General features: G+C 37.4%; 2 protein-coding genes across 3 annotated transcripts; both read right to left on the reverse strand.

Annotated features, from left to right (window-relative positions):
* Positions 1–2,112: 2,112 nt before the first annotated feature.
* Positions 2,113–5,205, reverse strand: LOC115427535 (transmembrane emp24 domain-containing protein 11). The gene is made up of 5 exons (XM_030146118.1): positions 5,076–5,205; positions 4,784–4,875; positions 2,723–2,848; positions 2,443–2,589; positions 2,113–2,262 (listed from the first exon to the last, which is right to left on the reverse strand). The coding sequence occupies exons 1-5, from the start codon at positions 5,203–5,205 to the stop codon at positions 2,113–2,115; spliced, it is 645 nt and encodes a 214-aa protein (XP_030001978.1).
* A 3,817-nt stretch (positions 5,206–9,022) lies between these two features.
* On the reverse strand, positions 9,023–22,752 carry spon2b (spondin 2b, extracellular matrix protein). Of its 2 annotated transcripts, none has more exons than XM_030145731.1 (6): positions 22,648–22,752; positions 21,132–21,393; positions 19,051–19,274; positions 16,103–16,294; positions 15,001–15,187; positions 9,023–10,267 (listed from the first exon to the last, which is right to left on the reverse strand). In XM_030145731.1, exons 2-6 carry the CDS (start codon positions 21,364–21,366, stop codon positions 10,089–10,091), a joined length of 1,017 nt encoding a protein of 338 aa, XP_030001591.1. In that variant the 5' UTR covers positions 21,367–21,393; positions 22,648–22,752; the 3' UTR covers positions 9,023–10,088. The 2 variants fall into 2 exon arrangements, with proteins under 2 accessions (XP_030001591.1, XP_030001592.1); XM_030145732.1 differs by having other exon boundaries at positions 22,644–22,748.
* Positions 22,753–72,089: the final 49,337 nt, after the last annotated feature.

The raw sequence follows: 72,089 nt of genomic DNA on the forward strand, positions 1-72,089 counted from the left end.
TTATGTAATTGTATAAGTGCATAAGCTGTTTACCCCCCCCCCCCCCCTTTTAATTATTAGTGCCAATTAGCCAACCCACCAAAAAAAAAATGAAGTCATCACCTGGATACCTGGATTTAACAAGCTCAGCCAATTGGTAAGAGCCTTCCATTGGATAATAACTGCAGTGTTTAATATTTCAGTTCTTTAACTCTTTAATTGTTTCTCATTTCTTAAACAGCCATCAGTTTGACAGCATAAAGACTGGACTGTGTTTCCATAGGAAAAAGGTCATGTGGTCTGATGAATCCAGATTGACCCTGTTTTGTGCCTGTGGGTGCAGTGTTAGGATCTAGGGTTGATTCATATGGTCAGGTCTAAGTTCACAACGTTACGTGTCCATAAAATGAGTTCAGCTTAACCTGAATACACTGAATGACCAGAATGAACATCAGTGGATCTTTTCTTTGCCGATGACACAGAGGTATTCTGAGATAACAACACCAGGAGTAATCAGGACCAGATAGTTAATGAGTGGTTCAGGAGCATGCGACATTATACACGTCGACTGGACACCACAGAGTCTAGACCTGAACCCCACTGAAAATCCATGGGATGGGATGGAGAAGAATTTAAGTAGTTCATCTCTCCATCACTGATACAAGATCTCAGTTAAAGCTGGAGGTGGCCGTGGCTCAGGGGGTAGAGTGGGTTGTCCAATAACTGAAGAGTTGGTGGTTCGAATGCTGCTCTATCATGTGCTGTTGTGTCCTTGGGCAAGACACTTCACCCTCCTTACCTCCAGTGCTGATACTCACACTGGTGTATGAATTTTTGATGGTTGTTGGAGGGGCTGTAGACACAAATTGGCATCCACACTTCTGTAATAATGGATCCACTTTGAGTATGCGTTCATAAGTATCTTGGTGTCCTGATTGATGACTCCCTCACTTTCAGACCCCACATTGAAAACCTGGTAAAGAAGTTAAAGCTTAAACTGGGCTTTTACTTTTGAAACAAGTTGTGTTTTTCTTTTGATGTAAAAAAGCGCCTTGTCACTGCTACTCTTTTATCAGTGTTAGATTATGGAGATGTACTCTATGTGAACGCATCGTCTAAGTATCTTCAAATGATTGACACTGTCTATCATGCTTCTCTGAGGTTTATTACAAATTCTAAAACCATGACATCATTGTGACTTGTATTCCAGAGTGGGCTGGCCTGTCCTGTCCACTGGGAGGCTGGGACACTGGTATACCTTCATTTATAAGGCCATACTTGGACTACTGCTTTCCTATATCTGCGGTTTGATTATGAGAAGAAGTGTTGGTTCTTACTGTCTGCGATCAAACAAGCATTTGTTCCTCTTTGTGCCATTTGCCCGTACAGAGCTGGGAAAAAGGGCATTTATGTACTCTGCTCTGTCCACATGGAATATGCTGCTAAAAGACTGGAAACTCTCTGAATTGATCTCCCTGAATGCTTTTAAATCCAAACTCAAAGTGCTGGAGAAGAACTCGATGACTTGCACGTGTTTTTCATAGGTTGAATTGTCCTGTAAATTATTGTTTGTTGTAACTGTATGAGGTAATTGTATGTTGTAACTATGTGTTGTGTTTCATGCTGTCTCTTGGCCAGGACTCCCTTGAAAAAGAGGTTCTTAATCTCAATGGGATCCTTTTCCTGGTTAAATAAAGGTTAAATAAATAAATAAAATAAAATAAATAGAAAAGCGCTATATAAATTTAATCCATTATTATTATAAAACTGAATGCGACTACAGACGGAAATAAATGTTGACATTTATTGTGACATTGTATAAGCATAAATGATGCATCCCATTTTCAAACAGGGAACCCAACAAAACATCATGTGTTTGACTTTTTTGTAGATTTTAGGTGTTGAATGATTATCTCAGACATTGCACAACAGAAGATTACAGAAGAAAAATAGAAGTAGAAAAAAAATGAAAACGAATCTTTTTTATTTTTTTTATATACACACATTTGCCAGTATTCTATTTTTATGTCACAAAATGTCATGTGTATGTTTAAGTATTTGAGTATAAAAGATCCATAACACAAGGGCAGTTGTGTGAAGGTCAACACACAGGTAACATGCTGCAGGTTTCCATCAGACCAGTTTCTTGGCAATGAAGAAATCTTTGAGTCGTTTCATTTGCCAGAACCCGACTGACAGTAAGATGGAGGTCTGCACCACAGCCCACCACAGGACTTTACTGTTGGTGTCCTCGCTAATCTCTCGAAATGTCTCTTCTTTTTCCTAAATGAAAGGAGGAAACAGAAATGAAGCTGAGAAATTAAATCATCCTATAGTTGTTTCACAGATGAGTGGGGATTTGCATATTTGGTTGTAGAATCGGTAGCATTAGAAAAGATGGATGTTGATCATGAAATATAATTGTTATTAGCAGGGTAAAATCTAATACTAATGCTGATGTACCCTCTGGTATTCCTGCTGCCTGATGATGTACATCATCTGATCTATGAGGTGACTGAGGCTGTTCTCCAGAATCTCCATGTTGTCTTGGGTTTTGTCAGTGTTTCGGTCAATTGCATGCTCTCCCATCTGAACGTCCAAATGTAGCTTCTGTACAACAAAATAGAAAAAACAAGGACAAAGATGTCAACATTCGATGATTAATTTGAGCAAAAAATTGTCATCAACGAGTAAAGTATTCCCGGTGTTCATTATAATCCACATTTTTGTCCACAGGTCTCACCAGCCGCTCTTTGGCAAAGACAGAGAACCTTGTGGAATTGGTTTGGAAGCAAAGGTAGTGTTGACCAGAGGCGTGAGCTGTGAAGGTGACTTTACCAAATTTACCGTAACGTTTGGTCGTCACAACCTAAAACAAAAAGAAGAATGTAAATGTTAGACAGGGACAGATGTTGGCACTTTCACTGTTTGTTCTGGTATCAAGTAATTAAGTTGAAGAATTCACACTTTTTATATATTTTTTTATTTTATTTTTGGGTTGAGCTCTTCAATTAATCTCTGTAATTATATAATCACTAAAGGTTGCTGGGTGTGTTTGGTGACACAGCAGTGGAAAAAAGTTTTGGACACTCCATGCATTTGTGATATATTGCATTAAAAGTCACTGTTAAAGGGGTCATATTTAGCTGAACCCACCTTTATTAGTCTTTGGTTCATTTACTTGTGTATTTGGATCCTAATACTTCAAAAAGTTTGAATTTGAACCCTCCAGGTGCTGCAAAGCTATCTTTATATTTATTTGGCAAAAAAAAAAAAAAAAATTAATGCTTTCTTAATTTGTTACGCTTTAGAACTAGTTACATCACGACATTTGCACATATAAGGTCCAGACTTCCGATAAACATTTCTCTGAGTACGACATAATTGCACTGGTCAACATCAAATTTATTGTTTAAGTTTTTTGAGCTGATTTAGGATAATTTTGGTGTGCTGAATCTAAAAATTACATTAATTTTACTCAATCAGGTTAACTTTCTGAACTATGCTACATATTGGCTTTTTAACATTTTTGCTTACATTTATGGGCATTTTCACATCATATGATACAAAATTCTTTCATATTTCTTGCAATAAACAAGTTCTGAAGATTTTACTTTTGCCAATTTATGATTAATGTTTTTTTTTAATATTACAGGGGAATGAAACGGCTTCGACTAGAAGATCTTGCAAAAATAAGTCTGATGTATTCTGCTACATCTGCGGTGAATACACCATTGTACCTAACAGGAATCAAGTCACAAGTTTCATAAAGTGTGCTTACCAATCTTATTTTGGTATTAATTATTATATTTTGTGAGAAGATCAATTTTTTCAAAATCAAATTAGCAAAAAAACCTGACCTGATTGAGAAAAACAGATGTCATTTTTGGATTTAGTGGTGCAAAATGGTCCTAATTCAGCTGAAAAAACCTAGACAACTTGCAAAAAACATTTTTTTGTAACCCAGTGTTGTTTATCAGCAGTAGCGGTTGTAGTCCATACTGAAACTAGAAGCACTCGGAGAGCGCACACCTCCGCCAAGGCTGATCAGTGCCCCCCCCCCCCATGGGCCCCCCCATGCCAAGGAGGTTATGCTTTTGCCAGGGTTTGTTTGTTTGTCTGTCTGTCTGTTTGTCTGTCCGTTAGTGTGCAACATAACTCAAAAAGTTATGGACAGATTTTGATGAAATTTTCAGGGTTTGTTGGAAATGGGCCCCCCATGTGGGCCCCCCCACCCCCGATCACCACCAAAATTTAATCATTTCTTCCTTATCCCATTTCCAACAAACCCTGAAAATTTCATCAAAATCTGTCCATAACTTTTTGAGTTATGTTGCACACTAACGGACAGACAAACAAACAAACAAACCCTGGCAAAAACATAACCTCCTTGGCGGAGGTAAATATGTCCAAACTTTGAGCTGATTACCTAAAATGTTCAGTCGTTGGTTGTATTAACAAACTCAAGTGGCTAAACGAGACAGAGCAGCACGCTCAACAACCTGGAGGGGGTGGGACCTGAAGTGGCTCATTTGCATTTAAAGGGCCAGCGCTCAAAACCACCTTTCTGGTGTCATTACTCAGAAATAGGGTTGAAGATGGACCTGTGGAGTTGAATTAATGAAGAATTCAGACCCAAGCATAACATTTACAGTTTATGTCGACCACAGGGAAATGTTTTAAAATGCATAATTCCATTTAAAAAAGCAAAATATCACTCTTTTAATACATGTTACATTGCCAACTGTTTCATTACACATTAGTGTGTTTGATGCAGGTTTGGTGACGAAGCTGAATCCATTACCTCGTGGTTCGGGTCTCTGATTGTCACAGTGACACCGAGGTGAGGGGAGTGGGAGAAAGCCTTTACATCCCAGGGCTCCAGTAAGAAATAACCTTAAGATAAGCAACACAGGAGTAGAAACAGACACTGTGTACTCTGAGTGTAATGGACTATGATGGATGAGCTCACAAAAAGAAAAAACCATGTAGCATTAATGTGTGACAACAGTATTTATATTTGTACCTCAGGCTCTGTGTGTATTAGTAATATTATGAACGAGGCTCAGGTGTAATGTTTCTTCTACAGGACTCACCAGTCACGAGCATGTCCTCAGGAATCTCCTCAATGATGCATTTTTCCTCCTGCTCTCCAAGATCAAAATACATGGCTGCTGCCAGGATCAGGTAAGTCTGAAGGAGGAAGGCAGTGGCTCGCAAACCCATTCTCAGTTACCAGTGACCTATTAACTCACAGTACACAGCACAAAAAGCAAATGTTTTTCCCTGTTTTTCAAATAGCCTTATTTGTAAATCTTCAAATATTAAATGAAGTTGTAAAATCCAAGCGCTTATGTCCTTTAAGCAAACATTTAAAGTGAGCAGCTGACAAAGTTTGGACGTGTGAAAGTGACAGATGCTGCTTTGTGTGACGAGTCATTCGTCTGGTTTTGTGACTGGTTAACCTGGGAGCCAATAGAAAAGCTGCTAATACTAGTGATAAACGGGCTGGCTGCTCTTACAAACTTATGTCAAAAAGCAGCACCTTTAGCTGTAGTTTTTGCTTATATCTTACTTAGAATAATCTTCCAGTTAGTATAAAAATTTTTATCTTTGAGCTTTGATTTTGTTGTTTTGTTGCACTTGAATCAGGCACCTGTACTGAAGTTTCATATGTAGTTCTGGAAGGAATAAATCACTGCTTTTACCAAGATACAGTGCACAATATGAAATAAACCTATGCCTAAACATACCTGAACATACCTAACCTACCATTTTAATTGCACAATAATTCTGCATCTCAGCGTACTTCATTCTCAGTTTTCTATGTTGCTACACACAGTTATGTTTTCATCAGTTAGTATGGGCAGCCAGATAAATCTAACTCCCTTCTATTTTGAAAATGCTTTCAAAAATTTGATTACAACTATCTATAATATCAACAGTTGCATATTTTCAAAACTAGTGTTTGTCTGATCCATCACAGAATGGAAACGTTACAATAACAAAACATAGCACATTGCGTTACAAGTAGAGACATGAAGATTAATTCACTTTACAGTTTCTATTTAACATTTTCTTTTTATTCTTTCTTTTTTAAGAACATGTAGCAAATTTGGACATACAGAAGGAAGACAAAAAAAAAGTAAATGTTTTAGTTGACAGTAAACAAAATTAACGTAAAACTGGATTTTGATAGTTATTCATTGTTTTATTGACCACCTCTACCTTCCCTTGTTTTTAGAGCGTGATATCTCAGGAACACCCTTCTTAAAATTTGCCATAAGTTGGATTCAGAGGTGAACTGACTTAGATTTTGTTGTTTAAGATCACTGTGAAAGACTGTGACATCATAATGGAAATTATCACTACAACTTCTTTACCTCCATGTACACTACAAACAAAAAGTTAAGGATATTTAAAATTTTTGGGCCATTCTTTTTTTCAGTTGGGATTCTTGCACAGCACTTTTTACTTTTTTGTGTGTGAATTGAATTGAGACACTTTTTTTTAAATGACCAGACATAGTTTTATTTACAACTGGCAAAAATGACAAACAAAAAAAGAAATATCCTTAACTTTTTGTTTGTAGTGTACATGTCAGTAAAGTTATGACCTCCATTTCACCATAAAATACATTTAATTCAGATTATAAAAGTCCTGATGACATATATCACTGGAAAAATTCAAAATCTTACCAAGTGTATTTTTCTCATTTCTAGTCAAAATATCTCATCACAATTAAAAAAAAGACATAATCACATAAAAAGTAACTTTTCAGTGAGATATAAGAACTTATTTTTAGACTATAGATCTTGAAAATCTTATTTCAAGAAATCTTACCAGGAAAGTTTTCACTTATTCCATTGGCAGATTGTTTTTTTTTTTTTTTTTTTTTGCTTAATTCAAGCAAAAAAAAAAAAATCTGCCAATGGAGTGTGATGACATATTTTGACTAGAAATGAGAAAAATACACTTGGTAATATTTGGATTTTTTCCAGTGTATGACTTTATACAGACTTGAATGCAAACTGGAACTTGACTTCCTCACTGAAGCTTACAATCACAGAGCAGTAATTCTAGTTTTTATTATTTTTATGTTAAAAATATGATGTTGACCTCCTAAAATCTACATCCTCTACTTTGTGACTACAATATAACGCCCTCTCCAACTTCCTGTGGAAAATGTAATCTAAATTGTGACATAGGATTGATGCCATATACTTACTTTAGATGAGGTCACCTTATAAAGTAAACCCCCTCTCCCTCCACACACAGAATAATCAGCCCCCTCATATTTAGCATCTGCAGAAGTTGTCATCCCTCAACGGAAGCAAAGTATCACATCTCCTGGCCCTGCACAAGTTTCAATACGAAGTCAGTATGTCTCGCTGTTCTGTCCTTGAAATAGTAGGCTGTGTTTTAAGCCACTTCTGTAATAAACACACTAATACATTGTTCATCATATACCAACCTGAGTTTATACTTCACCATAACATCTCGCAGACTTAGCTGATGAAACAGCTGTTAAAGCCAAGAACTGCATCTGCTCCTCTGCTGTTTCTCCTGATTCTGTATCTCAGTAATTTTCCTCTCCCTTGTTATTCAAGAAGGAAAGTAGCCAATCACACTCCAGATGTTTGGTGCTTATTGCTATTCAGCGTGTTATCTTCACGATGGTTTCTATGTTACTTGGGAAAGAAATACAGATGACAGCGCATGTGACTTTGTCTATTTTACATATAATAACATTCACTTACGTAGTCATTGATTGTTTTAAAGCGTGCTTTCTTTTGGGCTCATTCAGAAAAGAGGTCATTGTCAGTTTATAGTATCCGTTCTATCTATTAAAGCTGACTTTCACCTCACACTGGGACGTGCTACACTGTACAGCAGTGACGTACCAACATGAAATGAGCCCTGCGCGATTTCAAGGCTTCGTGATCTAAATCAACATTTGGTGAACTATTTTAAATAGTTGGTGAGCGCCTTTATCCCTTTTATGAGCAACACTTCATCAGAGCAGATCCAAGCCAATACGGGGGTTTGAACACAGGTCAGTCAGGTGAAAGCAGTTCTCTCTGCACTCAATTTGATCCTTCAGCCTCACTGTTAGTAATATCACCATGGGAGCTCCATTGTAAGTAAGCCCAAATGTGTGTTTCAGATTAAATGGTCATACATTGTACTGAGCGAAGGCACTGAAGGAGTCTGTTATGGTGACTTCCATATAACAGAATATACTTTATTATGAGAAAGTGCATCTTGTGCTTATGAGATTCATGCATTCGTGTTTCCTCTATATCTATTTAACAGCTTCCACCTCTGAAAACACATGTGGACGCACTTTAATGTAGTTTTAATGTCATCTATAACTGAACAAGGTGTCGTCCAGATGCTATAACAGTGGTTCCCAAACTTTTTTGGCATTTTAACATCACAAATTTCTGGTGACCCCACTTATTTTTTTTTGCTAAAATTAATTTGGTTTTGGTCATGTAATAGTTTGCTATACTATGTTGCAAATAAATGTTAATTTTAGACGACATTTAGGCTATATGATGTATATTATTGTGTACAGAGGCAGAAAAGCAAGGTGTAGATTACTGCACAAAGTGAGACTTGGATTTTCCTTGGTCAGGATATGTACAGTCAGTCCAGCTGTGATTTACAAGGCTGACAATTAATACTGAACAAACAAGAACTCAAACTATAAATTTTGAAAGAGCTGCAGCATCTGAAACTGACCACAATGAACATTTGACAGATAAACAGAACCACAGTGCTGCAGTTTCAGCTTCACAGTTTGTCATGCCTTTTATATATTGTGATTGTCTCTCTCAGCTCACCATATATTTTTTATTACTAAGTTTTTATTTTTATCAATTACTAGAAATTTCAGGCCACCCCATTTGAATTTCCAGGCGACCCCACGTGGGGTCCCGACCCCAAGGTTGAAAAACACTGTGCTAAAATAACGCATAACTAAGACCCAAACAATAACAGACGGCCTTTACTGTTTTATTTACACTTTATTGTCCATACAGAAAACATACAATTTTCTTTTTCCATTTTTTTTTTTTTTTTTTTTTTACAAACATGTATTTCATAACAAACACATCACATCTAAATATCACAGGAGAATATAAAATACTCCTCTCAGGTCTGATATACTGTACACAACAGGTTAAAATCCTGTCAATAAATATATTTTGTACCTTTAGGAAACAACCACAATGCCTCTGGAAAAGTGTAGAAGGTGGTGTAGTTTAGAGCAGTGGTTGTACACCTCAAAACTCTCAAGATAAAGTCTCAAGACAAATGTGAGGGGTCACCGTACAATCAGAGGGGTTAGAAAGAAAAATCAAAAATGTTTCATTAGGAGAATTGTTCATTTTATGTTGACCAGAAGGCTGTACCGTTTCAATCAGGAGGCAAACGTAGCTGGGCATTAAAGAGTCAGAGCTACTGTGAATATTTCTGCCTGACTCACTTTTCTAGTCGTACAGACTTCGTTAATGGAGCCACCGAGGCATTGCAATTTCCCCTGTGTCTCCTCTAGTATTATTAACATTTTTCTGTTAAGTATTTCATGGATATGTGGATTTTAGATCTTAAGAATCATTTATAGGGATTTATTTTTCAGATCCACTGAATGGAAGCTCCCTGGAGTTATAATCCCTTGTGAACAAACCAACGTGAAATGGGAAATGTGTTTGCAGTAAATGCAAATTTTTTAATCAGTCACATTCTCTCCTAAGACAAAATAACCTGTCAAATCTGAATCAGTGTCTAATAGCAATTTCGCCACACTACACCTTTCAGAACTGTCAGATTTAATAGTGAACAGTCTGCTTTTACAACTTCCTTCCGAGTGTCTTTCTTTCATTTTAATTCATCTGTTAATAAAATCAGTCATTTCATTTTGACAAAGGTGCAATCATTAAAGGAGGGAGTGAAAGAGAAGATCATTTTTACGCCTGGTGTAAATACACAGCAGACCTTTTACTGTTTTTGCTCCGTTTGCGTCCTCTTCTCCCTTTTCTGGATTTCCTGTCCTTCTTCCTCTTCTCCTTCCTCTCTTTCTTCTCCCTTCTTTCCTGGCCTAGTCATAAACAGTTGTCCGGGAAGCACTTCCTCTCCTCCTCCAGCAGGGGACAGGCTGCTCCGTTGTTGGCCGGGTGCATTAGGATGTAGCGTGTGCGGTGCTGCACGCCTGAATCTCCACACTTGCCTTTGCACAAGCCCCAGGGAGACCACACGGACACCTCACAGTCCAGAGGCGTATCTGCACACAGAGAATGTCACATAAACATCAGCCATAATATAATCTTCTGATCAGCTGCAAGAGTTTTGCATGTGCATATTTAGTTTTAACCCTTTCATGCATAGTGGTCACTACAGGGGACAGCTATTGTACAGCTGTTCTCTTATCGTATTTTCAAGGATTTTATTGTTTTAGTTCCATATCAGCCAACACAGTGGACGCCAATGCATAATCTCATACACTGCAATTCATACCATTACTGTAACTGTGCTGTTCTTGATAAACCTGATCTGCACTAACATGTTTGAGTATAAATCAGGCGGTTGTTATTGTTGTTAGACTGTCATTAGCATTAATTTTTTGTTGTTTTTTTTGCATATAATCTCCATAAAGTATGTTAAAATGTGACAAAACATCAGATTAACAACATTTAAGAAATTATTTCATAGTTTTCACACAGTGTATCAGTAAATACATGTTTCTTTGCTTCTAAAATTAAACACATGGTGTCCAGCTGAGTAGACATTTTTGCAACTCCATGAAAAATAGGTTCACAAAAAACCATTTCAATCGCATTTTTTTTTCATGCCTGAAGAGGAATAAAAACACTCAGGAAAGAAAATCTCAATTGAAAGGGTTAATAATATACAGCAAGTGTGATTAGAAAGAAAATCACTAGATCATGGCACTATGTAGTAGTTTGCCTTTTACATTTACATTTATGCATTTGGCAGACGCTTTTTTCCAAAGCGACTTACAGGAGAAAACCAATCAAATCACTTGATCAATCAAATTTTTATTTATATGGCGCCAGATCATAACAAAAAGTTATCTCATGACACTTGATATATAGAATTGGTCAAAACCAGACTCTAAGCCAATTTACAGAAACCCAACAGAATCCTCCAGGAGCAAACACTTGTGACTGGTGACAGTGGAAGGAAAAACTTCCCTTTAACAGCAGAAACCTCGAGCAGACCCAGACTCCTGGAGGATGGACGTCTGCCTTGACCAGTTGGGGTTAAAGAGAGAGGGTAACGAAAGAGAAAAAGAGAAAGCGATAGACATAGAGACGGAGGGAGTAGGGGGAGACACATGGATGCAGTTGAGGATAAGTGAGTGATGATGATAAAGGCAGGAGAGAGGCAGGACCACCGCAGCAGGTCCAGAGATTTTCTTGGGAAAATCTGTGATAATCCTGGGAAAAACCTTATTAATATGTTTAAAATAGAATGTCTGACAGTGCTAGGACAGGAGATTTTCTTGGTTGGAAGGAAAATGGAGAAATCCGATAAATGCTACATGTGCATTTACAGCTTTTAATGAACACTTAATTTCTTGTTTTGAAGTTCTTTCCTAGTTGCTATTTATTTTTTTCTTCTGCTTCAAAGTGATCAGTGCTAGAACTCAGTGATTTCAAGGTGATGTATGAACATTTTGTTTGTTGCTAAAATTAATGTCAGTAGAAATACAGGTAAATTGACTTTAGTTACTTCAGCATTATTGGTTTGATTAGATACCCAGGGGGGAGAGAGGGGTCAGATTTGGACCCAGGTAGCTTCAGCACCCTGATTTGAACTTTTCACAAGGGAGGTTCTAATACTGTGGCTCCAAAGTGAAGTGCAATACTGCTGATGACCACTAGAGGCTGACCATAGACCCACAGACTTACATGGAATCTCTGTCTAAAAGTACAAAGTCGATTGTTTTTTTCCAGGAGTCTTTCTGATCTCATTTATTTAATTTGGATCCTCTGGTGGTTCTGATTGTACATATAAAGCACAGGTGTCAAACATGCGTCCTGGGGGCCAAATCCGGCCCGCCAAAGGGTCCAATCTGGCCCCTGGGATGAATTTGTGAAATGCAAAAATGACACTGAAGATATTAACAATCAGTGGTGTCAAAATCATTTTAATTCAGGTTCCACATACAGACACATACAGTCCAATTAGATTTCAAGTGGGTCAGAATCAGTAAAATATTATCATAATAACCTATAAATAATGACAACCCCAAATTCTGTCTTTGCGTTTTTTGGTGTAAAAAAGTAAAATTACATCAAAGTGTTTACATTACCAAACTATACTTTTACAAAAAACGTGAACAACCTGAACAAATATGAGCAAACAGAAATGTCTTAAGAAAAGTAAAAGCAATTTGACCAATATTCTGCCTGTTACTCAATGTTTTGTGTGATTGTAACGCACTTGTGTAAATGATAAACTGATAAACCGAGGCAGAATATTATTAAAATGTTAAAATTGCACTTGTTTTTCTTAAGACAATTCAAGTTGTTCATGTTATTCAGAGTTTTAAGGAAACTTTGTAGATGTAAACCTGATCATAATGTAATTTTACTTTTTTCACTGTTATTATTTCACTGGTCTGGCCCACTCAAGATCAAACTGGGCTGAATTTGGCCCGTGAACTGAAATGAGTTTGACACCCCTGATATAAACGGCTGTGATTGACAGGTTCAGAAGCTCATTCAGCTGCAGCATTGGACTTTCAGAGCTTTTGTTTGTGGAATAAAGCTTATTTTTACTTAACACATTTTCAAAATTAGTTGCGGTGAAGTTTGATATTTTACTGAGTCGGTACATTTGTATTTAACATCACCCCTTGTCCTTCCTTTTTTCAAATAAAGTCATTTCTGGGTCCAAAAAGCCAACATGGCAAACTCTACAAAATGGCAGTCCAAAAACTAGGTGCGTTTGTCAAATACAGTCTATACCTTTTCATAATTTTCCTCCTACTATTGATGAACCGCTGACCTCAGAAGCCTACTTATGCAATGTTCGCCTTTTTTTTTTCTCTCTGTACAAAACGTGATGTACTTGCCGGGCTACCTCAGCCAACCTTGTTGTAAACAGCTGATCTGTATCACAGGCTCTGATGAGTAGAAAAGCAGAAGGATGGGAGGCGGTACGGAAGCTGCATGGATGGATGGACAGATGTAGAGGTGGAACATGCAAGTCAAGTGTAGGCTGATTTTGACATCTCCCTTCATCTTGTGCATCCATTAAAGTCAAAAGGACAGCACAATATGGAAAAAGGATGAATGATGCAAAGCTCCTTTATGTTATTTTACTCTCATTAGTGTCATATATCGAGGGGCAGGTGATTTCTAGAGTTAAATAAAGAAAAAACACTTTTCAGTGTCGGTTGCGTGGCATATAAGCATATAAGAGATGGGAAGATAAATTAAAAGAGGGCGAGATAACCAGATGGAGACGGGCGGGGTGGGGGGTGGGGGTGGGGGTTTGAGATGGCGCTTCAGGACCAAGGCAGGAAACCCCAGCAGATTCTTGGCCCCTTGCTGTTGTTTGTTGATGCGTAGTCAGGGGAACGGGTTTGTTGTCTGTGATGCTGAGTCAAACCCTTACAGTCACCCTGAACACTGAATCCGACTGCAGCCCTGTCAGGTTCGCTGCCAGGTTGACACGCTATCGGTTCCCTTTTCCGCTCAAAAAACTTTCCCCTCATCAAGTTGTCTGTTCAGAGTTTCTGTGTTGATTTACATATTTGTTAAAGGGTATTTTCTTCAGTACAGGTTATCTGACTGATGCATTGTTTGACTCTAATTACCTTCATTTTTCCAAGCTGCCTTCCCTCTCTTGTTTGCAGCCTGTTTTTTACTGTCACCACACTTCTGTTTAACAAGAAGTCTTAAACCCTAACAAGCTGGGAACCACTATTAAGTAAACCACTTCATGTAATCGACTGAAATTTTCTTAAAATGTACGTGTCTGCATCCCATTTGGGGTCACAACCCAAACACTGCTGTACATAATTTCCATTTAAAATGCAGTTCTTTTTCCTCTGTCTCTCGTCCTCATACTTTTTCACTGCTCCAGATGTGACCCTGGCCTTTTCTGATGGATGTCCTGCTCTTGCATGGTTTCCCTGGGTTTCGGTTGGAAGTAATTGAGTCTGTAGGTGGCCTGTAATAGTTCCCAAATGCTTTCATACGAGTCAGCAATAGACCCAGTACCACTGTGTTGCAGGCTTAGTAGCTGCAACAGACAGTAGTACATTTATTTATATATATATATATATATATATATATATATATATATATATATATATAGATATAGATATAGATATAGATATAGATGTAGATATATATAGATATTGTATAGTCATTTTATCATTAAATTGGTTTATTTATTGTTGCAGATATAAAAAGACGTAGTGTCAGTTCCAGTGTAGTTAAATAATTATAATAACTGTAGTTACCTGTTTACATTTTCAGTTGCACAGACAGAATTGTACCATTTGCATTTATTACATTTATCTATCTTTTTCTATATTTTAAAATTTTTATCTATTTATAGTTGTTTTTATTATATGTTTGGCATTCTGTGGACAGCAAAGCAAAAATTTCATCGTACAAGGAACATGTTTCCTCTCTGTGCATAGGACAATAAACACTTTGAATCTTGCACAACACCCATATTAAATTGGTGCAGCCAGTCATTGATTGATGAAAGAATTGTAATTAAAGGTCCATTCACCTTTTTTTTTTTTTTTCTATCCTACTGTCTTTCTTAGTGGACTAAGCGGTAAATTGGGCTCATTTAGTTACGTATACTCATCTAAAAGTCACATGTTAATTTTTCATACCTAACTAGACGTACTGTACTTATGTTACTATCTGATGCTTAATTATATGTAACACAGTTCTGTACTAATTCATCTTTTGCTCAGTGTGAAAGCAGAAATATGAAAATACCCTGCAGCTTCGGACTTACTTATGAGCTTGTCTTCGATCTCATTTCCAGTTGGAAGTTGGTTGGATTGTGTGGGCTCCACTGGCAGACTGATGATCTGATTAGTCTTCTTTATCTTAGTTAGCTTTAGCTTGGCGATTGGTGGGAGGTGCTTCAGACGAGGATAGTAGAAGGAGTTAGCAGGATGGCTGGGGAAGGAAGAGGTGATCTACAGAAGGGGCAAAACATGGAAGAATTATGAGTAAAAGGTTTTAGAGGAGATGCATTTAGACAACTTGTGTGTTTATATACTCAGTGCCAATGAAAACGCAACACTTGAATGTGTTTTATTGTTCCTGAGCTGCATCAATATGTTTCAGTTTCACCTGTATAAGATAATCCCAGACAATTTCTTAACAACCTGAGATGGGTTGAGCTATTGTCACGCTTGAATGAACTTGTCTGCGTTCATAAGACTTGTTTTTCTCATTGCTCAGCAATGAACTGCTCAACTTAAGGAATTGTGGTCAGTTAAGGAGTGCTCATGTTCTGTATATAAAGGCAAGCTGAAAAGCACCAAAATCATTTGCAATAACTCAGCGATGCCCAGACTGACACGTGACCAAAGATGCCATGCTATGGGACTCCTGGAGGCCGGAATCTCTGCTCGGCAGGTGGCGCGCCGTTTTGGATGCAATGTGTCCACCATAGTCAGGATGCAACAGAGGCATGAAGAAACTGGCTCAACTGCAGACAGACCTCGCCCTGGACGAGCACGTGTGACCACGCCACAGCAGGATCGCTACATTGAGCTGCAGCACCTCCAGGACCGCTGTGTGACTTTTGGTTTTGGGGGTCCTTGAGTTTCTTTCTTTATCCTTATTTTTTGTCAACAAATTTGGATGTGATTTTTTTAGTTTTACTGTATAGAAATGGCCTATGATTAATTCCAAAGAGTTTATGGAATAAAAATCCTCATCGATTTAAAAAAATATAAGAATCTTAAAGTGTTGCATATATATTCAGATTTTTGGATTATTCCAGTGACTTAAATTTACCCATGAATGCAAGTTTTACAGACAAATCACAACTTACAGACACTGTTATTTAGGAGGTTTTTGTATTTGGCAGAAGTCAGACCCACCTGTGTGATTTTGTCCTGGGGGATGGTCTCAAAGTTGGGTGAAGAGAAGGTGAAGCCGCTGTCAGTTCCTGCATCATACGGGTAAAGATCCAGCGACACATTCTCTTTCCAGTGGTCGCCATCGCACAGGTCAACAGTGTCGACGCCCACAAACCAGTCTGGACTGGGAACGATGCGCACGATAAAGGACAACTGAAGATGGAGAGGAGGAAGGGAAGCGGGTGGAAATAAATGGAGCGTAGATAGAAGAAAGAAAGAAAGAAAGAAAAATGAGGAGGAAGTGCAGAGTGAGAGATGAGGACCGGGGACAGTGGAACAGAGTGGAAAAAAGAAAAGGAACATTTCAAGCCGCAGTTCAAGATATTTTAAGGCTTGTCTTTGTTAGTGAAGAATGTTTTAGCTTTTGTAGAACTTTACTTCTTAAAGGTAGTGGTGATAGAAGTCTTAGAGATCGTTGTTTCCCATTGGAGTTGCATCATGGGTAAAGACTTGATTAGCCAAATTCTTTTGACATAGACAGATTGTGTTCAAATGACTAATCAGTGCTGTGCAGTATGAGCAATGTTTGGCTCTCATAGTGTCCCTTAGCTAAAACCAGTGGAATAACTGACTTTGAGTATAAATAAAACCTCAGAAAATAAAAATCCCATCAAGAATTAGCTATGATTTGTCAGTAAGTTTATTATAATATTTCTATATCATAAAAAACAAGTGACCTCTGTGTGCGTGTGTGTGTGTCCAGGGATTCACACAAAATCCGGAAAGAGCTGACTGCTGCAGTTTGGCATATTTATGTATTTTTGGTCAAGGAAGAGACTAGCGAAAACAGCAAGTTGATAGGACCAATTTTTTGGGAGATATTAGTAATTTTTGAATACAATAGCCTTGCAATTACGTTGCTATGCCCAGAACGCTTTGGCGGTGACTGCTGGACAAATGTGGTACAGCATGCACGAATACACAACAGCATAAAAACTCACAAATCTAGAACCTGTGGTCAACGCGCTAGTCATAGTTATAGTTATATTTATCGATTAATTACTTTCAGTTTGATGTTCAATGAGAGAGATTTATTTATTGATCAGTATATTCATTTAGGTAGGGATGTCTGATATTGGCTTTTTTGCCAAAAACCGATATGCTGATATTGTCCAACGCTTAATTTCCGATTCCGATATCTACCGATACCGCTGCAGATATATGTTGGATATTAAACTGATTTTAGGTAACATCACATATCTCCTGTCATGGAATCAACACATCATGCCTAATTTTGTTGTGATGCCCCATTGGATGCATTCTCAAATGCAACAAGGCTTTCAAAATGTAAACACTGTCTGTGCAAAGAATACATACTTCAACTTAAGTTGTGGAAAAAATGCCATGTTTATTTATTTTCTCTCCCTCCCTCCATGAGTCTATTACAGTGTGGCAACTCTACTGTACAATTTTGAAAACTGCACATTTCTTTCAGCTACAAACAATGCTTCATTTACGCGTCGGTAAATGCTGGCGAAATCAAGACATTATTTTATCTGTTTTAATGATAGGCAAAAAAAAACGATAACGAAATTCATCGATATTATATTTTTATGCCAATATCGGGCCATAATATCGGCGGGCCAACATCATCGGACATCCCTACATTTAGGTATTTATTATTTTGACTTTGATATTCAGTTCAACAGCTACAGGGGTTGGACAAAATAATGGAAACACCTTAAAAAATCAACAAAATATAATTTAATATGGTGTAGGTCCGCCTTTTGCGGCAATTACAGTCTCAATTCTCCGAGGTATTGATTCATACAACTTGTGAATTGTTTCCAAAGGAATTTTAAGCCATTCTTCAGTTAGAATACCCTCCAACTCTTTTACAGACGATGGCGGTGGAAATCGACGTCTTACTTGAATCTCTAAAACTGACCATAAATGCTCAATAATGTTGAGGTCTGGGGACTGTGCCGGCCATACGAGATGCTCAACTTCATTAGAATGTTCCTCATGCCATTCTTTAACAATTCTAGCTGTATGGATTGGGGCATTATCATCTTGAGGTGAAGGTGTTTCCATTATTTTGTCCAACCCCTGTATGTAGTTTGTCATGAAGTTATTGTTTCATTTTCAACAGTGTTTTTCAGCTGTTTAATTTGTTATTGGTTAAAACACTATTGGTTGACCTCTACTATGTACATCCTCACCTCCTTTTAGTGGGATTCTATCAAACTCTGTCTGTACAGTCTGTTCTGTGTAGGGGAACATCTTCTCCACCTGGCTGTTCCCCTTCTCTCACCTCCAGACCAGACCCTCTGGAGTCAAATCCTCCTTACTCCGTCCAAATCTAGTGTTTGGTCAGATGTGTCCCTAAGTTTATGACCTGCCCAGACGCTCATGAGTGGGAACTTTAGCAGCCTATTCCTGCTGAGCTTTACATAATTTCAAGAGGCATAAATTAAGGTTGCTGTACCTTTTATAGGAATCTCTCATCAGGGTTCTGCATATGGAAAACTCGAAGCAGCTATTCTCGCTTGTTTATTGGAAAATTAACCATTTTACCGCCTCAGCCTAATTAAAAAACATGTTACGCTGTCAGTTATTGTGAAGTAGCATTTATAGGATAACTATACAGACTTCCATGGGGCAGAGCTGTAAAAGTTTATGGAACTGATTTGTTGTTTTATAGCTGGATGTCATTACATAAACAGGAAACAGCCTTGACAGTGAACTGCATAACCCGGCTCCTCAAGTCTATCAAACTAGCAATTCAGATCTATTAACACTCTTAAATATGCATAGCAAAGCAAGAACTGAGCCAAACACACCCAAACCTTGTTCTCCATGCCCCCCTCTAAGTAGTAAATTTATGGTGTTTACAATGTCTAACCATGTCAAACTATAAATCTGCATTTACCTGACCTAGACTCCTGGAAAACAGGTGTTAGACTTACATAGGAGTGCCTGGCGAAGACCTCGAACTCGGTGTTCATCTGGCCTGTGCCTCCCACAACAGCGGGAGCCGAGAGGATCCCATAAACACTCTGGATGCGTTCACCCGCCGCCTCAACTTCCTTCATGAGCGTCCAGGCCTCGCCTTTCTCAGCGAAGTCTCTTATTCCGTTACTGGCAAAGTCATTACGCTGCCACATGTGGTAGTCGGAGCTGTGGGTCACCCCTAAGAGGAGACGGAGAGGGATGGAGGCCAGACAGAGGAGCAGAGATAAGGACTGGAGTAGTACAACCACAGTACTGCACTACCTCTGCTTCCAGTGCTCCTATCTATCTATCTATCTATCTATCTATCTATCTATCTATCTATCTATCTATCTATCTATCTATCTATCTATCTGTCTATCTGTCTGTCTGTCTGTCTGTCTGTCTGTCTGTCTGTCTGTCTGTCTGTCTGTCTGTCTGTCTGTCTGTCTGTCTCTATCTGTCTGTCTGTCTCTATCTGTCTGCCTGTCTCTATCTGTCTGTCTCTGTCTGTCTGTCTGTCTGTCTGTTCCTGTCTCTGTCTCTATCTGTCTGTCTGTCTCTATCTGCCTGTCTCTGTCTGTCTGTCTCTATCTGTCTGTCTGTCTCTGTCTCTATCTGTCTGTCTCTGTCTGTCTGTCTCTATCTGTCTGTCTGTCTGTCTCTGTCTGTCTGTCCCTGTCTCTATCTGTCTGTCTGTCTGTCTCTATCTGCCTGTCTCTTTCTGTCTGTCTCTATCTGTCTGTCTGTCTCTATCTGCCTGTCTCTGTCTGTCTGTCTCTGTCTGTCTGTCTGTCCGTCTGTCTCTATCTGTCTGTCTGTCTCTATCTGTCTGTCTCTGTCTGTCTGTCTCTATCTGCCTGTCTCTGTCTGTCTGTCTCTATCTGTCTGTCTGTCTCTGTCTGTCTGTCTGTCTGTCTCTGTCTCTATCTGTCTGTCTCTGTCTGTCTGTCCCTGTCTCTGTCTCTATCTGTCTGTCTGTCTCTATCTGCCTGTCTCTATCTGTCTGTCTCTGTCTGTCTGTCTGTCTCTGTCTGTCTGTTCCTGTCTCTGTCTCTATCTGTCTGTCTGTCTCTATCTGCCTGTCTCTGTCTGTCTGTCTCTATCTGTCTGTCTGTCTCTATCTGTCTGTCTCTGTCTGTCTGTCTCTATCTGTCTGTCTGTCTGTCTCTGTCTCTGTCTGTCTGTCCCTGTCTCTGTCTCTATCTGTCTGTCTGTCTGTCTCTATCTGCCTGTCTCTTTCTGTCTGTCTCTATCTGTCTGTCTGTCTGTCTCTATCTGCCTGTCTCTGTCTGTCTGTCTCTGTCTGTCTGTCTGTCTGTCCGTCTGTCTCTATCTGTCTGTCTGTCTCTATCTGCCTGTCTCTATCTGTCTGTCTCTGTCTGTCTGTCTCTATCTGTCTGTCTGTCTCTATCTGCCTGTCTCTGTCTGTCTGTCTCTGTCTGTCTGTCTCTATCTGTCTGTCTGTCTCTATCTGCCTGTCTCTGTCTGTCTGTCTCTATCTGTCTGTCTGTCTCTATCTGCCTGTCTCTGTCTGTCTGTCTCTGTCTGTCTGTCTGTCTCTATCTGCCTGTCTCTATCTGTCTGTCTCTGTCTGTCTGTCTCTATCTGTCTGTCTGTCTCTATCTGCCTGTCTCTGTCTGTCTGTCTCTGTCTGTCTGTCTGTCTCTATCTGCCTGTCTCTGTCTGTCTGTCTCTGTCTGTCTCTATCTGTCTGTCTGTCTGTCTCTGTCTGTCTTTTTCTGTCTGTCTCTCTGTGTGTCTATCTATCTGTCTGTCTGTCTGTCTGTCTCTCTCTCTTTCTCTCTCTCATCCATCCATCCTAAAATCTCTGTTACGTTTTTCTTCTCATATTATTCTGCTCTGTACTGTCCAATGCAAATTTCCCAACTGTGGGACATTATAGGTATTTTCTTTCTTTCTTTCTTTCTTTCTTTCTTTCTTTCTTTCTTTCTTTCTTTCTTTCTTTCTTTCTTTCTTTCTTTCTTTCTTTCTTTCTTTCTTTCTTTCTTTCTTTTCTTTCTTCTTTCTGTCTGTCTGTCTTTCTTTTTACACTTACCAATAAGGTTGGACCACTGTGCAGGGGGGCGGTACACAGGATACTGCTTGGGGAAAGCTGCCTGAGTCCACTTGCCAGTAAAGGTGAGGCGGTACTGGGCTGTTTCTGGGGCAGTGCACATGGGGACGTCAGTGGGAACAGGCATCGAAAGGACGCCATGGCCCAGTGTCAGCATCAGGAGGACCAGGCGATAAAAGGCCTGGCAGCAGAAGAGGATGCTCCTTGGGTTATCCATGGTAGAGAACAGTGATTGAGAAAGGATCTAAAGGAGGCAGAGGTAGAAAAAACACAGATGGATAATCGTCTGTATTATTCTGTTGCTTCTGTGCCTCCATCTCTGGAGGTCTGGTATTTTTATCCTCAAGAATGTACCTAATTTCTGTCTGTTATCATGCCTCTACTGCCTCTGTCTTTGTGCATTTTAAAGTCTAGTGCTAGTCTGATATGCAGTTACATCTGTCAGCTCTAACAAGGAGAATTAGTGAAAGGGCAAAGTGTTTGGCAGCAGAATGACAGCTGGGATTCGAAACTGTATGAGTCAGAGGGAAAATTTTCTTTCAAACCTTTTGCACATTTATTTCCAGTGTTTAGACCTACAAACTGAGTTAATGTGGAATTTGCTGACTTCTGACATTAATTTAGATGCCTAGTTAGCTGTTGCTCTTGCTGTAGCCTTAATAGGATAATACTGAACATCGCCAATGCAATCCAACTTTATTTGCAAAGCACTTTAAAACAACTGCAGTGGACCAAAGTGATGTACAGAAGAATAATTAAAACCAAAATAAAAGAATAAAATACAGGAAAGATTAAAAGACATAGAACTGTACAAAAAAGAAAACAGCGTTGTACAGAAGAATAAATAAAACCCAAATAAAAGAATAAAATACACAAATAGATTGAATAACATAAAAAGATGTACAATTAAAACAACAACAACAACAAAAAATACATCTGATTTATTTATCTTTTCTGCAGGATCACACACACATTTATATTTTATTGCTCCAGAAAGGGAGGAAAAACATGATACCCCTTCTGCATCCTCCATCATCTCATGAATGTTTGTGAATTCTCTAACAACTGTTCCTCATTTTAATGTGCTGTCATATTATCGTAGGTGATATAAACTGATGAAGAGGCAATAAAGAGGAAATAAATACTCCACTATAGGACTCAAATTCAATACAGTATATACATACATAGTTTTAGTGCATTTTGTTTACTGTTCAAGATCATACACAGAGTAACATGGCATTGTAATATGTTGCATTAAGTGCAGTACATAATTATTTACATGCACCAGAGCAGTAGGTATTATAAATATAATAAACATAGACACTGCATTCTCAAATGTCTTCTTATTGTTTTTGTTTTTACTTTGTCGCTGGTTATTTTGCATGCAGTCTTATCCTCATCTGTCATGTCACTGACAGTATTTTGTGCACACTTGACAGAAGCAGTCTTCCGTCGTACAGGAGTATTGTGTAATAGACGTGATGTAGAAACTACTCACTGATTTCGCTGAGATTTCCAGATGAATGAAGGGCTGCAGCAGATGAGTGAAGAGGAGGGCTGGAGGTGAGGAGAGGGGAGAGGAGAGCGTTGGATGTGGCTGTCGGAAGAGTGACTGCGAGGCTCCAAGTGCTTTTTCGCCTATTTATGTCTTTGAGGAGGTTCCCCCTTTCTTCCCCCTTTCTTCCCCCTTCTCCCCCCTCTCCCTCTTTACCCCCCTTTTCCCCCCTCTTACTCCACTCCCCTCGTCAGCTTTCCCAGCTCTTAAACTCAGATTCACTATCTTCTCATTTGCTCCACCCTTCATGCCCTTTGACTTTGGCTCCCCTTCCCGCTTCCCACTCCTCTCCTCCTGCTTGTCTTATATTTTTGTAAGTAGCCCATTAACTGACTAATGTGTTCAGCAGTCTTATACGCACAGCCAGAGGTCCTGAGCAGCTCTGGGGGTTCAGTGTCATTTCACAGTGTGATATTGTAGTTCTCTATACTTACAAATATGACTAATGAAGCCAAAAATATTTCTCTTTTACTGACTGTATCTCTATTGGTAGGCTTTTGATTTGCAGCTCATCCGCTACATCCAAACCCTGTTCTGCTTTTTCAACTCATGTAGGGAGTTATATCGCCGGTGTAAGATTGCCCAACTACTTTGATGTGTTTTTCAGGAACTTAGAAGTCAGACATCCAGAGAAATGTTGGAAGAACAATGAGATAGACTGTTCGTTCATTGAGTAGAAGGAGAAAGGAGGAGGAGAAGGATTCTGTTGGGTCTCTGTAAACTTAATTTGATTCTGATTTGAATTGATAAAGCACTTTGTGACTCTGTCTGTGAAAAGTGCTCTATAAATAAAATTTACTTACTTACTTACTTAAAGGTTTATGTTAAAAATGGCAGTGTTTCAGATTCAGATTACTTTATTAATCCCAAAAGGGGAGTTCAGTCATAGTTAATCCACTCCATGCATGCATCCTAATCTTCAAAACGCTAAGACGAGGTTGTTGTACAGTTTGTCAAAGAGCAGAGATCCACATGCATGCACTGTAATACCGGATAAGTTGAGTTTACTTAAAAAATTTGAGTAAACCTGTTACCTTAAAAAATTTAGGTAATGAGTAATGAAAACTTGAGTGTATTAAACTTAAACGCTTGATTTGAATGGAATTGCTATTTTAAGTACAACACACTAAATGCCAAGTAAATTTAACTCAAAATTTGTTGCAATGTCAGTTGCTTCGGATATTCACTAACTTAATATCATCAGTGCATTGGACTCATTCCGAGTTGATTTGATTTAAAAGCTTTTGCAATATAAATTGCTTTGTGAAATTATTCAACTTAATATATTGCAGCGTGGATGGAAGTTAAGCAGGAAGATAGCGCAGTGTAATTTACCAGTATAGGAAATGCTGTTATACTGGCATGGCATAAAGTTTTTCAATAAACAAGATCTATAGTAGATGAACAGTAAATCCATTGTTCTTCCTCTGGCTCTGACTCATGGTGCAGCTCTACAAAAATACAAAAACAAACACAAAAAGGACAATAAACACTGACATACACACATTAAGTCCAAATTAACACTAACACCACAATCCCACTGAACCCCTGCACAGAAAAATAACACATTTTCAACAACATGCCCAATACCCACAATGCAATGCGGAGATAAAACGGTGTTGTCATGACTAAAACTTAGTGATTTAAATCCATTCAACTTAAACTTTTTCGTACTTTCGACTATGTCTACAAATTAGTAGAATATACTTAACATTTTATAGTAATGGAATAAAACTTATATCATTTAAGTACATTGTAATTAAAGCATTTTAGTAAATACAAAGTCCGGGCTTACAGTGTGGGTCAATACAAGTACAAGGAACATGTTTCACTAAAGCAGTGTTTTTCAACCTTGGGGTCGGGACCCCAAATTGGGTCACCTGAAATTTCTAGTAATTGATAAAAATAAAAATAAAAACTTACTAGTAAAAAATGTTTGGTGAGTTGAGAGAGACAATCACAATACATAAAAGACATGACAAACTCTGAAGCTTAAACTATAGCACTGTGGTTCTGTTTATCTTTCAAATGTTCACTGTGGTCGGTTTCAGATGCTGCAGCTCTTTCATAATTCATAGTTTCAGTTCTTGTTTGTTCAGTATTAATTGTCAGCCTTGTAAATCCAAGCTGGACTGACTGCACATATCCTGACCAAGGAAAATAAAATTCTCACTTTGTGCAGTAATCTACACCTGGATTTTCTGCCTCTGTCCATAATAATATACATTATATAGACTAAATGTTGACTAAAATTAATGTTGATTTGCAACATAGTATAGCAAACTATTACATGATCAAAAACAAATTAATTTTAGCAAAAAAAAAAAAAAAAAAGCCTTTAAGCCTGAATGTCTGGGGTTGCTTGAAATTTGGGATGTTAAAATGGGGTCACAAGCCAAAAAAGGTTGGGAACCACTGCACTAAAGCATTTTATATTTGAATGTTTTTGTCCAAAAGTTGCCTATTGTACAAATAGAGACATGTGAGAAATGAAAGTATTAGTATGGTCTTAGTTACAGCTCCTTGGCATTGATTCTGTAATTCTGTAGACTCTACTGGAGGGTTGAACAGTATTCTTCCATTTGATGTTTTAGTGGTGATGTTCATCTGTTTTGTAATCAGCTGACTGTGAAAACTGTAGAGTTAAATGTCATTAACATCATGTTCATACTGATTAGTCTATTTAGTGACCACTCATGTACAGATAAGAGCATTATCATCCTGAATGAGATCAACCCTCTTAGGTTTTTCCTGTAATGTGTCAGACAATGCAGAAAAAATTATTAGACCACCCTTGTTTTCTTCAGTTTCTTGTTCATTTTAATGCCTGGTACAACTTAAGGTACATTTGTTTGGACAAATACAGGGTGACACATAAAAACGGGAACTTTTTAACAATCCAATAAAACCAAGAGTGATGGAAGAAAAATATTTTATTTATAGTAATTGAAACCTTAAACCATGCCATTTAAGAAACAATGATGGAACTTTCATTTTTTAAAAATTACTTCCTGTAGATGGCGTCCTCCTGTACAAATGCATTCTTGAAATCTGCTGTTGAGATTCCTCATTGACCGCTGCAACATCTCAGCTGGGATACTGTGAATTTCATCCTGAATTCTCTGTTTTAACTCATCCAGAGTTCTTGGTCGAGTCATGTACACTTTACTCTTGAGATAGCCCCACAAGAAAAAATCCCAAACGGACAAATCTGGCGATCTAGGGGGCCAGGGAACGTTACCAAATCTTGAGATCACACGGTTACCGAACAATTCTCGCACAGCCGCCGATGGTTACTAAAATGGGGGTGTGTTTACTTGCTCAAGGTCACTGTCTCGCAGTGCTGCCACTTGCTCATGTCTGCCAATAATCACTTCAAAAATTCCTGTTTTTTTGGGCCTGCACCCTGAACTTGTACAGGGTGACCATAGTAACCATTGGTGGCTGTGCGAGAATTGTTCGGTAACCGTGTGATCTCAAGATTTGGTAACGTTCCCTGGCCCCCTAGATCGCCAGATTTGTCCGTTTGCAAAAATGCATTCGTACAGGAGGACGCCATCTACAGGAAGTAATTTTTAAAAAATGAAAATTCCATCATTGTTTCTTAAATGGCATGGTTTAAGGTTTCAGTTACTATGAATACAATATTTTTCTTCCATCACTCGTGGTTTTATTGGATTGTTAAAAAGTTCCTGTTTTTTTGTGTCACCCTGTATAATAATAACAACAAAAATAGCTCATAGTAGTTTAATTTCAGAGCTGATATCTATGCATTTACCATGTTTTCTTGACAATAACCAAAATCACTTCAGCTCTCACATCAATTTGTATGGCATTGTACTGACAAAAACAGTGCTTTTAGGCATTCCTTGTTGTCTTTTCTGTCTGTTTTAGTTACATGAGACACGCAGGGGTTAGTACTTGATTGCATAACCATTGTTTTCGATGACTTTTGATGGTCTAATTATTTTTTTCATGACTGTATGTTCATGTATCTAAACTGAGCTGTAGTAGTGGGTCAGAGTTAGGTTCCTAATCCCCGGCTCTTGCCCTCATGTCAAAGTGCCCCTTGGGTAAGACACTGGATCTGGGTTCCAAGGTTCTAATCGTTTTGGATTTTTCATTATAGTTTAGTTTTATTTAGTTTTGACTTTTTTTTTCCTCTAATTCAATTAGTTTTAATTCGTTTTTAGAGCAGGTTTGCTAGTTTTTATTAGTTTTTTATTATTTTCTAAATGCTTAGTTTTAGTTTAGTTTTAGTTTTTTTTTTACATCTTTTCTCTTCTTCGCCGTCATATTCAAATAAATCCCAGACAGGACTCTGCTGCTTTGTCCCAACTTTAGTCTCCATGTTTCCAGGTAGAGTTTGGACCAGAAGACACCTAAATGACAAGTGAACACAAGTGATGAACCCTTAAATATCATATGGTGTCAGCAGATAAAATTGCTTGAGAGAAATAAACACTGGTCTTACAATTTTTTAGAAATGATTTGCTTCAGACATTAAATGTGCTAAATGTTACGTATTTTAATAAGATTAATAGGAAAATAAATGACAAAAGTGCCGGTTTGCTGATGTTTTCAAGGTACATGATCAAGTGTTATTACACATATATATTGGTTTATGTACATTTATATAATAGTTTTATAAATCTTCCACTAAATAGAACCTGTAAAGTGAATGTATTCTAATGTGCAGACAGTGTTTTGAAGTAGATCTTGTAGCTCTGAGACAAATATTCCTTTTGAGTCAAACCCATTCTCTCGTTAATTCTTGAATTTCACATTTTGACCCATGGCTGTATCTTGGAAAGTTCAGCCAACCAGCATTTTTGACTTGACTTTTCTTTATCAGTGACTCTCATGTGGTAAAATTTCATTACTTTTATTCTGGAAGCATTTTCCTTGTAGACCAGTGGAATCGATTTCATATCAATCTGACATTGACAAAGACGAAAACGAAAGGAATTTTATCCATAATTTTTATACGTTTTGGTTAGTTTTGTAAACACACAATACAGTTTCAGTTAGTTATCTTTTTTTTTTCTTTCAGTTATAGTTTTTATTTATTTCAGTGAACGAAAATGTTTTTACAATTCTAGTTTTCGTCTTTTCATTAGTTTTCCTTAACGATAATAACCTTGATGGGTTCAAAATTAATGTTTTGTCTTATCTGCCAATGCCAGGTCCACCTAAACAAACCTAACACACCAAAATAAACCATTAAATGCATTCATTTGATGATAAAGTACCTCAGCTTGTTAGTATGCAAATCATCCTCGGCACAAAGTCAATTTCATGTAGCCAGTGAGTCATTTAAATACTAATACTGGACGTAAATGTTGTCTGCTGGACCAAATGGCGACACTTAGGATGTATTTCAATTCAGCTGGTGGCGCATGACCCCAATTTATTTTTCCGCCAAACCCAGAATTTACTTTCATTTGATGCTTGGTGGGTGTTAAGTTTGAACTGAACCCAATGTTGCTCCCAGCGTCTGTTCCACTGCTGTGTGAGTATGAATGGACAAGTGAAACGCATTATACAGAGCATTTGGTACCAGTAACATAGAAAAGGGCCATATCGAATGCAGTCCATTTATTTAGTTCCTGCAGGCAGAGAACTCAATTATAATCATGTGACTCTTCTGTCCCCTCATCCATGTCCAACCTCTTATGCGGACCTCATAACTAGCCAGGATTCATTGGCTCTGCTTGTGCTAATGCACTTCACACTTTACTCTACCCTATAGTGCATTACACTACACTGGCTGCAACGCCTCACCCTCTGCCTCTCCACATTCATCCTGTTTGACATTGACTTTTGGTGAATCTGATGCACATCTGTTGTTGATCTTTATTGATTTGCTTCAAATGCACTTAATGTCTCTGGAATGAGTTTGTGTTAGGAGAGACAGTATAAAAGACTGCATCACACAGGTCTCACTGCCAAATAAAACTGTACGTAATTCATCAATGATGATTCACATCCTAATAATCTCATATATGTAAGATGATTTCCTCTTGTGTGAAGTGACAGACATTAGTCACTTTTCCATTGGTCATATGCGCAAAACTTTACGATAATTACTAAATGTTAAAAAAACAGAGGTGCGTAATGTCAGTTTTTCCATTAAATCACAAATGCGATGATTTAGTTATTTATTATTGCGAGATGATGAGAAGTCATTCCATAAACATGTTGATGAACATAAATATCGTGTTGATTTACAGATATATTCTTTACTATTATTATTATTATTATTATTATTATTTTATTATATATTACCCCTCTATCCCATACTAAATTAAAAAATGATTGGGTTTCCTGATGTGTCCACATATACCACACCACGTTTCTTTTAAAACTCTTCTTCTTCGCTTGTTGTAACATCCGTCAACATGTTTTGTTTTTTTTTTAATCACATGACTGTATTTGTGGAAAAAGGTCTTTGCATTGCAGTTTTGTGTGATATACTATTTGTGCTACACCCGAAAAACCACCTCTTACCAGCTCAAAAACTTTTAATTGCAAAACGCGAGTTCTGGCAAAATTGTTGTTTTTCCATTTTTATGCACAACTTATATTTGGACAATCTGAGGGTCAATGGAAAAGCGATTATTGTTAGAAGGATAATGATGGCTTAGTTTCTCATAAAAAGTCATGGTTTTGCGGGTTCTTTTTTTTTTTCTTTTCTTTTTTTTCTTTTTTTTTTCTTCTTTTTTTGTCTTTATGGTTTTGCAGATTCTGATACTGAAACTTGAGTCTGGAGCTTTGATATTGATTTATTCTGCTGTTTAGAAGACGCTCTCATGTTCCTCTCTTCTTTGCGATCATACCTGATTAGACTGACCTGAATTTAACTCATCAATGAAATAAATTATTTTCATGCCTTAACCCTTTATAGGGCACTCATAGAAATATTCAGAAATTCAAATTTTCAACCTTGGAGTGTTATTGGAGGACCTAACAAGACTTCATTACTTTTGTGAAATTTTTCTAAATGTTTTATTTTTATGTAGAAAATCAAGGTCAGTGAAGTTACTATATTTGGTTCCTTACCCGTGAGTGACACACAAAAAAAACATCAAAGAAGTAAATATAAAAAAATACAAGAAAAACACATGTAAGGTAAAAGACGCATTTATTTTAGAACATTAGAACATCACTTTAGACCAGGGGTGTCAAACTCATGTTAGTTCAGGGGCCACATTCAGCTAAATTTGATCAGAAGTGGGTCGGACCAGTAAAATAATACCATAATATATAAATAATGTCCACTCCAAACTTTCCTTTATGGTTTAGAGTGAAACAAGTAAAATTACATTACGAAAATGTTTACATCTACAAGCTATCCTTTAAAACAAGGGTGTCAAACTCATGTTAGTTCAGTTCCACATTCAGCTAAATTTGATCAGACGTGGGCTGGACCACTGACATAATAACATAAAAATATACAAATAATGTCAACTCCAAACTTTTCTCTGTAGTTTAGAGTGAAAAAAGTAAAATGACATTATGAAAAGGTTTACATCTACAAACTATCCTTTCAAAAGATATGAATAGCATGAACAAACTGGAAAAAATAAGTGTGATTTTAATAATATTATACCTCAGTTTATCATTTACACATGTACATTATAACTTACAGATCACAGTGGATCTACAAACACAAAATATTTAATATCAGGCAGAATATTGGTGAAATTGTACTTACTTCTCTAAAGACATTTCAGGTTGTTCATATTTGTTCAGCTTATTCACATTTTTTTGTGAAATTCTACTTTGTTTTAGTGTAAATACATGAAAATATTTACATTTACAAAGAGAAAAATTTGGAGTTGTTATTATTTATATGTTATTATGATAGTATTTTATTGGTCCCGCCCACTTGAGATTGAATCGGTCTGAATGTGGAACCTGAATGAAAAGGATTGTTCATATCTTAGTGTAATTTTTGCATTTCACAAATTGCTCCCAAGGGCCGGACTGAACCCTTTGGTGGGCCGGATTTGGCCCCCGGGCCGCATGTTTAACACCTGTGCTTTAGACCAACATCAGTGCTAATCCAGACCCCTGTCCACATCCACATGATCCCTTTGAACATCATTCCTTACATTAGTACCATTACTTCAAAGCAGGTCCACTCACTGTTCAGGCAGAGGTGGACCTTACAGACCCTGCAGACCACATTTAACCCGAGATTATTGCCTCACTGTAACTGGTGCTGTCTGGTAATGTATTCAGAAATGACCAAAAATAGTCTGTTGCCCAATAAGGGGTTAAGCTCCACAAGTATACAATGGAATGTGTTTAGGTCTTGATTGCTAAAAACACATATTTCGACATACTGACAGAGCGTCAGTGTGTCCTGCTGAGTGTTTTACGGTGTGAAGTGTGACGACCTCACCTATGGGAAGCTGCTGTTTTCCTCTGCATCCTGTGTTGTGTGTCCTTGGTCAGCCTGGTTATAGAGGGTGTATGTGTTGAGGACGGGGGTGTGGCGCTTGGCTTACTGAACCTGGAGGTGGCCGTCAACACTCCACATGCTCACGTGGAAACACACAAATATGGCACCGTGCTGAATCAGCCCACATCTAATGATTTCCACATGGTCACATTTCTTACAAACACAAACTAGAACACCTACACACACATGCAGACCATTTGCCCTCACTCAACTTCTCTTCGTTTTCAGGATTTATTGTTTGGCCTGAAGAGTCCGGTCTGTTTTCGGTGACATTTGAAAAGGGAAAGTTTAACTCATCAGCACCCTCAAAGCTCTCACGGACTGAACAGAGCTTCACTATGTTCACTTTTATCGAGAGCAGTTGAGGAAAAGATGAGTTTTCAGGCCTGATCCCTGGAATATCCTCCTGAGACCCAGGAAAGTAAAAGTTTTGGCTTTTTTATATGAAATGATTGCGTTGATTGGAAATAGCATGATGCAACAGTTTTTTTCAGATGCATTATTTATTTGTTTATTTTTATAGAGTGTCCTTTGCAACGTTATTATCGTTAATGAAAACTAGCAAAATCACGAAAACTAGAATTGAAAAAACATTTTCGTTAACTGAAATAAATAAAAACTGTAATTACAAGAAAAAACGATAACCTACTGAAACTGTATTGTGTGCTTATAAACGTAACTAAAACATATAAAAATGATGGATAAAATTCCCTTCGTTTTCGTCTTTGTCAATGTCAGATTGATATGAAATCAATTTGTTTAGCTCGAGCAATTTTAGCTGGCAGCACTTCACAGTCCGTCACTTCTCGTCACTTGTCGTTTAGTCCCTACTTTACTTGGAAACATGGGGACTAAAGTTGGGCGAAAGCAGCAGAGTCTTGTATGGGATTTCTTTGAGTACAATGGCGAGGGAGATAAAAGATACAAAAAAACTAAAACTAGGGATGTACCGATACCACTTTTTTCCAGACCGAGTACGAGTACGAGTACTTACATTTGAGTACTTGCCGATACCGAGTACCGATACCAGTACTTAATAATCTCATTCCAGTTCTTAGTTCCTTTTATAAATGTGCTTTATTGTCGTTGTCATTAGTCTGACTGGAACAAAGTGCTGCTACTGACATTTAATGTTGGAATGAGCATTTCTCAATTAATCCACCAGGGGGCGCTACTCTGAATTAACCATACTGGACAAATACCACGAAGAAGAGTAAAGTTTTTTGAGAAGAAGAAGAAGAAAGTCAGGAATAACAAACATGGAGACGACAGGTGCAACACTACTGTGATACTAATATTTTAGCGTTTTCTCTGGTAAGGTTTAAAAGTTTAGCTTCAGCAGGAAGAGAAAAGAGAAATGAGCCATAGGTTTCGTTTTCACTTCTGTTGGCGGCAGTCCGCACCGCTCCGTACTCCCGGTGGTATTCTCTGTCTGTTTACGCATCCACCAGCACCTGGAAAACGGATGGAATGTACGCAGAGGACGGACAGAACGCTGCGTCTGTATCTGTCTGTGTCTTTAACGTTACTGTCGGTCAGCGTTACTTTTATCACCGTCATTTATTTTGAAAAATCTCCACACTCTTCACACTCCACACACATTATTCCACTGCCGCGTACCTGCTGCACTGAACTGGGAATGTCACACGGCTGTGAGTGGTATCGGTGCAGTTGCATCGGATTACTTTTACAAGTACGAGTACACACACTGAATATCGGAGCCAATGTCGACACTCATATCGGTATCGGTGCATCCCTAACTAAAATTAAACTAAAACTAAGCATTTAGAAAAAAAATGAAAACAAACAGAAACTAGCAAACCTGCACTAAAAAGTAATTAAAACAAACTGAATTACAGAAAAAAAAAAGTCAAAACTAAATAAAACTCAACTATTATGAAAAATCCAAAACTATTATAACCTCGGTCCTTTGTGGTGAATAGTTTTTTGGGCCTTTTTTTTAAGATGTTAAACTCTTGTCCTCTACAGAAGACAAAAATACATTGCTGGGTCTCAGGAGGATATTGAGACCCTCTGTGGTTAAACTAAGAGTCAGTGGTTTGAGCAGTTTTGGAATGTAATAAATCAGACCTTTTGTAGGACATTAGTGTTGAATATGTTCCTTAATATCAATGATGTGATAGATGTGTGATTTCTGCCTTAACACATAAGCTCTCATTTTTGTTTTTAAACCACTGTAGTTCTGGTTCAGTGATGCACAAAACAAGAGTCCTGGGTCTGGATCTCTATCAGCTCCTCATCTGTTGTTGTGGTGCAGACTGATGACCTTTGACCTCTCTAGAAAACTATACTATCCCATGGAGACCAATAAAATGCCTTCAGTAATTTAGAACAAGTCTGTAATTATTTGGGCTTTAGCTGGTTCTGACCGTTTTATGCCAAGATCAATAGTAGTTGAAGCATTTTAACCCTTTCATGTATACAGGTCACTACAGTGGACAGCTATTCTACAGCTGTTCTCTTGTATATTCATGGTTGTTTTTTTTTTGTTTTTTTTGTTTTTTTTTACACATATCTGTATTAAAGTTTTAAGACACTACATATCTTTTCTGATATGAATTGGTAACATTATGTAGATCTCCCCTGAGCATAAATTCCCAGAATCAAAAGCCCTCCCCATAGTTTTCACCCAATTTATCAGTAAATTCATGTTTCTGTGCGTCAGAAATTAAACATGTGGTGTCCAGCTGAGTGGACATTTTTGCAACTTCATGATAAGATTTTTTTTTTTTTTCTTTTTTTTTTTTTTTAATGTATTTTTATTTTATTTTTATTTCATTTATTTATTTTTACTTATTTTTCAGAAGAAAATTTTCAGTCACATTGTGTTTTTTCATGCCTAAAGAGGAATAAAAACACTCGGGAAAAACTTTTGATTAAGGTTCTCATAATTCGTGCATGAAAGGGTTAAAACCCAAATGCTGTAGAGTTGTTGTATACAGCTGAGATGATTTTATAATAATCACTGAATTATGAACTGAACTGTTTCTTGAGCACATTTTTGTCCTTTTCTTCTATCAAACTGATAACTGACTTTTAATTTTTGCAGTTGGTAAAACATACAGATTAAACATGAACCTCTACTCAACTAGTTTGATAGGATTTGGTCAAATTTTCTTGCACATTTCTACTTTGATGTGATTGTGTGTGAGTGTTCAGTTCATGGTACAGTTTTTGTTTTTGTTTTTGTTTTTTTTTCTTTTCTCATTGTATTTTGTGTGTGTTCTTATTGAGCCAAAGGCAGGTCTGATGGGGCACACACTGTCCTTTGCGTCATTCCAGTTTAATGCCTTATTAACGCTCATGTTGCCATGGTCAATCATCTTTACAGGTGCACATTGGCCTATTTCTGCATTATGTTTTCAACATATGACTTGAAAACGGACATTGGACCTGTGTTTGTTTAGGAAGAAGACCGGCCATGTGTTGTTTAAAAGGAAGCTATAAATACTTTAGGAAGGGAAAGTTCTAGAAAAAATAGGTCAGGGAATACCACAGGGGCCTGTGGCCAAAGAGGCAGGTCTGGCAAGAGACTGCCACTGCTGGCAAAGAGGAAGTAGTATTGTAGTGGTGAGAAGAGTGAACAATTATCCCACATATTTCATTTTGATAGCTATGATACTGAAATAGAACAAAGAAGACATCAGAATGCTTTTGTTTTCTTTTGCATCTCGGGGTGTAAATTTCAGAAGATGTGTTTATCTGTTATCTAATGAACTGTGCTAGTAAACGGTGTGTAGCTTGTTTCTTAATATTCATAGCTATTTAGACCAGGGGTGTCAAACTCATGTTAGTTCAGGGGCCACATAAAGCCCAATACGACCTGCAGTGGGCCGGATCATTAACCCTTTCATGCGATTATGAGAACCTTAGTCAAGATATTTTTCCTGAGTGTTTGTATTCCTCTTTAGGCATGAAAAAAAACGATGCGATCGAGTTTTTTTGTTTGTTTGTCTGTTTTTTTAAGCAGTTACAAAACCGTCCACTCAGCCAGACCCCATGCATTTAATTTTTGAAGCAAAGAAACATTAATTTAAGACTAAATATTAGAAAGTGATATGGAAAACTATGGAATACAAACATTTTTAATGCTGCTAATTAGATATTTTCCCACATTTCAACATATTCTAATGCTAGTTATTATTCACTTCATGGAGATAATATGCAAAAAAGACCCTGTTTTGTTTGTTGATTTACACTAAAACATGTTACTGTAGATCAGGTTTATCAAGAATGGCATAGATACAGTAAGTTTGAATTGGACTGTATGGGATGATGCGTAAGTGTCAATTGTGTTGGCTGATAAAACCCATGAATATACAAGAGAACAGCTCTATAGAATAGATGTCCGCTGTAGTGACCACTATGCATGAAAGGGTTAAAATAATAACATAATACATAAATAATATCAATTCCAAAATTTGTATGTCTAATTTCTATGTTTTAGAGTGAAAAAAGTAAGATTATATTATTAAAATTTCTACATCTACAAACTATCTTTTAAAAAAATATGGAAAAACATGAACCATGACCAAAATGAAATTTATTCAGAAAAAAAGTGCAGTTTTAACAATTTATACCATTATTTGGCCTAAGCTTCTCATTTTTACATGTTCATTACAACGTACAGATCACAGTGGATCTACACATGCACAAGACATTTAATAACAGACAGATTATTGGTAAAATTACTCTTAAATCTCTTAAGACATTTCAGGTTGTTCATATTTGTTTCATTCATTCATTTTTTGTAAAAGTCTAGTCTGTAAATGTTAACATTTTTGTGTAATTTTACTTTTTCACACTTAAACAAAGAGGAAAAATATGTGGTTTTTGTTATTTAGACTTTATTATGATAGTATTTTACTGGTCTGACCCACTTTAGATGGAACTGAACTAAATTTGTTTTGACATCCTTGATTGTTAATATCTTAAGTGTAATTTTTGTATTTCACTAATTCATCCTGCGGGCCGGATTGGACCCTTTGGTGGGCCGGTTTTGGCCCCCGGGCCGCATGTTTGACACCCCTGATTTAGACATTGGTAACATAAAGAGATGCACTAATCCAATACTGGATGTGTTTTTATATTTTTATATATATTGTCTTTTAATTCTACTTTCTTTTTAATCTAACTTATTTTTAGCTATTTACACTCTGTATTTATTTATTTATTGTTGATGTGGTATGACTGTTTCTGCAGAGCGGTCTATCTATCTATCTATCTATCTATCTATCTATCTATCTATCTATCTATCTATCTATCTATCTATCTATCTATCTATCTATCTATCTATCTATCTATCTATCTATCTATCTATCTATCTATCTATCTATCTATCTATCTATCTATCTATCTATCTATCTCCACATGTAATATAACAAACAAACAAATGAATAAATAAATCTTGGATTATCCATAACACTGAAAAACTCAGGTGTAATGATAAACATCTGTGAACTTGACACCAAACACAAACATTAGCCTTTGCACAAACTTTGTGCATTTCTATCTATTCAACACTATTTTGAGGCGCGACTGTGTTTATGGTGAATTATGGTATAGATATTTGCAAATATACAATGTTCACATTATAGAATTCTTCTCTTGGAGTTTCTTATGTCTTTTACACACAAATACAGATTTTTTTTCTTTTTTTTTTTTTTTTTTTATCTCTGTACTAGAAAAAACAAATATGTCCTTGCAGCCTTCATTCTTGGAAATATGTCTGAACGTGAAAGAAATGTAATCCAAATGCAACAAAAACAATTATGTCATTCCAGTAAAAAGTCTACAAATCATCAAATACCTGAGAAGAACATTCTGACCATGTGCAGTGAGTTTATTTTCCTCATGGTTAAACAAATACTGCAGTAGTTTGTTGCTTGTTACTGGTGCAGTGGTGCAACAACGCTAACTTAAAATGTGAACTTGTTATTGGTAGTCATAACTAAATGTGTGTATCCTGTGTTGTTGTGGATGCAGGTGCATAGTGTATAAGGTCGCGTGATGTGACGTCATTGCTTTCCATGTACACAAACACCTTAAAATCGTCACTTTGGAAGGTGTTTTTAAAAATCTTTGTGTTCGTTGTGTAACATACTGTTTGTGAGAGGTTGAGAAACCAAAATGTAAATATTCATTTTACTAAATATTTCAACAGGCTGAGGAATGAGTACTGCGCATTTTACCTACAAGCATTTCCAGTGCTTCATATCAAGTGAAAGGTTCTGAAATGGAGTCAGTACTTTTTTTTATGTGCAGGCACAAACTTTCATTGCAGCGAAATACTATCCAGATCTGGTTTACTAGCAGGAACTGATTCTGCGGCCAGCTAACATCACTGAACTTTCTAACAGAGAGTAGTAAGTTAGGCTGAACACATTGATTCCAGTGACGGGGTCATCCGTAGGTAAATGTCAAGAAGCTGAAGGCCGCTGAGGGGTCGCCATATGTCAGTGCAATTGACTGGATAGCCTGTAAACAAAATAACAGGGTTTGTTGATCCTGGGTTAAAGGCCAGAGTTGCTATGACGACAGGGTATGAAGTCATTGTTTTGGTTCTCTGGCTTTGTTTAGGAGAGGTTCGAGGGTGAACGTGTCCAATGCAGAAATACGCATAAACAGACAGGAACACATGGAGACAAACAGGCGGGATCACATGAGAATAGATGACACAAAGGATACGTCCAGTCCCTCAGACTTCAGTCTAGATTATTGTTCCAATCTGTTTTTGGTTGTTTTTTTTTTCTCTTTCTAAATGTGATCAGTATTTGATTCCACTGTGAATCAGTCAATATGCTCAACCGACTGCTGCAGGCTAATTAAATGTAGTGGCTAATGAGGTCAGTGTTAAAGTTTCAGCTAAAGGTTGATGTTCAGTTAAAGCCAGTAGATCTTTAAGGACAATCAGGACGGTGATAAAGAAAAAGAGAGCTGCATTTTTAGCTTACCAGCTGACAGGCCATAAGCTATTGTCGTCCTGCGGCATCCGGCGTCATCGTCATCATTGTCTGTTGTCATTGTCTGTCGTTGTTGTCTGTCGTCATCGTTTATCGTCGTCTGTCGTCATCTGTTGTCGTCATCTGTCATCATCGTCTGTCGTCATCGTCTGTCGTCGTCTGTCGTCATCTGTTGTCGTCATCTGTCATCATCGTCTGTCGTCATCGTCTGTCATCGTCTGTCGTCATCTGTTGTCGTCATCTGTCATTGTTGTCTGTCGTCGTTGTCATCGTCTGTCGTCGTCGTCTGTCGTCATCGTCTGTCATCGTCGTCTGTCGGCGGCGGCGTCTGTCGTCATCGTCTGTCGTCGTCTGTTGTCATCTGTCGTCGTCTGTCATCTGTCGTCATCGTCATCATCGTCTGTTGTCATCTGTCGTCGTCATCTGTCATCGTCGTCTGTCGTTGTCTGTCGTCATCGTCTGTCGTTGTCTGTCATCATCTGTTGTCGTCGTCTGTCATTGTTGTCTGTCGTCGTCATCTGTCGTCGTCATCTGTTGTCATCATCTGTCATCGTCTGTCGTCGTCATCTGTCGTCATCGTCATCATCGTCTGTTGTCATCTGTCATTGTCGTCTGTTGTCATCGTCTGTCGTCATCTGTTGTCATCGTCTGTCATTGTTGTCTGTCGTCTTCTGTCGTCATCTGTCGTCATCATCTGTCGTCGTCGTCTGTCGTCGTCGTCTGTCGTCGTCGTCTGTCGTCGTCTGTCGTCGTCGTCTGTTGTCATCTGTCGTCGTCTGTCATCGTCGTCTGTCATCGTCGTCTGTTGTCCATTACAAAAATTTCAATGGTCTTCTTCTCTGAAACTACAATTCCGATTGACTTCAAACTTGGTATACAGCTTCTTTATGATGATGTCAACAAAGGTTAGTGAAATTATTTGGATCTGGATCTGATTCTGGATTTGGTGTGACTTTAAAAAATGTCCCCATTATGAGAGATAGGAAGTGGCTCAATGCAATAACTCAGTAAATATAAATGATATCCAGTGTAAATTTCTCCAGTCCAGCCCTGATGGGGAGATGACCAAAACATAATGTCCACATGCTGATCAGGATCTTCTTCTGGATCCGGGAACTTATGGAAAATTTAACATGGGCTCTTATGGGGAAAAAATTTCAAACGTCTTTTTCTCTGAAACTCCAGTTCTGATTTACTTCAAACTTGGTATACAGCTTCTGTATGATGATGTCAACACAAGGTATTGAAATAATTTCGATCCGGATCTGATTCTGGATTTGGTGCGACTTTGAAAAATTTTCCCATTATAACAGATAGGAAGTGGATTGATCCAATAAATCAGTATCAATGATATCAAGTTGGAATTAGAATTTTTTACAGATCTGATTGGAATATGACCAAAACATGGGCTATTTCTGTAATATAATAAATACACATAACTGGGTGATAATAAATGGCATCTGGATACATTTCCCAAAGCTTTTAATTTGGCCGGTAAACTATAGGGCCATTGGTCCTTTTTTTTTCATATTATATTTATCCATCGGTATAGAACTACGATAAATTCAGACTCGAATGATGTTAAACTCGCATGAATCATAAGAATGAGGTTCCATTGTAGAAAAATTGAATTACAAACGTATATGGAAGTGATCTGTGTCAGAATTTAAAAGAAAAAAAATCCGCTTGATCTATTTTGTTCATGTTGTTGTAAAAAAAGTCTGTTTTTTTCCTGCAGTCTGAACACCACAGATGGATTACACACATGAATTAAGCAAAGCAACGATAGGTAGTGCATGTTTAGATTTTTGCATAATAAACTAAAATGCTTCTAATTATTATGAATACTTCAATTAGTCATAATAGTAATTTAATTCACACCTGGCTTTACCATTCAGGGTTTTTCACTGTGTTAACTTCCACTCAACGCATCCCTGGGGCCTTGTTAAAGCAATAATCACCCCTGATTTCCGAGAATAATTTCCTCCACTGTGTGGGAGCGATCTGTGTGCATGTGCATTCATTTGCACGATTCTGGATACATTCTGGATGTATTTATGTGTGTGTGTGTGTGTGTGTGTGTGTGTTTTGCTCTAATGGAAGCTGCAGGTCAGAGTAGAAACTGGAGACAGAAGGCCACTGGTGATATTGTATCTATGAAAAAGCCCACTCGACTGTGGAGGGGTTTTATTTGTGTTTATTGTGCTGCTGCACTTCTTTGTTCAGTAACAAAGAAATATATTGTACTTGTCAGTGAATTGCTGTGAAGACCCAGTGCTACTTTTGTGGCACTTCCCAAATGCATTTTTCTCTGTATTTAACCTTTCTTAAGCCATTTAGCACCATTTATTCTAATATTATCCTTTGTATTTTGCTTTTTTTCAGCGAAAATCAGGTATTTTCCTAGATTTAATTCACTGATCATGTAGATGCTCATAAAAGTTGAGGGCTATTATATCATTCATTCATTCATTCATTCATTCATTCATTCATTATCTGAACCTGCTTTATGCTCAATAGGGTCACACACTGTAAGACCGGATAAGTTGTTTACTTAAAAAATTTGAGTAAACCGGTTACCTTAAAAAAATTTAAGTAATGACTAATGAAAACTTGAGTGTATTAAACTTAAATGCTTGATTTGAATGGAATTGCTATTTTAAGTACAACACACTAAATGCCAAGTTAATTCAACTCAAAATTTGTTGCAATGTCAGTTGCTTCGGATAATCACTAAATATCATCAGTGCGTTGGACTCATTCCGAGTTGATTTAAATTAAAACCTTTTGCAATATAAATTGCTTTACAAAATTATTCAACTTAATATATTGCAGCATGGATGGAAGTTAAGCAGGACGATAGCACAGTGTGATTTACCAGTACAGAAAGTGCTGTTATTTTGGCATGGCATAAAGATTTTTAGTAAACAAGATCTATTTTAGATGAACAGCAAAGCCATTGTTCTTCCTCTGGCTCTGACTCATGGTGCAGCTCTACAAAAATACAAAAACAAACACAAAAAGGACAATAAACATTGCATACACACATTAAGTCCAAATTAACACTAACACCACAACCCGCTGAACCCCTGCACAGAAAAATAACACATTTTCAACAGCATGCCCAATACCCACAATGCAATGCGGAGATAAAACGGTGTTGTCATGACTAAAACTTAGTGATTTAAATCCATTCAACTTAAACTTTTTCGTACTTTCGACTATGTCTACAAATTAGTAGAATATACTGAACATTTTATGGTAATGGAATAATACTTAAATCATTTAAGTACATTGTAATTAAAGCATGTTAGTAAATACAAAGTCCGGGCTTACAGTGCAGGGGTCACTGGAGCCTATCCCAGCTACTTATGGGCGAAGGTGGGTACATCCTGGACATGTTGCCAGCTCATCACAGGGGGTTATTATATCTGAAACAGAGAAAACTGGAGAAAAAGTGACTTTTCCAGTAAAGATATCAATTACTGATCATAAAAACAAGTGTCTCCATCCGCTGACATTTATGAAACTCTAATTGTTTTACTGGTGAATCAATATTACAGAAGATGACGGTGTTTCCATGGTAACTACGGAGCCTCTGAACGTCCAAATGGGTCATATCTGATGACCATGAAAAAATGACAAACTGCATTTTACACCAATAGGATTAGTGGATCAACAGTAGGGCTGTGCAATTAATCGAAATTCAATTACGATTTCGATTATTACACGCAACGATTACAAAAATTATGTAATCAAGAAAAAACGATTATTAATTTTGAGTTGTTTTAATTCACGCGCACGCAAGCTACCATGAGCTGCTCTGCCCCGCTCCCCTCTAAGCTACAGCTGCCAGCTAGTCGGCAGGTCCACCCCAAGAGGAAAGTTGTACCTAGCGGTCTGGAAAAATGGCAGGAGAATCACAGCAGAAGTCAAATTCAATTGTATGGAATCACTTTGGGTTTGATGAAGAGCAAAAACCCATTGAGTGCAAAAAGTGTTTGGTAGTTGTGTCCGCACCGACTGGTAACACAGCAAACCTTTGTAACCATCTAAAGTTTAACCACCGCCACCTTTATCAGAATCTTATGAAAAACTAAAACACATTAAAAAAACTCCGTCTACAACTTCGTCCGCAATGCAATCTTCAGTCTCCCAATCTCTTTACGCTGCAACTTCTGTATTAACCTAACTGAAACCTCACAGCACGCCACTGAATTTACTATGTTTCATACTACATTGAACATACTTGAATTTATAATTTGCACTTTACGTGAGTTTTTTTTTTTAATTGCTAAAGTTCTATGGCAAGTCTATAGCAGTTTAATTCCAGTGCACTATTTGTTTACAAAAGGAAACATACTTGAATTTACAGTACACTTATTTGCATTCAAAGATTTTTTTGTTTCGTACAAAAGTGAACATACTTTGTTTTAGTGGTTAAAAGCTTTATTTATATTTAAAGAGTATGTCTTACATTGTTTTGCAAGAAAAAAATAAACAACTTTAAGGTTAACAAATAATTGTTTTTAATAATCGTGATTTCAATTATTGCTAAAATAATCGTGATTTTTTTTTTCTATAATCGAGCAGCCCTAATCAACAGGTATTAAACACGTACATCAGTAGGTGCTTCTGTTCGATGGTGGATGTTTGGGTGTTTATGGGTTAATGTTGACTGCTCTAATGGAAGCTCTACAGGAGTTGAAACTGTAGGTGCTGTTCGGTGTGTGAGCAACTTCTACTCGGTGATGCTCCACTCTCCACTCCACAGAAACAGACTGTTGTTATTCCAACTGACTATACTGAATGTTTGTGCCATCAATCACCAAAGCCCACCACAGTCAGACAAGCCAATATTAGACGTCGAGACAAAAGCGATTTATATCTGTGAATTATGGATGAACAGCTCTGGTCCAGGGTATTAGATGACCGCAGAGTATTAAAACACAGCGCATATAAATTCACCGTTAGGAAATCACAGCTGCTGAGTCTGCTGTTCTCACTCCCTCTCGCTCGTTTCTGTGTCTTTCGTAGCGATCGGTGAAGCAGTTGGCACCTGGTTGTATCGCTCATTTTCAGCAAAAACGCTTAAAATCTACACAAAGCAGATTTGCACACGGGCAAACCGAATACAGAGAAGGGTCACGTAGAGGAGAAAGGCAAGATGTAATGGTGGTGAGTGAGCCATCAGTGTCATTTAGTGTTGAGTTAAGCCAGACTTCATTTGGGGAAAATAGGCTACTGGGGCAAAGAATTAATCACTTCTACCATTTTTTTTCTTTCTTGGAGGTTTTTGTGACTTCTTAGAAAGCGTGTATAGCACAGGTGTCAAACATGCGGCCCGGGGGCCAAATCCAGCCCGCCAAAGGGTCCAGTCCAGCCCTTGGGATGAATTTGTGAAATGCAAAAATAAGTAGGATAGCTAAGATATTAACAATCATTTTAGTTCAGGTTCCACATTCAGACCAGTTTAATCTCAAGTGGGTCATAATAACCTATAAATACTCCAACTTTTTCTCTTTGTTTTAGCGTAAATACATGAAAACATTTATATTTACAAAGTGTAATATTGCAAAAATATCTGAATAACCTGAACAAATGTGAACAACCTGAAATGTCTTAAAAGAAATAAGTGCAATTTTAATAATATTCTGCCCGTTACTAAATGTTTTGTGTGTTTGTAGATCCACTGTGATCTGTAAGTTATAATGTACATGTGGAAATGATATGATAGGATATGATAGTGAAGCATAATATTGTTAAAATTACACATTTTTTTTCAGTTTGTTCATATTATTCACATTGTTTGAAAGGATAGTAAGTAGATGCAAACATTTTCATCATGTAATTTTACTTTTTTCACTCTAAAACATTGAGAAAAGCTTGGAGTTGACATTATTTATATATTATATTTTAACTGGTTCGGCCCACTTCAGATCAAATTTAGCTAATGTGGCCCCTGAACTAAAATGAGTTTGACACCCCTGGTGTATAGGGTCATAGTGGCTGATGTAGACTTGTAAAACTCATTTTAACCCTTTCATGCACAGTGGACACTACAGTGGACAGCTATTCAAAGCAGTTCTCGTATACATTCATGGATTTTGTTGTTTTAGCTCCATATCAGCCAACACAATGGACACTTATGCATCATCCCATACACTGTAATTCATACCATTACTGTAACTTTCCTGTTCTTGATAAACCTGATCTGCACTAACGTGTAAATCAATTGCTAATTGTCATTAGACTGCAATTAAGTTAAACCCTGACCATATTTTCAGGGGGAAAACGCCTAAAAAGACATACCCAAAGTAAATGAAGAATTACTTCACAAAATAAGGTTCATATGGATGTTCTTGGTGTCTGTGGACATTTAGAGACCTCACAGAATCTATTCCCATTGTCTAAAATTTTGTATCTATTACTATGCCTGAGTAAACTGTAACAAACTAAAAGAGAAATTAGAATTTTTTATCCTCGCCTGTTTTTTTTTCGGCTGGATTGATGACAATATGCATAAATTAATTGTTCGTGTCGGAGATTTTTAATTGCGTATATTTCACCCCACAAAGATTAAAAATCATGTTTGAACATTAAAGTTTGCACTAAAAGACACTTTTGATACACTTTTATTAACATTAGGGTCTAAACTTTGAGCAAAAGTTGAAAAAAACATTCATTGTCCTGATTTATTATATTTTTATAGTAGATGAATATTAATACAATTTTTCGGCCTGCGGGCGGGCTGATAGGGCTAAAGGGGTTTTAACAGGGTTTTTTCTTAACAAGAAGTTGTTTTTTGTTGCATATTATCTGAGTGAGTAATAACTAGTTTTATAATATGTTAAAAATGGGAGAAAACATCAGATTAGCAGCATTAAAAAAAAAAAATCATAGTTTTTACAAAGTATGTGAGTAAATGCATGTTTCTTTGCTTAAAAAATCCAGCTGAGTGGACGTTTTTGTAATTCCATGAAAAATAGGTTCATAAAAAAATTTCAATCGCATTATTTTTTTAATGCCTAAAAAGAAATAAAAACACTCAGGAAAAAAAAAAAAATCTTGATTAAGGTTCTCAGAATTCATGCATGAAAGGGTTAATATAGTATGTGATGCAACACAAAGTCCATCGTGTTATTAGATGTTTAGTGTTTAGAGGATGATGCACTCATCTGTTATGTGACTTCTCTAATATTAGTCGATTTCACATACATACTATAAATCTAAGCAAACGTTGGCAGCTTCTTGGCCCCTAAAAGGTTACAGTGCTTTGTCTAAGGGGCCCCTAAAAGGAGATCTCATTTGGTTTTAATGAGCTTTGGTCACAGGTTAAGAGGCTACATTTACTCTAAGTCTGGGTTCTCCATCAAAATGATCCCGCTATAGGATTTTATTGTATTTAAAAGTGTGGTTTCCTGTTGAGCAGCTCCCAACCACATTTTTCTCTTGTCGTCTCATTGTTGCATGTGTGAGACATTTATTATCGGATCATCTAAATAGTAGATATGTTTTTAAATACATATTTTTGGGAGGCTAGGAAAATAGTTCCAGGGCTTTAAAAATGTTAAAGGGGTCATATTTTGCTGAACCCACTGTTATTAGTCTTTGGTTCATTTATTTGTGTATTTGGACCCTAACAGTTCAAAGAGTTGGAATTTGAACCCTCCAAGTGCTGCAAAGCTATCTTTATATTCATTTTGGCAAAAATTGGGTGTCGTTTAAATTCCTTCTTTATTTGTCACAACATTTGCACTGTTATAGTAAAAACTTAAAATGTGTCCAAACTTCGAGCCGATTACCTAAAATGTTCAAATGTTGGTTGTATTAACAAACACAAGTGGTTGAACAGAACAGAAAAGCATGGTCAGCAACCTAGAGGGGGTGAAGTGAAGTGGCTCATTTGCATTTAAAGGGCCAGCGCTCAAAACCACCTTTCTGGTGTCATTACTCAGAAATAGGGTTGAAGATGGACCTGTGGAGTTGAATTAATGAAGAATTCAACCCCAAGCAGAGCATTTACAGTTTATGTAGACCACACTGAAATGTTTTAAAATGTATAATTCCATTTTTTAAAAAAAGCAAAATATCACTTCTTTAAACTCTAGCTTTATTAACACTGTTTTTCAAAGAATTACACAGCCATAATAATAGCCTGTAAAAGGTATTGTTCCTAATATTAGTGTGTGCTTAAATGAAGTTTGTATTGGAGTTGTTTTTGATGTTTTCAGGCTCCATTTTTAAGCTAATGGTCATGAGTGTTCTACAGCAGAGGTTAGGGACTAATGCTCAAGGATTTTCATGGAAAGCTGACTTGTTTAAAATAATGTATATGGAAATCAACAAAACAGCTTCACAATCTGATTATTTCTGCATATTTGTACACTTTAAAGACCCAAAACATTCAATGTTGCGTCGGAAAGATTAAATGTTAAATACATAAAAAATGTTTTATGTATTGTTGTTAAGTTTGTTCATATAATGCACATGAATTGCATTTGTTTGTGGAATGTGCAGTACAAATGCCTTTCTTAGAGGGAAAAAATGTATTAAAAACAAACAGGCGTATATACAGTGTCCATGACCCAGGTATTGAATGCTTATATGCAAGTACACTGGTTTAACCCTTGTACGGTGTTTGGGTCTGCGAGACCCGTTTTCATTTTTTATTAAAAGAAAAATGATGAGTAATTATTTTTTTAATGAATTTTTTCTTCTCATATCTTGATTATATTACATTTTATCCAAACAAAAAAAAAACTAACAAAAAACGAGGAGCACTTTAATTCATAAATGTGATCTAGCAAAGGCAAAAGGCAAATATTAAACATATATGATTTTTATGTTGCTTGTAATTGGGATGAAATGAACATCTGTTGAGTATTTAACATGAAAATGTTTGATTATGTTGCATTAAAACCCCACAGATGCAGCGGGTCCACCACACCCACAAACACTGGCTGAATAATAAAAATCTGAACACCATACAAGGGTTAATATACATTCAGAATTCAGACGAACACATTAAGTATCCAGAGCTGCATCATTCTGAAGGTTTTTCTTAAACTTTTTGCAGATAAAACAGTGTCACTTTCTGCAAATTTCTGAGATATTACTTTAATGTTTTCGTGTTGTTTTTGTGCCATATTGGCAGATGGAGTTGGTCTGTACTTCACTGGTTGCCTCAAGATGTTGTGAAATATGAAGTCTGATTTTTATTGCTGTTTCTGCGGTTTTATGTCTTAATATTCCTGTGTATTTATTTCTCTTTCTGCTTGTGTTCGTATTTCAATATTTTACCCCCTGCTGCGTCTGTCTCTCCCTCGTTCAGAGGAGACAGATTCTCCTGCCTCCTTCATAGACTCTGATTCTCTTTTGCCCTTTTTCTTCCTCTCTGTCTAACTCTCTGACCCACTAAAGTGAGATCCCATCATGTTTTTCCCATCATGCTGTCCTCCCACCCTGCGGAGGTATAAAGGACATGATTTACAGGGCCCCTTTGCAACAAAAAAGGGAAAAAAGAAAGAAAAAAACATTAAATGAGAGATCCGTTTTCCAGCACAGTAGTCTTTGACTGCAGGTTTCAGTCTTCAAGGTTTTGCACTGAAATGCAGCGGTCCGGTCAATACGGTGTGGTCCAGTTTTGACGGGTTTAAAAAGTGCCAAATTCTGTTTTCACAGGAAAACAAAACCGTGATGAAGCCTTTTTCTGTCTTCTCCATGTGTGTTCTGTTGACATGTCTGCGTGGAGCGACGGGGAGATCCAAATTAAAGAGGAAGTGGGAGTAACAGTCAGACATAAGGGCCCAAGGCTGCGGTGTTGACACATTGTAATTCTCTGTTTTAAAAGAAACCATGGGACGTAGAGGCTCAATTAAATGAAGTCTGGCTTTTTCATCCTGTTAGTCAGTTTCTCATACAGCTGCCTAACACTGAGATGTGCACATAATTACCACGCTAAGAGGGGATTAAAATGATGTTTGAACGATGCAAAAGTGACTGTGTTGTTGCAGAAGGTGTGTGTCGGTGCAGATTTTAGGAGAGGTGACAGTGGGCCTGTTCAGACCTGGCTTTAACTTGTGTTGGGAAAACAAGCTCTGTATGTATTTACACAAGTTAGTCCACACCTAGCAGGGTTAAATAAGCTGTGAGTGTCAATAAAGACTGGCTGTAACATAGATTCTCTTATATATAAAGACGGTGCAGCTTTTCAAGGTCCAAACACAATAATACAGGGCGTTCATAAAGTCTCTGAACAGTTTAACAAATGTATACAAAAGCAAATGAATAGAAAAATCAGTGGAAATTATTACAAAATGAAAAGTAGATATTAAAGCTCATTTAATATTCATTCAGCCTTTATTGAAACTCAAAGATATATAGAGGATGCGACCTCATTTACAATATAGCCAAGAAAAAACAAAACATTTGAAACATACAATGGACATATCAGAAATACCAAAAAGTAAAAGTGACAAAGACGAATTAAAAACAGAGAAGTCTACTTAACCCTATAATGCTGAACGTGTCATATTTGATACATGAGTTTTGAAGCCCTCTACATGATCAGTGTGATATTTTTTTTCTTGAAAAACTTGATGTATACAATTAGATACATGCAATACACAGATAATCCACCAGGGGGGAGGAATTCGTTCACCAGAGGCCTTTCCAGTGACACTACAAGACTGTCATTAATGAGGAAGGAGGCAGAACTTTGACAGTTTTGAAAATGAATTGCCAATTTGTTAGACATGTTTGTGTTATATTATGTTTTTGTTTGTTCAAAAATAATATTTGAGACCTGGAGTATCACATATGATACAAAATTGAAACTCATACATGGAAAATGATATTTGAAAAAAAAAAAGAAAAACATTTTTTTGGTACAGAAGGACCAATAAAAGCTCCAGTTTCAAAGAACTAGAATTTTCTGTCAATGATTTAATGGTTCAGGCTTTACAGGGTTAAAAACAGGTGCAGCTGGAAGTAAAATAAGATGGAATTATGGATTTAAAACTCAAAATATTTTAAACATACAGTGCACATATCAGAAGTTCTAAAAAATAAAAATGACAAAAATGAACTAAAAACAATAACATCTGCCTAAAAACAGGAGTTTGTATACCTCTATATGGTCACCATTAGCTGCATGAAGCACATCAAGACAGTACTGGATTTCTTGCCATATTGGCTGTAGAATGAACATGGGCCAATGAGACACTGATCGTCTTTTACTGTTGAATCCAAAGTGATGCCAAGTTCTGCCTCCCACATTAATTTAATTTACAATTTGACTGATGCACAACAACAATAGTAAAAGAATTTATTTGCAGAATTGCTTCAACACTGATAAATATTCTGGCTGTCTGACATTGTGCCATACAGATGAAGTGAAAAAAAAATAGCTGTTTTGAAAATATTTCACGTTACTAAATCAAGAAACCATCATATATTATATGTTACGACTCTAACGTGTTGCTTAATCCATTATTTATCACAGGAAAGTTTGGAAGATGTCTGCCTCCTTTTCAGAAACATCTACCTTAGACTTGTACAAATTTACACCTGTAATATTTCCAGTGTAAACACAGAGTTCTGCTTTTGACCAGTGGTTGTCTGCATCAGATCAACTGGGACTGAAATACTTCAGTGCCTGAGAGAAACAAAGTGGAAACTTTTGATCATTTTTCTTCTCAAGTTTGTCTAGGATGTAACTTGGTCACTATCTATCCATGAGCCTTGTGCTGTGACTTTGCTCGTTTTGGGTTCATGACACTTTATTATATCATTGTTGCAGGGTTAGGTTTCTTAACTGTTCCCACAGTTTTGAGAAACAGTGGTGGTTTTAGTTTGCAAACAGCATTAATGTAAAGATAAACATTTGTAAGAGTTTTATATTCCAGCAGTAGATAAAATGATATGAAACCATATTAATGGATGATTGTGTCTCATCATCTTATATCTTATTATTATTATTATTATTTCTGATAACTACATATTTTTAGCTTTGGTGTAATTTTGATGTTTAAATGCACTTTCTATATTATCCTATCTTACCAGTAAAGTTTTTTTTTTTTTTTAGATTAATTTTAAAGTAAAATGAGATTATTAACCTTCCCCCCAAAGGGGGGGCACGGGGGATTGTTTTTAGCTCGGTTCAGATTGTTTGTTAAAACTCTAGCAGCAAAACTATAGGTTGAATTCATACCACATTTGGTTTATAGATAAATGCTAAATTTATTAGCATTTATGATTATTGGATGGATGGATGGATGGATGGATGGATGGATAGAATTATGGAAAAAAAAAAAAAAAACAATCTTTCCATGTGATGCAGAATAGAGGTCATTACATTTTGGAAAAAGTAGGTCAAAGTTTAAATTTTTTAGAAATTTTTAAAATCTTTTTTCTTCTCCCATTTACTTAAAATGGGAGAAGAAGAAATATCACGTCTATAAAAACATCAATTTTGTTTAAATCTTCTTCAAACCTGACACACATATAGAGGGAATTGATATACTGACACACATAGACATGATGACATCAGCTGGATCGATGCCAAAATAAGCTACAATATGTGTGAGGGGCGGGGCTTGTTGTGCCTAGAACCACTTGTCTTTTATTTACACAATTTCAGGCGTCTGTTTCAGAGCAGATGCCTCACATAAGCTTTCATCCTGTCATTACACCCACACAGTTAAATTAGTAATGAGTTACTGTAAGGGCTAATGTTTGTTTTGTTGTCAGACGTGTGATCTGCTGGTTAAGGAGTATTTTTTGTACACAGTGGTTATATAATCAGAAGCACGATGAGTCACAGTCAGACAACTGACAGACAGACAGACAGACAGACAGACAGACAGACAGACTCTCCTCCTCGGCCCAAACACTGTCAGACGCTCAAAGGCTGAACTCGTAAATTTCATCATTGGATGTACACCAATACATCTGCACTTTAACGTCCAAACAAACCCAAAGAACCCATAAATAAAGGACATCACATTTTTGTATAAAAACAACAAGGAGTGAAACTACTTCAAAGTTGCAAAGTTGCAAAGTGAAGGCTTAATATGTGTTTTGAAAATATGCAAGTCGATCACTACAAAAAAAAAAAATAGAAGTATTTTAAGAATATAAATGTGTTCTTTATTTAAGGCATCTAAGGTAAACCCAGATGGGTTGGGATTCCTCCAATTTAGACGTACAGCATTTTATGATTTATATTCAGATTCAGATATGAGTTATTTGTCCCAAGATGGGAAAAAGATTTGTTACATAAGCTTAGTAGACAAAGTACACACAGTACACTAATGCACCCTCTGCAGCATGTGGCTGACTACACCTGAAACTAACAATTATGTTCATTACCAGCCACACTATTGATTATTTTCTGGAATAAACTATTAAAGGTTAAAGGTTAACGCTCTTTATTATCCCTGTAGGGAAATTCAATCTCTGCATTTTACCTGTAATACACAGCCTGGGGTGCCAATACCAATTGTGGTCCATGTTGAAGGTAAAAGGTAAACATTGTGGGCCCTTCAGAAAATAAATTCTCTAGAAATGTGTCGTTGAAGTGGAGGAGGGAGTGGGGCTAGGGCTAGGGCTAGGGGCAGGGGTAGGGGTATGTACGTTGTGTAGGGACTGGGAGTATAGAGATGTGTTTCATAAGTGCCAATGCAACTGGTGTCAAACCGAAACTGAAACTTAACTTTGGAGGTCTGACTCCCACTTCGCTTCTACGCCTCTCTTTTACTCCAGAGTAGTGATGTGACATTCACGAATGAATCGAATCTTTTGAACGGCTCTTTGAAATGAACGATGGGAACCGAGTCTTTGTAAAGAGCCGTTCATTTTTCTTTTTTTCTTTTTTTTTAAAATTAATAACAGTGATTAATCACCGTTGTGTTTTGTGCAGTTCTTTCCGTGTGTTTACGCACATTTGTTGTTCTTGTTCTGAGGGAAAATGCACCACAGTTGTTCAGGTATTTAAGTAATTGCAATAATAAATCGCCTTTGTCTTTTGTGTATTTTTTTCTGTATGTTTACCAACATACTGTTCTTGTTCTGAGAATTGCACTACAGTTCAGGTGTTTAAGTAATTGCAGTGATTAATCTCTGTTGTGTTTTGTGCAATTTTTTCCGTATGTTTACACACATTTATTGTTGTTGTTTTGAGAATAAAATGTTATTTCATAAGAAAATGTTTAATTTTCTTCTTCATTTTTAGGCTACAGACTAGTCCACATAATGTACGGTGATGTTTTTTTTTGTCAAATTCCATCATTTGCCTAATGTCACCTCTCATGTCATGTATTTAGCCCACACATTTTAACTCACTATTCATTTTTATGGTGGATAATATTTACTGTCCCGCCAATTAAACACCTTTAAAATGTAATGTCAATCATCACATGTAGCCTATTTAGTCATTAAAACACTGGTGTTTCAAAATAATGCAAAAAACATAACAGAGCCAGTCTTTTGAACGGCTCTTTTCAGTGAACGGCTCCCTTCAAAGAGCCAAAAGTCCCATCACTACTCCAGAGCTTACATGAAATTTTCGCAACTTCTAACCTACATCCACTGGGCCCCATGAATTTGTCATGTTTACCACCCCCCCCCCTTATTGCGCCCCAGTACACAGCACCTAGCATTAGCATTAACAATTAGCATAAACACAATTGTTTATTCTCCAAACAAAAATTCACCTGCTGTAGTGCAAAATAACATGTTTAGAGCTAAGTTTTCTGATAAATCCAGATGAATTTATTACAGTGCCATATATTACAAATGTAACCGGTGGTGTCGGACTCTGCGTTGTGTTCTTTTTTTTAAATGACTAGACCCGCACGTGTGTCCTTGGAGGCAGTCTCCATTTATTGTTCTGACAAAAATGATAAAACATAAAGACCTTCGGTCAGCGACCCCCGTAAAACACACTCCTGCACAAACCAAATGATAAAGAAATGTGTTTAAGTACATTATAAGCACCTGATACAGCCTGAACTAGCCGGTTCATGTAAAAAAAAAAAAAATTAACAGAGACTAACCCAAAAATTTTCACAAACTGTATGGCTGCTTACCTCTCCCACAGAAATCCAGAACAAAAGGGAGGGGGCAAAGGCGCGAAAACTCAGGTTATACAGGGTGGGGAAGCAAAATTTACAATATATTGAGGCAGAGATTGAAAGACAGTGTATGACCAATTAGTTTATTGAAAGTCATGAGAATTTAAATCTTCAAATCACATTTTACTGCATTTCTAACAGTCTTGTTGTCTGCCTCAAGTTCAGTTGCCATTTTTCTCATGGATTTGGTTGGATCCTTTAGGATTTTGGATTTGAGAGCTTTAATAAAAGCTTTGGTACGTTTTTTGTTGCTTCCTCCACTTCCAGACTTTCTCGTAATAGTTTTGCTCATAGTCATTCTCTTCTTTCCATTCTAAACAGTCTTTATGGACACTCCAACTATTTTTGAAATCTCCTTTGGTGTGACGAGTGCATTCAGCAAATCACACACTCTTTGACGTTTGCTTTCCTGATTACTCATATGGGCAAAAGTTTGTGAAAAGGTATGGATAATAGTGTTAGGTATGATTATGACATCAGTATATGTTTGGTTTCAAAACAATTGACGTAGTGTCTGCTGAGAAAAAACAACTAAATGTTCATTGTAAATTTTGCTTCCCCACCCTGTACATGCAGTGTCGAACTGTAAATTGTTCGCTGGGGAACAGACCAAAACCAACAGTTCCACACACTGACCCGGAGGCCCACAATGTCAGGTACCAACCAAAAGAAATAAAAACAAAATTAACAGACTTTGTGTAATTATAACAATACACAATACAATACACACACCCACATTGCTGCTAAATAATTGACCCTGTTACACAAATACAGTTCACCACACCAGTACTGTCCAGTGTTTCAGGTCCACTTTAAAGCATAGGTTGTTTATTATTACACACAAATGTCATGGCAGTTGGATTTTTGAAATATTTCTAATAAGCTGTAAATGTAATGTAAACATAAATATTCAGAGTTCTATATAGAAATACATGCTTTTCGCCCACTCTTTAGCTAACATCAGTATTATCCCATAAATGCCTGTTGTCAGAACTATAAGCTACAAGTAGAGGAAAGGACTTCGCATCGGAGACAAGGTCAAACCGAACAAATCCCCAAATCTTCAGGATGTGATAAGGATTTATAGTGTATAATTAAAGGATTACAGTTTAGTGATGACATGACTCGTCCTGAACATGATGTGGTAAAACAATCAGTGTTTCTGTGCACTGAGGCCTTGACTGGAGTCTGTCTTTACATGGTGATTAAGTGCCGGTCTGAGCTTTGGGACTAATTATTAACATCAGGGCCAAACGAACATTTTCTTCTCAAAACAAAATTACGATGCAGAGGTTTGTGGTAATAAAGCTGTTGCAGATCTTAACATAATCTTGGACATAATAATTGATTATTAGAATAACATCATGTATAACTTCTTTGCTTTGAATCGACCACTGGTTCACTCCGTTTTTCCGCTCGTCCTATAAATGGATGGGATGTTGTTATGCTGTCATGTTCTCGTGTACCTGACTTGTAAAACCATCAGGGGTTAAGAGTGAAGCCTTTTGCAGTTCTGACCTTGTGTTTATGATCAAACATATGCAAGATCTAGTATTTAACATCAGCACCAACACAGATGATTCAGAAAGCACGTTGACTAAAATAAACAGTTGAATCTGTTACATAAGAAATGGATGTTTACATGAATATGATGACTTAACGTCCTGCTCATTTCAAGGTGGGTCTTTCACAGAGTATTCCAACTGGGACATCTAGAGTTGACCTTTTTTAGCGAAAATAGCTTTAACGATGGTTGAGTCGGTGTTCTGTGTAGGTCAGTCTTTTTTTCTTCCTCAAAATCAACAAACCTTTTTGTACGGAAGAGGATTAGGGCCACTGGGGGAAAAAATTAAGGTCCAATATATTTTTTTTTATTATTATTCTGAGAAAAAAATTCAGAATTCTTTTTTTTTTTTTTTTTTTTGCCCCTGTGATGGGAGGAAAAATTCAGAATTCTGACCTTTTTTTTTCTCAGAATTGTATTTTTTTCCTCAGAATTCTGACTTTAAACTCAAAATTTATAGAATTATATTTGTGCCAGTTTCTTGAGCGAGCAACGATAGCTTCTGAGCGCACAATTAGAGATTTTGAGCACATAAAAATATATTTTGCGAGCACATCAATTATATTTCAAAAAGAAATTATGCTTGAGCAAACAAAAATCGATATTGTGCTCCATAAATGCGTTTGCATGTTAGTTTTACTCATAACGTTCTCTCACAAATTCTTTCCATGGCGCACAAACAGACCGCTGCGCTCGCTCACTTTCCCCTTCCCTCTCTCGCTCAACCTCCCTCTCCCTGCGCGCTCAGGTTGTCGTGTCCGCACGCTCAACTTGACACACACGTTACAATTGTGCCACAAAACCAACCAATCGGAGAGCTTGTGGAAGTACACTCTGATTGGCTATTCGCTCTCCAATTAGCTCGCTAGTTACATTTACCCGAAAAAAAAGTGCTCGACGAGACAGACACGGACCGGAAGAGGAGGAATTGATTCTACACGAACTTATACAAATAAACAGATATAATATAAACCCTGACGACGCAGTCCTAACGTTACGGCACTATAGTACAAAAACTAAACAAAGTAGTGGTATGACATGAGACAGTAATCATAATAATAATAAATACTGACCGAAGTTTGTGTAGAATCAATTCCTCCTCTTCCGGTCCGTGTCTGTCTCGTCGAGCGCTTTTTTTTCGGGTAAATGTAACTAGCGAGCTAATTGGACAGCGAACAGCCAATCAGAGCGTACTTCCGCAAGCTCTCCGATTGGTTGGTTCTGTGGCACAATTGTAACGTGTGTCAAGTTGAGCGTGCGGACACGACAACCTGAGCGCGCAGGGAGAGGGAGGTTGAGCGAGAGAGGGAAGGGGAAAGTGAGCGAGCGCAGCGGTCTGTTTGTGCGCCATGGAAAGAATTTGTGAGAGAACGTTATGAGTAAAACCAACATTTATGGAGCACAATATCGATTTTTGTTTGCTCAAGCGTAATTTCTTTTTGAAATATAATTGATGTGCTCGCAAAATATATTTTTATGTGCTCAAAATCTCTAATTGTGCGCTCAGAAGCTATCGTTGCTCGCTCAAGAAACTGGCACAAATATAATTTCATAAAAATTCAGTTTTTTTTTTTTTTTCCTCAGAATTCTGACTTTTTTTCTCAGAATTCTGACTTTTTTTTCCTAAGAATTCTGACTTTAACCCTTTTATGCATTAATTATGAGAACCTTAGTTAAGATTTTTTTCTTGATTGTTTTTATCCCTCCATAGGCATGAAAAAAACAATGTGATCAAGTTTTTTTTTTTTTTTTTCATGGAGTTACAAAAACGTCCATGCATTTAATTTTTGAAGTAAACGTGTTTAAACCCCAATATCAGAAAGTGATATGAAAACAATGAAATAAAATAAAATCTGATGTTTTCTCACATTTTAACGTATTCTAATGCAAGTTATTAGTCTTTTCATAGAGATAATATGCAAAAAAAAACAAAAAAACTTTTTTTTCTAACAGATAACAATTGATTTCCACTCAAACATGTTAGTGCAGATCAGGTTTATCTAGGACAGTACAGTTACAGTAATGGTCTGAATGTCAGTGTATTATTATGGGATGGTGTATAAGTGTCCACTGTGTTGGCTGATATGGAACTAAAACAACAAAACCCATGAATATACAAGAGAACAGCTGAAGAAGAACTGTCCACTGGAGTGACCACTGTGCATGAAAGGGTTAAACTCAGAATTCTGGTTTTAATCTCAGAATTCTGACTTTTTTTTCTCATGTTAAAAATAAACTAAAAATATATTGGACTTTTTTTTTTTTTTCCAGTGGCCCTAATCCTCCTCCGTACTTTTGTTATGGTTATCCCTTTGTAAAGTTTTCACAAAGTAGGATCTGGAATAAGTGATCTGGTTAAAATATGAAATGACAATCTTTTCGATTCATAACACTGGTCAACAACAAATTTATTGTTGAAGTTTTTTGAGCTGATTTAGGATCATTTTGGTGTGCTGAATCCAAAAATCACATTAATTTTGCTCAATCAAGTCAACTTTCTGAACTATGCTACATATTGGCTTTTTAACATTTTTGCTTACATTTATGGGCATTTTCACATCATATGATACAAAATTCCTTCATATTTCTTGCAATAAACGAGTTCTGAAGATTTTACTTTTGCCAATTTATGATGAATGGTTTTTTTTTAATATTACAGGTGAATGAAATGGCTTCAACTAGAAGATCTTGAAAAAATAAGCCTGACGTATTCTGCTACATCTGCGGTGAATACACCATTGTACCTAACAGGAATCCTGTGAGAAAATGATTTTTTTTCTCTTAAAACTTATTTTTGGTGAGAACTATATAAAAAATCAACTGATAAAGTCACAAAAATGTAATCAATTTTGTGAGAAGATCAAATTTTTCCAAATCAAATTAGCAAAAAAAAACCTGACCTGATTGAGAAAAACAGATGTCATTTTTGGATTTAGTGGTGCAAAATGGTCCTAATTCAGTTGAAAAAACCTAGACAACTTGCAAAAAACATTTTTTTGTAACCCAGTGTAATCGATGATCTGACCTCCTGCAAAGTTTAGGCTACTTTAAACAAAACTAAAACAGGTTTTCCATTTTCCAAGGAGAATTGATGGTGTGGTGTAATAGATATTGTTAATTGACAACACTTGTTTATAGTGCATGACTGATGTGTTAATGTTTGCTGTTTTATGTCTTGTTCTGTCCCCTGCCTAGGGACTGCAGATGAAAAGTCGTTATTTTTACTAATTCTGGCATATTTGTGTGTTTTTTATACAGCAGTGTTCATAAATATGCACAGTCCCTATTAAATAAACTAATAAATAGAAAATGTTTAAAAAACAAACTAAATACGGCAATTGATATAATTTTGGACTGATATTTTTACAGCATAGCTACAAAGAACCCAAAATAAATCTTCTCAAGCAAACACTACATCACTTTTTCCTGACTATGTGCCGTACATCTGTATCACCAGGCAAAGTTCATCAGGCCAGAACTACTCATACTCAGATTTGTTCTTAAATACCAGATAGTGATTTTGGAAAAGTTGGACACAGTCATCATTTTTTCTTTCAAAAATCTGCTCAGACCTGAAAGAATTTTTGTTCTGGTTTGAACACAGTTTATGTGTAGTCCAGACCTGTTATAGGAACCATGTGTAATTAATTAGCCATAATCCTAATTAAAGTTTCTCACTAAATTATATATACATAAGTGGTGTAGTTTTAGAATTAACATCCTGTTGGATACAGGTCACATGGCATAGGTGACATTCACTGTGTTTATGTCGGTCATTTTCAGAATTTCCTGACGTTGTGAGTGTTTACTGACCTGTCAGCGTGTATAAGAGATAGAAGACAAAACTCAGATAAAAATGTTGTTGCATGAAGATCAGTGTTTAAGCCTTTATCGGGGAAGTGACTATTTTTGGTCATTTCCAAATTACAAGATAGTGACAGCAACAGTTACAGTGAGGACAGTGAAGCAATAATCTCAGGTCCAGTGTGGTCTCCAGGGTCTGTAAGGTCCACCTCTGCACGAACAGTGAGTGGACCTGCTTTGTTCGGTACCATGCGGTAATGGTACTAATGTAAGGAATGATGTTCAGAGGGATCATGTGGACGTGGACAGGGGTCTGGATCAGCACTTAGGTTGGTCTAATGTTCTAAAATATATGTTCCTTTCACCTTACGTGCATTTTTCTTGTATTTTTTTTAATATTTACGTCCTGTTTTTTTTTTTTTTTGTGCCACTTATAGGGGAGAAACCAAATATGGTCATTTCACTGACCTTGATTTTCTACATGACAATAAAAAATGTTGAAAAATTTCTCAGAAATAATAGTCTTGTTTTGTCCTCCAGTTACACTGTAAGGTTAGAATTTTGAACTTCAGAGTATGTTTATGAGTGAACTATAAAGGGTTAATAAGTACCAAGGTTGGCAAACTGCCTTATTTAGTCTAATTTATTCGACCGTGATTTTGTAATGAATCAAAATGTTTTTATCCTTCTCTTATCACACAAAAGATTTACACACTAGAATGTACAGGGTGGGGAAGCAAAATTTACAATATTTTGAGGCAGGGATTGACAGGCAGTGTATGACCAGTTAGTTTATTGAAAGTCATGAGAATTTATTTGCCACAAGAAAATTTACATGATAGAAGATGTTTTTATTCTATGTGTCCTCCTTCTTTCTCAATAACTGCCTTCACACGCTTCCTGAAACTTGCGCAAGTGTTCCTCAAATATTGGGGTGACAACTTCTCCCATTCTTCTTTAATAGTATCTTCCAGACTTCCTTGTAATAGTTTTGCTCATAGTCATTCTCTTCTTTCCATTATAAACAGTCTTTATGGACACTCCAACTATTTTTGAAATCTCCTTTGGTGTGACGAGTGCATTCAGCAAATCACACACTCTTTGACGTTTGCTTTCCTGATTACTCATATGGGCAAAAGTTTGTGAAAAGGTATGGATAATAGTGTTAGGTATGATTATGACATCAATATATGTTTGGTTTCAAAACAATTGACGTAGTGCCTGCTGAGAAAAAACAACTAAATGTTCATTGTAAATTTTGCTTCCCCACCCTGTAGCAGCTCACAGAGATGCATTTCTCTAGTGTAGTCTTGCAGTTACACATTAAATATCATTTTTTTATTTTTAAGTACACTGATTGTCTAAAAACAAAAACATATCATGTATATGTGGTTTCTGTATTTGTATTCTCATGTTTTTCAGTGTTAATTGTAATAACAGTTGTTCTTGTTTAGTAGTTATTGCAATCTTCAGTTAGCCAAATTCACAGCAGTAATTAAACATCTAATATGCAGAGATGGTGTACAGTATAGACTTTACCATCTGCAATAATCATGTGTGGATAGTCTCCAAATGTGTGCAAGTCACTGACAGGAAGATTAAGCAGTGCTTTAATGGAGTTTCATTACTGGACTGTAGCAAGTGATAATACGAAACAACTCATTAATGGACTCGTCAGGTTTTATCAGATCACAGAAAACCAGAAAAACACTGTGTTGGTCCCTTGATCCCAAATTAAGGAAGGAAATGAAGCTGAAACTGAGGAAACCCACAACTGAGAACCAGAGCCATGCGAGGCCCTCTGTACTTGACTTGTGATTGTTGGACCATCCCACAGTGACAGAGGAAAAGAAATCTGTTGGACAGAAGTCCATCCAGCTGTCAGGCTTCGATACAGATGAGTTACTAATAGTTTGGAAATGACGAGACATGGGAGGATATTGAATTATCACTGCAGTCGAAAGAAAACCTCGAATCTCCAAAGACGTATACTTTTCACCCCACAAAAAACATCCATCTAAAAATCTTGTTTCCTCTTAAGAAAAGTAAAATGCATGAGATAATTTTACCTTTGTCCAATACAGTTAATAGAATTGTCTTTAAAAAAGTTATGACATTGTGAGATAACATCAGCTGCTTGTGTGTCTGTTTTATTCACTAATATTAATGTGCACCTCTGGTAGATTTTCACCGCTTGGTTCCTAGAAAAATCAAATTTTAAGACTCTAACACTCACTAAATGACTTGTCAAGATGGATAATTTGCAGTGCAAGAGAAAGAGAAAACCAATCCTCATTTTCCATGTGACACCAGTGGATTTAAAATAAAAGAATTTAACAAAAGGAATGGTTTCCACATACATAAGAGACATATAATTCCCCAAGCATGTTGTAGAATGATGTCACTTTTAAAGGCAAGGTAAAAATAAAGCAGAAGCCAACAGTGATATTAAAGAAATCCCCCACACTGATACATGGACAGTAATCCATGATATTAAGTCCTTTTCCTACTGTGTTGGTTCTGACTGATGGACTGGACCAACAGCAGTTCATAAAACTATGGGCAGGACACTGTGGACACATAACAGTGGATTATCATACGTCATGCTTTAACAATAAAGAACAGATCAATAAAATGCAATATATAAATAAATAAATTACCGTACCGTACCTGCTTATCAGGGTCTGGGTTGTGGGGGCAGCACCGTCACCACAGAAGCCCTGACAGCCCTCTGCCCAGCCACTTCCACCAGCTCTTCTAGGGGAATCCTGAGGCGTTCCCAGGCCAGCCGAGATGCATAATCCCTCCTGCGTGTCCTGGGTCGGCCCAGAGGTCTCCTCCCGCACAGAAATGCCCAACACAAAAGCCAGCTTCTGCAACCGGGGACCGGACCACCAAAGTCCTCGCTTTAATCTGCTGTCCGATCCACAAAGCACCGGACCCTTCTGCTTCCCTCTGTGGGTGGTGGGCCCACAGGGCAACAAGCCCATGTCACCGGTTCAGGCTGGACCCGGTCAGACCCCATGGGCTTAGGCCAAGCCATCAGGCGCTCACCCACGGGCCCCAACCCCAGACCTGGTTCCAGGGCAGAGCCCTGGTACCCCTCTGGGCCTGGTACACATTCTCTTGTCATTAGCTGCCATGAAGGGTCTTCTGAACTGTTCATCTGGCCTTTCACTTAGGACCAATCTGCCATGGGAGACCCTACCAGGGGCAAAATGCCCCCGACAGCATAGCTCCAGGGGCCATTAGGGCTCTCAAACTCCTCCACCACAGTAAGGCGACGGTGCAAGGAGGAGTAAATAAATTAGAATAAATTCAAATATGCAGAAAATTTCAGTGAAGATCTGATCTCAGATTAGACCTCAAGCTGCCAATAGTGAGTATTTTCAATGAATCTGCTGGGTATTTTCATAATTAATCCATTAATTTAGTCACAATCAGCATAGAGAGCCAAAGACCCGCCCCCTTCCACTGTGCCCCATGGGATATATCTTTGGCAAAAACAAGAACATGGGAATGGAAAATTGTGGTTACACTGCATGTAATACAAAAAACTGTCCGTTACCTCTGCAGTGTTCACCTCCTTTTTGAAGACTGAGGTGGAAAAGTATTAAGAGAGAAAGTCAATACAAGTCTGGTCATGTTGAAGCTGCGTGGATGTCTTCAGACAGATTGTGAAGAGAAAATGAAATGATGTTTCCTCCTGTGTAGTGTTTCTAGTTTTTTCTAGTTTGATAGTTGAACGGTTTTACTACAAACTGTGACTTTTTCGAGTTTTTTTTTGCAAAATAATGCTTTAAATTGACAAATATCAGTTATGTAAATGGTGGCAAAATTCATACAGCATCAAAAAATTGTCTCTAACCTCTGACTGCAATAATGTTTTTTTTCTAAAATAAGATTCCATGGGCCACTTCTCTTTATCTCAAAGCTCAAGATGATGTCTGTAAACGTCTCATTTTGGTACAACTCAGTGATATTCAGTTGACTCTAATGGAAGAACAAAGAAACTACGAGGATTTGGACAGTGTTTCCTGTTTTATGTATGGATTACACAGGTCGGGATGGGAAAATGCAGCAGTGATGTTAAAATATTCTATGAACTCGACATATTTCCAATTCTGTATTTTGTCTGTTTTAATTTCTACTGGCCTGTACTTTTAAACTGCATTTTACATAAGTGATCAAGCATTAATGCATTAGTGGTTGCATTTTACAACTAACCAGTTAATCATTGAAGCTCCAAGTAGATCATATTTTCATCCAGTAAAGTACAGAAATGTAGTTTTTCCACATTTCATATCAGGTTTTACTTTAGAAAAGGTTGAAGAAAACCACAAAGTTTTGCTGTTTCTGAGGAAATGTCATTAATAATAGGAGAGGGAAAACAGGTTTTACAAAGTGTATCAGTGGAACACTAACATGCCTTCATTTTAGATGGAAAAACGGCAACGAAATGCTGAAATATCTGTTCATACCAGATATGTTACCTAGTACAGTTTATTCTTTCCAAACTAGCTAATGGAAATATTCTGACATTTTTGTTTTTTCCTTTATTTCAAAAGTTCTCTTTCAATTTTTCTACAGTTATATGGAAAAACACCAACTCACATAGACAAATATGGCCATGATATAGCCGTGTGGATTTTAATACATATAACATTTTCTATCCGTGCAAACACCAAACGCACACTTGTAGTAGATGTTCTCACTCACACACTTTATCGGCTTTCAGAATATCAGCCTGGATGATCGTCTTGTGTTTCTCGTGCCCCTCTCTGCTCAGGGATTTACTGTCCCTTTCTGACTTAGGTAATGCTTCCCCGTTGCCAAGTAACGAGTATTAGAAGCACCTGTTGTTTAAATCAAACTGACGGAGCAGGTGAATCCAGGTGGAACCTCTGATCCCACCGTGAGCTCACCCAATAAATCGCTCACTGCCACGAGGGATTTGGACCAAAACGACTAGATTTCTGAGAACTTGGACGACTCATGTGGGTTCTGTCAGCCTGGGCAAATTAATATCACAGACACTAAATATGCCAAGGGGAACTGTGACAGTGACAGCTTCAGAGACATTCGGGACGCCGGCTGCTATCATCAGTATCAATTATTATCAAACTGCTGAAAGCTAATATTGTGCACACACATTTCAACCTTTAACAAAATACATCCATCATATCTGGTTACATCACTCACACCGCTCTTATCCCTTTATAGCACACTCAAAGAAATGTTCTGAAATTCAGAATGTCAGCCTCAGTGTGTTATTGGAGGACCTAATAAGACTTTATTACTTTTGTGAAATTTATGTAGAAAATCATGGTTAATGAAGTTAACACATTTGGTTCCTTTCCCATAAGTGGCAAAAAAACCCAAAAAAACAAATAATTCAAGAAGCGTAAATACAAGAAAAATACATGTAAGGTGAGAGGAATGTGTATTTTAGAACATTAGACCAACATAAGTGCTGATCCAGACACCTGTCAACATCCACATGATCCCTTTGAACATCATTACTCACTTTAGTACAAGGGATGCACCGATACCACTTTTTTCCAGACTGAGTACAAGTACTTACATTTGAGTACTTGCCAATACCGAGTACTGATATGAGTACTTAAAAGGTGCAGAAGACTTTTGTGACCAATTTTTTCATCAAATCTGTAAAACTTCAGTTCAGGTAACTCGGGCATCTTCGGAATTTTGTCGCAACGTGCATTGTGGGAAACGGAGGTGTGCAGGTGGATCTACCTGCTCTGAAGTGATAATGCTGAGGCCCGGTTATAACAAAAATTAAGTTATAACTAAATTAAGCAGAAATCAAATCATTTTTCCCCGTTAAATTCTGTTTCTCCTGGGAGCCGGTAAAGCAGCTGGAGCCACTCTGGTCTAATCTGTTCCTTTGCAGTCCAAACTTCATTCCAAGGTCAAGACTCAGGACTGAATGAACTGATAAGTCAGAAGTCTGAGTCTCTTATTTTTCAGACACAAACAGACTTTCAAGGACTCACCACATACAAGCATTTCCTCCCATCTCCGTCTGCCTCACAACATTCCTCTTCTCTTCCTGTCCCCCTCTCACAAGCAAATCCATTGAAAAAGTTCCATCACGTGACCGCGTGTACTGTGTTTATAATGTCTTATGTATGTGATGTATGTGCTTGCATTATCTTCACTGTAATTCTCTCGAAGGATTTGTGTTGGGCGCATGCGCACGCAGCGACCGGCAGTGAGCGAGAGCTTGCTGCAAAACAAATCTACCCACGGGTACAAATAAAGTCACCTTGAACCTTGAACCTTCGTGCAGCCACCTACCAGCAGCAGCTGCCACAGATATGACGCGGAAACGGAAGGAGCTCCCTTCCCTCTATGCATATTCCTCCGGCCGTTTCCGCATTTCAGCAATTTCCGCGTCATGTTTGTTGCAGCCCCATAATGTCATATGGCTGCGCTGCTGCTGCCGCTGGTAGGCAGCTGCACGAACCTCCGTTTCCCACAATGTACATCGTGACAAAATTCCGAAGATGCCCGAGTTACCTCCTGGCTCAGTTTGTAAACACATGGTTTGCTTATGGTGGATGGCACTAAGAAATTGTTCACCGTGATGCAAGAGATTCAGGTGAGTAATCACAGAAAGACTTACAGATTTGTGATACTTAGGCTATGACTGAGGTTTGACAGATTTGATGAAAAATTGGTCACGAAAGTCTCCAGCACCTTTAATAATACCATTCCACTTCTTAGCTCCTTTTGTAAATGTGCTTTATTGTCCTTGTCATTAGTCTGACTGTAATAAACTGCTGCTACTGACATTTAATGCATTGGAGTGAGCATTTCTCTATCAATCCACCAGGGGGCACTGCTTTTAATTAACCATATTTGCCAAATACCACAACTACTACTACTACTACTACTACTAGGACTCGTGTGATGGGGTGGGTGTCCCGTCCCGGTACGTTGAGCTGACCAGGTGAACCAGTGTTTTCCATCGCTGGCGGTCTTGTGCCAGCTGCTCTGCGTCCTCCATGGTAACTCCATGTTGTTGGAGGTCACCCGCAATGACGTCGAGCCATCGGGTGCAGGGCTTGCCTCGTGGTTGTTTCCAGCCTGCGGCCTTTTGGTCAAACTGAAGGAATGCTCTTGTTGGATGGTCAGGAGGGAGGCGGAGGACATGACCGAACCAGCGGGTGCGACGTTGCATGGCCAGGCTGGATGCTTTGGGCTGGCATGTGCGGGCTCGAAGCACCTCGTTGGAAACCCGCTGGGGCCACCTGATGTTTTCGATGGTTCTGAGAGCCCTGCTATCAAAGCCATCTATTCAGGCAGCCAGAGCCAAATACCACAAAGAAGAGTAAAAATTTTTTGAGAAGAAGCAGAAAGTCAGTAATAATAAACATGGAGACGACAGAGGATGTAATACTAATGTGGATACTGGAGCAGAAATGAGCCATTAAGGCATTAGACACAACAGCTCCAAGATGATGTTAATTGTACACATGGTTCAAGAGGTGCATAACAGTACATGATGTCTATTGTTTGTGCTCTAGTTGATATCTCTGTTATGTGCTGATTTGGACACTGATGTATTTTGGACTCTACATCAGACATTTAATGGATGCATCTGCTCTTATAGTAGCATGTTGGGACCTGTCTATTTCCTGGCATTAGCTTAAGAAACTCTTAAAGCCTGAAAGATGCGATCCTTATTTATATTCTGTATTTCTTTATAGTTTTTACTATCTCTTTCAGTGGTGTATTCAAGAGAGAGAAATAAATGTTGAAGAGACGTCAGTATGAAGCATGGCCTTTGTTCTGTAGTCAGTGAAGTTCCACCATCCATTCCCAAAGGTTATGGCAAATATATTAGTTATATAAACCACATTGTATTATTATCACCATAAAAATGGTGATAATAATACAATACTACATCAGTAAACCTAAGAGTGTTAAATATTAAATCTGATAACAGGTCGACCCGTACTAAATTGACTGACAGATGACATCATACTGTTAAACCCCATGCAGACCTGTTTCCACTGACAGTGTTTATCTTTTACCTGTGAGAGCTTACCGTACAATGAGTTATTGTTTTTTAATGAGATTTCTGTATCACTGTAATCCATTTCTTCCTCGCCGTGGTTTCCTGTGACGTCTTGACAGGCTAATAAGGTCCACACTTTGTTTTCATAGGTGTAAGCGCTTATTCTGTGTGAATGGCCTCACCAGCAGGAGGGTCTCCGGTTTCACTTTTAATGAAATAATGACAGATGCAAAATCAGCAAAACTGAAATCTGACGTCTGAAGGGGGTGATTGAACAGAGAAGCCTTTCCAGCTCTGGTACCTTCCTGTGTTTACCCTCCTTTTCTGCCTGAACTGTGCCAGGAGGTTAATGAAAATGGGCAAAAAAAGACTCAGTACACCATGCATGCTAATGTAAAACCTACCTGTATGCTCTGTTAGATGCAAAGCGCTGAAAAATCTGCAGTTTATTTCCATTCTTCTGGAGGTTCCCTGGTGCAGACTGTTGTTGTTTGTGTTTGTCTCGTGTGTAGCAACAATTTCAAACACTTCCTTGAAATGTTCCCTCCTGCAGTATTCATTATCTGTAGCCAAATGAATCATTGTGGTCTGTTTTTACAGTACATGACATACAAGACTAAAGTCTGCAAATGACCTGCACATTTAGGCCCTTTTGACTCCAGCAGAGATGTTTTTAAGATGACAGGGTGACAGAAACACACATTCTCAAACACATACAAATGCATTCATGTCCTTGCATTACAGTGACACACCGTAGTTCATATCCAGTATATTACAGGTCTTTGGAGATTTGTGTAACAACGTGGTAACAGTGTTTCTTTGATGTATTTACAAATAGACTGTACAGGGTGTCCCATAAGTCTCCATACATAGGAAAAATAAACGTTTCTTGACATAAACCATTTTTATTTATATAATATGCTCTATATGACTGCCATTTTGTCGGGAACAAATTGATCCAAAACACTTCCTGTTTTTTTGAACTTGACAATAAGTTTTGCCACAGTGTCGTGTGTGATACTCGTCCCATGTTTTCTGTTAAATGCGCTTGCAACCATACGACTGCTTGCTGAACCGGCCATCAGGATGATTTCAGTTCGTTGCTCTTTATTCAAATGCATTCTTTGGGTTATCTGAAATATAAAGAAATACATGTTAGAACCATATATGTATGGAATGTATTATGTCTCCTATGTATGGAGACTTATGGGACACCCTGTAGTTTGGGCAATGGAACTACAGGGTTACGCTGGAAACAATCTAAATCTGACCAAGTGTATTTTTCTTGTTGCTAGTCAAAATATCTCATCACGTTTAAAATAAGACATAATCACCTAAAGAGTAACTTTTCAGTGAGATACAAGAACTTATTTTTAGACAATAGATCTTTAAGATCTTATTTCAAAAAATCTTACTAAGATAACACTGGGTTTAAGTTGTCTAGGTTTTTTCAACTGAATTAGGACCATTTTGCACCGCTAAATCCAAAAATGACATCTGTTTTTCTCAATCAGGTCAGGTTTTTTTTTTGCTAATTTAATTTTGAAAAATTTGATCTTCTCACAAAATTGATTACATTTTTGTGACTTTATCAGTTGATTTTTTATATAGTTCTCACCCAAAATAGGTTTATGAAACTTTATGAAACTTGTGACTTGATTCCTGTTAGGTACAATGGTGTATTCACCGCAGATGTAGCAGAATACCTGAGGCTTATTTTTGCAAGATCTTCTAGTCGAAGCCATTTCATTCACCTGTAATATTAAAAAAACATTAATCATAAATTGACAAAAGTAAAATCTTCAGAACTCGTTTATTGCAAGAAATATGAAAGAATTTTTTATCATATGATGTGAAAATGCCCATAAATGTAAGCAAAAATGTTAAAAAGCCAATGTGTAGCAGAGTTCAGAAAGTTGACCTGATTGAGCAAAATGAATGTGATTTTTGGATTCAGCACACCAAAATTATCCTAAATCAGCTCAAAAAACTTAAACAATAAATTTGTTGTTGACCAAAAATTTGTTGTTGACCAAAAAAAATCTGCCAATGGAACAAGTGATAATTATAATTATCACTTGGCCTGTGCACAATACATTGTTTTTGTTCCTCCTTACACATGAAAAAAAAAAAAAACAATTCGATCAGTTTTTTTTTCATGAAGTTACAAAAATGTCCATGCATTTAATTTTTGAAGTAAACCCAATATCAGAAAGTACAGAAGAGGATTAAAGCCACTGGAAAAAAATAAAATAAGGTCCAATATATAGTTCTTATTATTATTATTATGAGAAAAAAGTCAGAATTATGAGATTAAAGGCAGAATTCTGAGTTTAAAGTCAGAGTTCTGAGAAAAAAAATCAGAATTCCGAGATTAAAGTCCAGTGGTCCTAATCCTGTTCTGTAAGAAAGTAATATGAAAACAGTGAAATAGAAACATTTTTAATGCTGCAAATCTGATGTTTTCTCGCATTTTAACATACTCTAATGCTAGTTATTACTCACTTCATGGAGATAATATGCAAAAAAAAACCTTTGTGTCTACCAAAAAAAAACAAGTGGTTTACACTCAAGCATGTTAGTGCAGATCAGGTTTATCAAAAACAGTAAAGTTACAGGAATGGTATGAATGTCAGTGTATTATGGAATAATGCATGAGCGTCCAATGTGTTAGCTGATATGGAACTAAAACAACAAAACCCATAAATATAGAAGAGAACGGCTTTGAACAGCTGTCCACTGTAGTGACCACTATGCATGAAAGGGTTAAATACACAGCAGAAATACTCAACGTCGTCTTTGCCCAAAGATAGAAACAGAGCATAAAATGGTTTGGATTAAATGTTTTTAGTACTGAAAGCAGTCATTATTGGTAGGACTTGATGCCAGTACATGATACTAACATCAGGCTTTTTAAGTGGGATTACTGACATTAAGTGAAAACAGAAGCTTAAACATCAAACCTCGATCAATAAATAGAATTCAATTCAACCAATAGCTAAAATCCAATAAATAAATCCTCTTAAAATTGTCATCTAAAATGGGTGGGGTCTGTGTTTAAGAAGACAAACTAAACCATCACTGGTGCAAATCTTTTATTTTTGTGACTGTAGTGCTGTTACAGTGACTAAAAGTCGTAACCTACTTTTTCTTATTAGTAGATTTTTATTCAGTGTGACACAAGATGAAACTTCTCTTTGCCTCTATGCATCCAAATGATTAAATGAATATGAGCAAAAGAACTGTAGAGCATATAATTTAGGCATGATTCAGCATTATTGATATACACTGTATATCCAAATCTCTCCACTTTTGGATTCTGTAATGCCACATGTGGTCAGTTTCCTTCCAAAAAATCCCCTGGAAACAAATTTAGAATCATTATTTACTTAGTGTGTATCACAACGTATTTACAGTTGGAGAGAAAACGTTGTCCGTCATAAAAACAGAAGTCTAACTCGTATATGTCGGTGGACAAAAGGCCCTTCTGCATAACACTGTCATCACTCATGTTGGTGAAGATGTATACATCTGGACCACAGAGACATTTAGAGTTTGGAGACCGCTCCTTAACTCCCATCAGTCATAAATCTGTTCATCAGCTGCACGGTTTACTCACAGATTGAGCAACGGGATGTCATTTGATGCATTTTGAAAAAGTTAGACCTTTAATAATATGTAAACATTTGTTCTGTAATTTAATATAGTATCAGAATTTCCAAGCTGTTTACTTTAACAGTCTTGAGTTTTTTCTGTGAAACATCCAAATTAGGTGTGAGTTGTTACAGTTGGATATAAATCTGCTGTTATTGTACTCAGTCTAGTTTTTGATTAGGATTTAAATAACACATGACATCGCTTTTACAGCATCATTATTTGGTTCAGTTCCTGTCACGTGGACTTGAAATTTGTGTGTTTCAGTTCCAACAAAAACACAGCCAACGGGAGAGGCTGAGGAGGAAAGACTATGGATGAGTAATTTACTTAAAAAGTCACTTTTTCTTAAGGTTTCGCTGTTTTTGATCTAATAACCCTCAAATGTAATCTCAGCATGATGATTAAAGTACATGATCTGGAAATTATACATAGGAAAGTACTTGATTTTCACTGAAAAAATGCAAAATATACAGGATACTATCATGATAAATGGTGATAAATCACTTAAGAAGGGTTAAATAGAGTGAAACATTAATTTGGGAACTGCCACAAAAGTAGGACTGGGTCTTTAAGGGTTAATATTCCCCGACACTGTATACGAATGGATATATAGACTGGGTAGAGCTGATGGTAAAGTAAAAAACATGGAAAAACTCATGAGATAAACTTACAAAACAGTCACCAATATGACCAATGGGCGTAGATGCTGTTAAGAATGGCTTGAGTGTTGTTTTTAAACCCCAATCAAATGAGATATTTATTGATTATATTTGAAGATTAGACTTTTTGGTTCCTTCATTTCGTAGACAATTAGAAAAGCCATTTGCAGGAGACTCAGTGACATTCACATTAAAAGCAAAAGGACACCATATCTTTGAGCACTTAAAGACACACTTCAAGACATACTTAGAGAACAGGAAGTACTTTGTGTCATTAGGTACATCTCAGCAGACAAGAATTACATGTGGGGTTCCCCAAGGCTCCATCCTGGGGCCTCTTCTGTTTAACATCTACATGCTCCCACTAGCGCAGGTTATAAAGAACAACAATATTAGCTACCATAGCTATGTAGATGACACACAGATCTATATCACAATGTCACCTGGAGACCAAGGCCCTGTACAGGCTCTGGGTAAATGCACTGAGGAGATTAATGACTGGATGTGCCACAACTTTCTTCAGGTGAACAAAAACAAAACTGAGGTAATTGTCTTTGGAGCCAAAGAGAAACGACTGCAGGTCACCACAGAGCTTCAGTCTGTAGACCTAAAAACCACCAACCATGCCAGAAATCTGGGTGTAGTGATGGACTCAGACCTAAATTTTGTAAAACACATCAAGGCAGTCACAAAATCAGCCTACTATCACCTTAAGAACATGTCAAGGATAAAAGATCTGATGTCTCAGCGAAGTGGGGCGAAGGAGGGTCGATACCGGGGCAGAAGACAGGCTGGCGTAGTCAGACGAGTGGGGGTTCGGGGAATACGGGCAGGCGGGTCAGGTCGGGACAAAACAGGTTCTGGATTGGAGGTTCAGCCAGGTAACGCTGGAGAGTTGCAAACGAGGTTGAACAATCTGGCGAAATACACACGTACAAGACAGTGGTTATATAGACCCAGGCCTAATGAGCAGCAGCTGGGAGCCACAGGTGAAAAGAGTTGAGTAATTAGGGGAAATGTCAGAGAGAGAGATGAGGAGGTGTGACTGAGAGAGAGAGAGAGAA

This window comes from Sphaeramia orbicularis, chromosome 10 (genome assembly GCF_902148855.1).
Source record: "Sphaeramia orbicularis chromosome 10, fSphaOr1.1, whole genome shotgun sequence".
Lineage (NCBI taxonomy): Eukaryota > Metazoa > Chordata > Actinopteri > Kurtiformes > Apogonidae > Sphaeramia > Sphaeramia orbicularis.

What these genes read in the sequence shown, in the direction of transcription:
- LOC115427535 (XM_030146118.1), bottom strand. Translation starts at nt 5,205, where the DNA reads ATGGGTTTGCGAGCCACTGCCTTCCTCCTTCAGACTTACCTGATCCTG. An exon ending in TCAGAGACCCGAACCACGAG is followed by an intron (nt 2,849 to 4,783) that starts GTAATGGATTCA and finishes TTTTTGTTTTAG; the next exon opens with GTTGTGACGACCAAACGTTA. An exon ending in TCTTTGCCAAAGAGCGGCTG is followed by an intron (nt 2,590 to 2,722) that starts GTGAGACCTGTG and finishes TTTGTTGTACAG; the next exon opens with AAGCTACATTTGGACGTTCA.
- spon2b (XM_030145731.1), bottom strand. Translation starts at nt 21,366, where the DNA reads ATGGATAACCCAAGGAGCATCCTCTTCTGCTGCCAGGCCTTTTATCGC. An exon ending in TCTTCGCCAGGCACTCCTAT is followed by an intron (nt 16,295 to 19,050) that starts GTAAGTCTAACA and finishes CTCCATCTTCAG; the next exon opens with TTGTCCTTTATCGTGCGCAT. An exon ending in CCCAGGACAAAATCACACAG is followed by an intron (nt 15,188 to 16,102) that starts GTGGGTCTGACT and finishes CCCCTTCTGTAG; the next exon opens with ATCACCTCTTCCTTCCCCAG.